At 36.8% G+C, this 72,089-nt stretch overlaps 2 protein-coding genes across 3 annotated transcripts in view; one reads left to right on the top strand and one right to left on the bottom strand.

The window, feature by feature from the left end:
• Positions 1-1,796, bottom strand: part of LOC136853717 (uncharacterized) — a 50,031-nt gene extending 48,235 nt beyond the window's left edge. The window contains exon 1 of the mRNA XM_067129692.1: positions 1,417-1,796. The gene's annotated coding sequence lies outside the window, so the exon portion shown is untranslated. The remainder of the gene's footprint in view (positions 1-1,416) is intronic.
• A 17,349-nt stretch (positions 1,797-19,145) lies between these two features.
• LOC136853716 (cylicin-2-like) lies at positions 19,146-71,089 on the top strand. Of its 2 annotated transcripts, none has more exons than XM_067129691.1 (5): positions 19,146-19,279; positions 38,990-40,651; positions 46,982-47,032; positions 47,463-47,503; positions 69,858-71,089. In XM_067129691.1, exons 2-5 carry the CDS (start codon positions 39,764-39,766, stop codon positions 69,952-69,954), a joined length of 1,077 nt encoding a protein of 358 aa, XP_066985792.1. In that variant the 5' UTR covers positions 19,146-19,279; positions 38,990-39,763; the 3' UTR covers positions 69,955-71,089. The 2 variants fall into 2 exon arrangements, with proteins under 2 accessions (XP_066985792.1, XP_066985790.1); XM_067129689.1 differs by having other exon boundaries at positions 19,146-19,529.
• The last annotated feature ends 1,000 nt before the right edge of the window (positions 71,090-72,089 follow it).

Below are 72,089 nucleotides of genomic sequence, written 5' to 3'. Positions count from 1 at the left end.
AAAATTCATAAGAAAAAAGCCAACAAAAAAACCTGCAATTAAATACACCAAAAAAAACAGTACATCCAATATAATTTACAAACAAAATTCTTATGAAAAAAACCAACAAAAAAGCCTGCAATTAAATACACCAAAAAAAAGCACATCCAATATAATTTACAAAAAAATTCATATGAAAAAACCAAAAACAAAATAACCCTGCAATTAAATACAACAAAAAAAAGCACATCCAATATAATTTACAAAAAAATTCATATGAAAAAAGCCAACGAAAAAAACCTCCAATTAAATGCACTCCAACAAAAAAAAAAAAAACAAAATAGCACATCAAATAAAATTTACAACTAGAAAGTAAAACCAACAACACGGGAAGAGGAAATGATGGGTAGAATGACCAATGAAATAACTAGGACTTCGAGAGAGAGAGAGAGAGAGAGAGAGAGAGAGAGAGAGAGAGAGAGAGAGAGAGAGAGAGAAGGCCCGGCCCGTCCGGATGCCAAAGTTGGTCCTGTTTGGTATCTTTGTTTATTACAGTACTTCATGACGGTGAGGCCCGAAGGGTTGGCATAAGGATTATGTAGGAATATGTGATATTCTAAGCTCTGTGAGATAAGGTGTTTACTTATCAAGTTCGTGACAGGTAAACTGATTGACAACATACGCAATATAATAATAATAATAACGAAAAAAACTCTAAAAACTATTTTTTTAATAAATAATACAGGAACGTGTGATATCTATTTTAAGCTCTGTGAAACGCCAGGTATTGTATTTTTATAAAAGTTCGTATCAACTAAATTCATAACATACACAATAATAATAACGAAAAAAAAAACAATTTTTAAAGCTATTTCCTAACAAATAACCGTTCTTTTACTGGTCTTTATACTCGAGCAGTGTGTATAATAACAGTAATAATAACATCTTTAATAACAACATAATACCCAGACACCACAAAATAAAAAGAATACTTAGACGTGCAAAAATAATTAAACACGAATATAAAAATTAATAAGCAAACAGTTCATCATGAGCATTAATTGATTTTTATCATCAGATTAATTAAATCTTATTACCAGATGTAAACCTTCAATTTATCCCATTACGATCTCGTACGTATATCAAGGGCATTCAAGACAAACAAAAGATAACAAAAGTGTATTTAGCACTGTCAGTATGAAAAGGTATGAATCCTTATACCCTAAAGTCCCAATTACTGCCTAGGGAGTCATACTTGTATGTTCCATGAAAATATAAATAATAAAAAAATACTTATAGTATGTAATCAAACTTATCAAATACACTTCAGAAATTAAGTTTAATAAAAATCAAAGCATAATAAATCACTCTGGTACTGGCTGGGTTGAACTCATTTTGAGAATCTTTAATAATAGACAAACGAAAATTCAACCCTACCTTCAGGCGTTTCTCGCGTCGAACACCCGGAATATAAGGCCAAAACAAGTTTCTCACTGGTGAAAGCCAACGGGAAGGAGGTGCCACGAAGCGCAAGCAAATGCTGCCCGATATATTTAACCTCCAGTCGAGAAAACGGAGAGAAATCACACACACAAAAAACAAGAAGAAGAATGGAACTTGTAGGAAAGCGCAGTTCTGTGCGATGCGTCTCTTCACTGGGAATCTATCGGTGAAAAACTGACACACGATTTAAAAAAACAAAACAAAAAAAAGGCAACTCGGTTGATGCGGCGTCAGCGGCAGTTAAACTTGGGAAGGAGAGAGAGCGCGAGGTTCCCAACCTGTTCTCTCTCCGATGGTCGGAGAGAAAATGAGCCGTGGTAACTGGCGTCTCTCCCATATATAATGCCTCGCTGGAAAAAAATAAATAAGACGAGCATGAGCCATGATACGCATTTTTTTTTTTTGTTCTTCCTTATTTTTTGCATGCTGGCTGACGTGAGAATCAACATTCATTCCTTGTTTTGTATATCTATTGTGAGATAATTTTTATAGTAAAAAATATATTATATATTGGTTTGTATTTTTTTTTACAAGGAAGAAATCTAGTCTTCAGGGAAGCTGTTCAAACGGCTTTCTGCAAGGCAAAACTCTCTCGTCTCTCTTTCTCTCTTTTCTTCTAAATGGAATGGAATAGAATGGAATGGAATGGAATATAGAGTTTAGGCCAGAGGCCAAGCATTGGGACCTACGAGGTCATTCAGCGCTGGAAAGGAAATTGAGAGTAGGTAGGTTGGGAAGGTGTAACAGGAGGAAATCCTGGCAGTTGCATTATGAAATGATTGTTAGGAGAGGGTGGATAGCAAGATGGAAGAAAGAGAATATGAATAGAGGTACAGTAAAAAGAATGAAAGGGGTTGCAGCTAGGGGCCGAAGGGACGCTGCAAAGAACCTTTAGTAATGCCTACAGTGCACCTAGGGGCTCGTTTCTTCGAAAATTGAAACCTTTTTTGCCTCGACCAGGAAAACTAATCTACCAAACTTCGAAGACACACAGCACATTTGTACGAAAACTTCTCCAAACTGTACCCAAGGCGGCTAAGGCAATCAATAAGGACTGGTTTAAAGAATGTACGTCAGTCTGCTAAGGGAATAATATTGGTATATGAATTATTTACTGTTTCTGTAAGGATGCAATATGCTTTTAATCGTGCAACTTGTAACAACAGAACTTTTAACTGGATATATTCATACATGTTTTGTATTTCATGTTGGTGAATGAAGCCATTCCTCTCACAAATCGGAGCACAAGGTTAATGTATGCAAAGATCCTGCGTGCCAACCTTCATGAACAAGATGCCCATTCAAAGATAATATTTTGCTAGCGTAGAGGCAGAAAAAAGCCACTTTTTACAGTGGTAGTACCCTTCAATGTAATATGAAAACAAAAAAGCTACCTACAGCCATAAAGCTACGTCAACCAGACCTTACCCTGAAACAGTTTTAGAAATTCTGCATTGAGCACTATTTTGCTATCGTAGGATAAAAATTTTTTTACTGTTGTAGTACCCTTCAATGTAGTTCTGAAAAATAGACTACCTACAGTCATAAAGCTACGCCGACCAGACCCTAACCTAAAACAGTTCTAGAAGTTCTGCATTGAGCACTGTTTTGCTAGCGTAGAAAAAAGCCATTTTTTACAGTGGTAGTACCCTTTGCAATATATTCTTAAAAAAAATACCCACAGTCATAAAGCTGCCCCAACCAGACCTTACCCCCGAGACAGTCGTAGAAATTCTGCATTGAACACTATTTTGCTAGCGTAGAATAAAAAAGACACTTATTACAGTGGTAGTACCCTTTGCAATGTAGTTCTAAAAAAAAAATACCCACAATCATATAGCTACGCCAACCAGACCTTACCCCTGAACCAGTTCTAGAAATTCTGCATTGAACATCACACCACTGTCGCTTATGATGGTTACAGGAAACCCAAAATATTTCGAGTAGTTTTCAAAATCTTCCGGACAAAGATGAAACGAACTGAACGCAGCTGAGTGATAGTTTCTGAAAACCGTGCGCAGTGACTCTTCTTCTTCTGGCTTAATGTGCGAGTGTCAGATTCCATGAACGAGATGCTCATTCTGAAGTATATATGTATGAGGCCCTTATAAAAGTGCTGAGAGAGAGGGAGAGAAAAAAAAGGGCAGTGGCACTCATGCCCGTGGGTAGGAAATGATGAAAATGAATGCAGCTTTTGTACAGCCAGTCATAAAAAAAGGCATGAAATGGTTATTTTAATTCCACTTGTTGTCACGCTATGCTGGGGTGGCATGCGTTTCCTTGCATCTACACAAACACACATACCCACACACACACACACACACACACACATATATATATATATATATATATATATATATATATATATATATATATATATATGTATATATATATATATATATATATATATATATATATAACGTATATATATATATATATATATATATATATATATATATGTATATACATATATTTATATATATACATATATATAATTATATTTATGTATATTTATATAATTTATACACATATATATATACACATACACATACATTATATATATATATATATATATATATATATATATATATATATATATATATATATATATATATATATATATACATATATATTATAATATAAATACATAAAGGGAGAGAGAGAGAGAGAGAGAGAGAGAGAGAGAGAGAGAGAGAGAGAGAGAGAGAGAGAGAGAGAGAGAGCAGAAAAAAAAAGCAATGCACACAGCAGGTAATCTCTATACAATTAAGACGACATAATCCCTTTCACCACGTCTCACATCGCACCCTGTCATTAACGGTACCACAACAGCGGAAATCCTTCATTATCCTTCTGTCCTTCCATCTACTTGCTTCAGTAACGCTTCGTCATCAGAGGAAGTCACTGAGAGGAACTCGGTCTGAATGTGCCATTCTCCTGACTGAATCTTTTATTGCCTTATCAATAGTATTATCGGAGAAGCAAATCCACAGTTATGTATATGTACATAAACTGGTTTATCTTTAAATATATGTGCGTATACATAACTGAGGATTTGATTCTCCATTTTAAGACTCATGCTACTATAGTATTTATTATTGTTATTATTATTATTATTATTATTATTATTATTATTATTATTATTCAGTAGATGAAACCTATTCTTATGGAACAAGCCCACCAAAGGGACCACTGACTTGAAATTCAAACTTCCAAAGAATATTAAGGTGTTCATTAGGAAGAAGCAAGAGGAAGTAAAGGCAAATAGAGAGAAAAAAAAGAGATAGCACTTATTGAAGAAAAAAAATTAACAAATAGATAAAAATGTATTAAAATGCAAGAATTGTATTAGGGTAGCAATGCATTGCATTTTCGCTTGAACTTCTGAAGTTCCAACTTCACGATATCCACTGGGAGGCTATTCCACAGTCCGACGGTGTGAGGAATAAGGAATAAAGGCAAAAAGTAACAAAAGCCAATAACAGCAACGGCAAAAATTATGGACAACAACAAAACGAATAAAAGTTTCTCATTCCATCGAATTTCTACGAAACAAAAGTCGCAAACTTCGGACATGAGGTATGAGGCAAATTTCTCAAAAGCAGCCAACGCAAAAACCATAACATTGATGAGACGAATATTAAAGTTTCTCATTCCATCGATTTTCTAAATTCTAAGAAACAAAAGTTGACAACTTTCGACATCAGGAATGATACAAACCTCTCCTTGGCATGAAATATAAATGCGGCTCTTGATAATAACCAAATATTGGGTTGTTGACCCCTTGAGAGAGGAAATGCTTTCTAAACGCCTCCGAAGTCTGATGCGAGGCTAAGAGCAGACACTACCTATGTTCACACTGTGCTATGGATAACAATAGCAGCATCGCCTTAGTGCGTGATGTGACTCAAAAAAGAGGCTAAGTACAGTACATTTAGTTTGTGGCTCTGTACTCTTGATCATATTTCCAGGAACGGAACAAGAACATGACAAAGTCTTTAGTAGGTTTTGAACGCTAGGTTTTGAACGCTAGGTTTTGAACGCAAGTGGATATAATAATAGAGATTAACATCAGTGATGGATAAGTTAAGAACTTCATCATGTTATGTTCTGCATCTACTCTTTTTTTTTATGTATTGTTATATTTGGTGTGTCAGGGTGCAAACATCTCCCTCAGACGGTCGTTGTAAAGTTAGCTTTCATGCTAGGATACTATTTCTTTTTATTTTTTGCCATTTTAAAACTAAATAGAAATCATTTATCAGAGTATTTTCAATAACAAACAAGTAAAAAAATGCGCTGAAGTTTCTTCGGCGCAATCGAGTTTTCTGTACATCGTATAACCAAGGTCACCGAAAATAGATCTATCGTTCGGTGTTCTCGGTATAATACTGTATGAGCCGCGGCCCATGAAACTTTATCCATGGCCCGGTGGTGGCCTATCCTATATCGTTGCCAGAAGTGCGATTATGGCTAACTTTAACCTTAAATAAATTAAAAAGTACTGAGGCTAGAGGGCTGCAATTTGGTATGTTTGATGATTGAAGGGTGGATGATCAACATGCCAATTTGCAGCCCTCTAGCCTCAGTAGTTTTTAAGATCTAAATGGCGGACAGACAAAGCCGGCACAATGGTTGTCTTTTCAGAAAACTAAAAATATAAGCAGAAAGTACAAGTAGTAGAGATGTACATATTTCTTTGTGCAGTGAGGTACAGCACATTGTTATGTACCCAAGCCATTAAGCAGCAACGCAATTATAATCAAAATCAATTTAACCTATTTTATGGGTAATTGTTCTTAGACATACCACTGATCTAACACAAAGGATAATTTCTGCATTGACCCAGTTTCCTACTTACATTTATTAACATTCAGGAAGTACTGAACTTGAACAATTAATGTAAATAATGTGCTTAAACAACGACAGATACGATTCAATTGCAAAATCATTCATATTTTGTCATCATTTTTGACGGCATGGCAACGCCAATAAAAAAAATAATAATAATAATAATAATAATAATAATAATAATAATAATAATAATAATAATAATAATAATAATAATAATAATGCCAGGAGAAATAAAAAATTAAAACTTTTCTCTCTCTCTCTCTCACTAACATTTATGTCTCCTCAAAAACTGTTTTCTCTCTCTCTCTCTCTCTCTCTCTCTCTCTCTCTCTCTCTCTCTCTCTCTCTCTCCCACATTATCAATCATTCATCTCTCTCTCTCTCTCTCTCATTCTGAATCATTCACTTCTCTCTCTCTCACTAACATATATGTCTCCTCAAAAACTGTGTTCTCTCTCTCTCTCTCTCTATCCTGACGAAGCACAGGAACAATTCCACCACACAGCTGCTGCTGCAATAGAGGAAGCTCCAGGGACACGGCATGAAGACATTCTCATGCAATGTCGCTGCCGTAGTCATGCAACGCCAGATCAACCCTCAGAAGCGTTTCGTTCACAAACGATTGCATGAAATCAGATGATTTCATGGTTGCACCAGAGAGAGAGAGAGAGAGAGAGAGAGAGAGAGAGAGAGAGAGAGAGAGAGAGAGAGAGAGAGAGAGAGTTCAAAACATATTTCTCTACTCTTCTACTTTTCCGTAATACAAATATCCTCAACGGATACGAAATCTGACTGAGAGAGAGAGAGAGAGAGAGAGAGAGAGAGAGAGAGAGAGAGAGAGAGAGAGAGGTCGATCTACTACATGAACAACCTTATTATTCCAAGTCGTTCTTCTCCCTAACCTTTAATGCAACTGTCACATTCATACTTTAACAGGTTCGGGTTAGGCCAATCGGTAGCTAGTTTCATCTGGTCCTTGAATCTGTTCCCAATGTGTAACAGGTTACCTAACAGTACTGCGAGAGAGAGAGAGAGAGAGAGAGAGAGAGAGAGAGAGAGAGAGAGAGAGAGAGAGAGAGAGAGAGAGAGAGAGATCACTTAATGAATACTTATGAAACTTCCTGTTTTCCAAGGATGCTTATTTCAACTCAGTGGTTCTTTTCAAACTTATTCAGTTGCAAAACTTTGTTGCAAAAGAGGCCTGAAAAATTAATGTAATTCATAGTATGGTTATTCAGTGTGAGTTTGTGTACGTATTATTAATCTGGTTATGTAAGCTTTTTATAATGCTGTGACGTTACTTGAATTTTTTATTCTCAGGTTTTTTTTTTTTTTTCAATGTTCCTAAGATCGTCTTCACAATGTATTTATGTCAATATGTCCCACCTAAAATTCTTATGCAATATATTAAAACAATTATCTGTGGTGCATCACTATATTGTGATCGGATATAATGAGCAAAAAGCCACAATAATGTGAACGAGAGACTGTATTTTATCCTTTTTGTATTTTGGAAAAATACAGTCTCTCATTTACATTATGGTGTCTTTTTACTCATTAACACAATTGCTATTTTTTATATATATTTTTTTGAGAATAATTTTCTACGCTCTTTTTCCTATGTAAGTTACTTAACCTATCCCTATTCTTTATCTTTTTTTGTACAAGAATATTCTTTATCTTTTTTTGTCCAAGAATAATCTTATACGTTCCCTCGACTGTAAGTTTTCCATCCTTACAGAATTATTTCCCTAACTACTGGGTGGTGTCCTGATATTATATTCATATAGTGCACGAAAAAGCCTAAACACCTACCTTACACTCCAGGACACCTGATCTAAAATCAGAACACAGTCAATTTTTTTTTTTTTGTGCCAAGCCTTCCTTGTACGCAGTGGTCAGAGCCAAGATCTAAAGATACAGGGTAGAACGAACATTTATTCGCCCATCTGGGAACGTAAACAACACTGCTCTGTCAATTAATTTTCTTTTACAAACCTAACCTCCTTTCCTTTTTTTTTTTATATGAAGGGAACGGAGACTGCAGATATTAAAAGTTGTTAAAACTAAGGCTTGTTTTACCGGAGTTCGGTTTTTACAATGCTGTGTTTTACGGCTGTGAGATTCTCCTAAATCGCCCATTTCACTGATGGTTGCCAATTTTGCCTTTAGACCGTACCACAAGGACACCTTTTCAAGTATCTTGCGCATTGTGTCGCTAAAATTTACACCACGTAACCAATACTGGAATGGAATGGGATATAGGATTTTGGCCATAGGCCAAGCACTGGGACCTATGAGGTCATTCAGCGCTGTAGCCAATATCGGAAGCCAAATTGCATATAATCATTTTCGATTACACAGAGACAAAAGATATAAGTAATCAACACACTATCAAGTGTATAACAAAAATAATTTAGGACTCACACCGGGATCGAACCCAGGTCTTTCAAAATGCAAGGCAAGGGAAGGTCGTTACTAACTGACCCACACAGATCACAAGAGGAGCCGGAATGGAATATAGAGTTTAGGCCAAGGCCTTTCAAAATGCAAGGCAAGGGAAGGGCGCTACCAACTGACCCACACAGATCACAAGAGAAGCTGGAATGGAATGGAGTATAGAGTTTACGCCAAAGGCCAAGCACCGGGACCTCTGAGGTCATTCAGCGCTGAAACGGAAACTGAGAGTAGAAGGTTTGAAAGGTGTAACAGGAGGAAAACCTCAAAGCAGTTGCACTATGAATCAATTGTCAGGAGAGTGTGATAAGAGAAGTCAGAACGATTACAAACACCTGGCAACAACATGCAAAGTACATGGCAGCACAACAATCAGAATGACCTAACAATCTCTTTAGAAGCGCTATGGCACCAGTCGGGCAGGACCGTTAACTCCTGACCTCCCTGGGCATAAGTATGTCGCATGTGACACATTAATATATCACCATCTATGCCGCTTATACCGTACCAATTTGCCAGGTACTTTTGACTTAGCTGTCTCAGTTTTCATCTATTTTCTAGGCGTAGGTGAAGGAAAATGCGAGTATATTTAAGCAAGCATTTTTTTTTCTACTGAGATATTGTTTGATTACTCTGATACGGTCAGACTGCAGTGGATTCTCAAAATCGTGTTATATTTTGTTATTGTATGTGTTTGTATATAGGTAGGTAACAGCCAAATTAATGTAGAGTGATTATTTTTGACTTAAGAAACGAGCACTGCGCAGAGAGAGAGAGAGAGAGAGAGAGAGAGAGAGAGAGAGAGAGAGAGAGAGAGAGAGAGAGAGAGAGAGAGAGATCTTGTCATTTCAGTTTTGATTCCAAAATAGATTTCTTTTTATGCACTGACAGAGAGAGAGAGAGAGAGAGAGAGAGAGAGAGAGAGAGAGAGAGAGAGAGAGAGAGAGAGAGACAGAGAGCTTCTTGTAATTCAAGTCTTGATTCCAAAACAAACTTCTTTCACTGCTCTAAGCGTCTAACTTTCTTTTCTCAAAGGAACAAAATCGCACCGGTAGATGTCTCTGCGCCTAAGTGCATTCAAGCACACGCAAAAGAAACCCTTTCCCTATTTTCAAACCACCATTTCTTCGTAAAAAAAAACTTTACAGTAACCAATAACTGAGACCAAGAAGACACCATGTTTAAAAGGCAGTGGCACTTATAAACACCGTTGCAGAAGACATAATACGAAGTATAGGAAGATACAGCAAAAAAAGCTGTAACTGTAACCACGCCAAACGACTGTAATGTCCAATGAACTGACTGGACGATATACGCATACCAACACAGCTGCTTAGTTCAGTGACATTAGTAACTGACAGCGGTACAAGGGAGACCTGGGAGAGGAGTCATGCCTCCGAGTATTCGCGAGACCTGCATTACAAAATAAAGCTGCTATTGGGTATTCCTGGTAACTGTTACCGCGAGCAGGGGTTGCTGCAGGAGTAACAGAACTATTGAATACAATAGAATATGAACGAGGTACAAAATAACAACACTGTAGTCCGTGTCTTGTTTGCTGAATCACAGATGCCCCCTGTAGGATTTTTGGGTCCCTGGTTTGGAGAAAATGCCCCCATAAATTGCAGATGAGCCTCTTCTCCTGATGTCAGTGGTTGTCATGTTTTTCATGGTGGGATGCTGGGAAAAGAAAATAATATAATTTTCCCTATTCTGCACTGTATGGGTCACGCAATGGCCCAGGGTATGGAGTTTCCAGGCCCACACCCTGGAAGGATACTGCTAAAACAAACACAAAGAAAATTCTACAAGTTTTGAGGCTTTCACGTACATCACGTTCTGCAGAAGAGAAGAAATGTATAAGAATTGATTTGTTTAAAGCCAGAGGGTTAGATGCTTTGGCACTTAATGAGACAAAGGTGAAAGGGAAGGGTGTGCAGAAAAGAAAAGGACATTAAAGCAAAGTCCAGTGGGACGAGAACCAAAAGGTCTTTTGCAGCCTAAACCGAATATATGAGAGAGAGAGAGAGAGAGAGAGAGAGAGAGAGAGAGAGAGAGAGAGAGAGAGAGAGAGAGAGAGAGAGAGAGAAAGGAAGACGGGTGGGGCTCAACCCTGATGGAAACGTGCATCAGGGTGGATGATCAACACACCATTTGCAGCCCTCTAGCTTCAGTAGTTTTTAAGATCTGAGGGCGGACAGAAAAAGTGCGGACGGAAAAGTGCGGACGGACAGACAAAGCCATCTCAATAGTTTTCTTTAACAGAAAACTAAAATGTGAAAGACAAAAATCTAATATATATGAATGAAGTGGCAAGGACAGGCGGACGTAAATACAAGGTATACAGAACCTTCTCTCTCTCTCTCTCTCTCTCTCTCTCATCTAACGGTTGGGATGAACTGGACTGACCAGTTGGCCTCAAAAAATATCTTATTGTTCATACTGTTGTTTAGCCAAGTATGGAGAGGATAATAAAGTTATTTTGTTTTCAGCGGGTCAACATACACAGGTGCTTCTAAATGGTGATTATCTTTCTATCTATCTATCTATCTATCTATCTATCTATCTATCTATCTATCTATCTATCTATCTATATATATATATATATATATATATATATATATATATATATATATATATAAGTATACACACTTATATATATATATATATATATAGATATCTAAATATAATACATACATAAATATATAAATAAAGACAAAATCCACGAAGGAAAGAAAAACAACGGAGTGTTGCAAGGCCTTTCGACTTAAAGTCCTTTAATTAGCAGTCTGCTAAGTAAAGGACTACAAGTCGAAAGGCCTTGCAGCACTCCATTGTTTCTCTTTCCCTCGTGGATTTGGTCTTTATTTATACTTTCATCACGTTCCACATTTTCGTGATTCAGTTATACATAATACATATACTCGTATATATATACACTAACAATAGAGACTATCCACGTCACGAGGCCTTAATGACATCAACACGATCTCAGGTCAGGTCAGGTCACTCATCCTTTGTTACCAGCGAACACGTCACGCTTGAGCGAAGGTTGGTGCAGCTGACTGACGAGCAGTCTGCGTTTGACCCTAGTTGACCTTTGTTACAGGGCCGGGGGTCAAATTTTCGTCTCCCTTCGACTTTTTTCTGGTGAATTCATGAGTAATTACTTGAGAGATGGTTTCTACGAATGTTTTCTGTCATGCAAATGGCAAATGCATGTCTTGGTGCTGTGCTTATTTCGATAAAGGAAACTAAAATTTTGGACGATATTTTTACATGGATACAAACACATATTTTGTAAGCATTACAGTGGCCCTCAGGTACAAATATTTTACTAAACAATCAAAGAAATCATACGCTAATGATTGCTAACTAGAAGTTAACCTTAATGCATCGTTACAATTATGTTCGAGTACACATATTCATTAAACAATCACAGATGTTGAAACCTAGTGATTATCATCTAGAAGTTAACCTTAATATAATACAATTACCTTCGAATACAAATATTCATTCAACAATCAAATGTGGAAACCTAGTGATTGTTAACTAGAGGTTAACCTTAATATATTACAATTACCTTCAAGTATACATATTCATTAAACAATCAAATGTAGAAACCTAGTGATTATTAACTAAGAAATTAAGCTCAACATATAATTACAATTACCTTAGAGTACAAGTATTCATTAAACAATCCCAGATGTGAATACGCACTAAGTATTAACTAAGAAATTAACCTCAACACATTACAATTACCTTCGAGTCCAAGTACCATTAAACAATCAAAGATGTGGAAAACTACTGATTTTTAGCTATAAGTTAACCTCAACAGATCTTTGCTTTTACAAACACGAACAAGGAAAAATTATAATTATTAAACTTACAATGAAAACAATCTACGGAATGATTCTATACTTCTTCGCGCTTTCATCTCGTATTCTGCCTACGACTGCGAGAGAGAGAGAGAGAGAGAGAGAGAGAGAGAGAGAGAGAGAGAGAGAGAGAGAGAGAGAGAGAGAGAGAGCACAATTGCTCTTTATTACACATAACTACAGAACCGTAAATCCGGGTTACGGGAGCGACCTTCCTTAGCAATCTACGCCACCTTCTTTACCTGTGGCCCAACCCGTACATAGAGGAACAAACAAAAAAAGAAAGGATAGAATAATTATAAAAAATGGGAGTGAATCCATTTCAAGGTGACCAGGAAGTACTCGAGACACATTTGGGTCTGTAGATCACCACTGGGTCTCTGAAGACCAACACAAGGGCACTATAATATGAACCATCATATCTAATTCAGTTTATCTAATTATTAAGCTCAATGACGCCCAAGTGACACGGAATTTAGACTATCCTATATTTTATGAAAGATTGCGAACTATTCTATATTTTATGAAACTCAGAATGTAAAGTATCCTATATTTTAAGAAACTCAGGCTATAAACTATCTTGTATTTTATGAAACAGACTGTAAACTATCTTATATTTTATGAAACTCAGAATGTAAGCCATCCTATATTTTATGAAACTGAGGCTGTAAACTATCTTATATTCTATGAAACTAACTGATTAACTCTCAATAACAAACAAAAATTTATATGAATTATCCTCTAAGATTTTAGTCCTAAAAGGAACGCCAAAACAACACACTCACTTAAGAACAATTGCCTTAAAAACTAGCCACTGTTTCTAAATTCAGTTCGATTTGATACAGACACGGTTACGGAAGCCAAGATATAGAGGCTAGGTGTTCTCTACTGAATTACATAAACCATCCTTAGATTTTTGTTAATGAAGCAACAAAGATACCCACTATACTAACATAATGCTTCCTTTCAAATGCTGGATCACCAGCATGTTCTTGAATTTAAATGAAACTGTAAGCTACCCCATATTACTGGCGAGATCCAGTTTTCATGACAATTCGATCATTTGTACACTGTCGTATGTTAAAGGATAAGCTCATAAATCTTATGACAGAGTAAATATTAACATTTATGGAAGCATATGCTGTATATTAAGGAAATAAAATCCATTGAAAATAATATGCGATTTGAAGGGACCTCCTAACCTAAAACAAAATTAACGAGTAAAAAATGAGCCGAAGTTTCTTCGGGGCAATCGAGTTTTCTGTACAGCGTATAGTGCTGTTATGAAACTCTCAGCCACGGCCCATGAAACTCTCAGCCGGCCGTGGCGGCCTGTGTTGTTGCGGTGCCAGACGCATGATTATGGCTAACTTTAACCTTAAATAAAATCAAAACTACTGAGGCTAGAGGGCTGCAATTTGGTAAGTTTGATGACTGGAGGATGGATGATCAACATACCAATTTGCAGCCCTCTAGCCTCAGCAGTTTTTAAGATCTGAGGACGGACACACAAAGCCATCTCAATAGTTTTCTTTTACAGAAAACTAAAAATGCAGAAAGTGGTTCTGACAGCATCATCTGCCGAAGAAAAATGCCTTCATACATCAAAGAATTTTATACTCGTATATCTCTTTATGATAACAATGGAACTTGAAGTATGTAAAAACTTCTATACTCTTCACAATTGTGTTAAACTGGACATACAGAATGCTCTTTGCAATGCCTAGAATACTCGCACATATTACTGCATTTCTACCCTTTATTATCATCCGCAAGCACAAAAGAAAAAAAATATAGTATAAATAAAAATTATATAGAACCCGGGAACCTTGTCGATATTATTATTTTTTTAATCTGAGTCGAGAGAGAACCCTAAAATGCCCCTTGTCTCTCTCTCTCTCTCTCTCTCTCTCTCTCTCTCTCTCTCTCTCTCTCTCTCTCTCTCTCTCAAATAGTTTTCATAAAGAGCCAGAGAAACACAAACCACATCAATAAAAATTAATAACAAATGTCAAGATCGTTGTGCCATTTCATTTCTATTTCTGTGCAAACATATATCGGTGCTTGCTTGCTTACTGCATTCTTGCATACTTGGTGGGAGAATAGTTATATTTTCCATAATATTCTGGAAGGTTTTAATGACTGGAATTTTTTTCAGTTCCGACAATACTGGGAAACCGTTTAATTCTCCCAGGAATTCGGTAGATCTTTGTATTCGTTAGGAATGAACAGGTTTTATGCTTCTGGCGCTTAAATCATTCCTGTCGTCATTGGCGACTGAAGCAAGCAAATGAAACCGATGGAAACTAGCGCGCGCACACACACACAAACACACGCACACACACACACACACACACACATATATATATATATATATATATATATATATATATATATATATATATATATATATTATATACAGTAAATATATATATATAATATATATAGTATACATATATAATATATACATATACGTAAATATCCGCGTGTGTGTATGTATATGTATATGCATGGAGACTCACAGCACGAGCAACCAAATGCTATTATCGAGGCAAAGCTGAGAAGAAATTAGAAACGGGGATTACAGGACAACCAATGTCATAAGAGAGCTTAAAACTGCTTTGATATCACACGTAAGATGACAGATCACCATTAACCACTAAAGTAACCCGCCTGAGGGTGTTTCCTAATTATTATTATTATTATTATTATTATTATTATTATTATTATTATTATTATTATTAAAAGATATACCTCTATTCATATGGAACAAGTCTACAGGGGTCACTGACTTGAAATTCAAGCTTCCAAAGAATATGGTGTTCATTTACAGATGTACATAGGAAATGCAGAAAGAACAGATCAGTTATCAAGAAAAAGATAAATTAACAATTTAACAAGCAAAGAGATTAATATGTAAATAAATGATTAAAATACAAGGTGATTTGTTTCAGAGTTGAAATACACCGCATCTTCGCTTGAACCCTCGAGGTTCTAATAGTACAAAATCCTTTGCGAGACTGAGGATTTTGTGCAAAAGACTTCAGCAAGGGCTATTATCGAGTGAATGGTTAATGCTCGCAATTTCATCTACAAATTATTTCGTTAAAACGTAAATTTCATTTATCTATGGTGCATCACTATAACGTGACCGGAAATAATAAGTAAAAAGCCAGAATAACGTATATAATACATTATTATTACGCGATTGCATTTTTCCAAAATACAAAGATAAAAAAAGGGGGGCTTTGGACCGTTTGCACAACGGTCGAAAGCTCCCTTTTTTATCCTTTTTTTGTATTTAAGAAAAATACAATCACTCATATACGTTATTATAGCTTTTTACTTACCATAAAATTAATTAGTCTCGTGACCATCAAAAACCGAAGGTTGCTTTCAAAAGCTGACCTTGCCACGCTTTTGACAAGGTATCGTTTTGACCTCGCTAAGACAAGCGACCGCAACTGACCTCGGCTATTTTATTGCAAAAGGCTTGGGCAAATTCCTTGCAATGCGCATGACCAAATCGAGGAATGTTTGATTTGCCGTGGAAACGCATACTGATGGAATGTGTAATCTTCGATGCTTGAACAATCGCAGCAATCCGATGTTCAATGAAATTTTACCCTGTTCCATGCGAAGTTATCTGGTCAGCATTTAAGGACGCCTATCAGGAAAGTGTGTGTGTGTGTGTGTGTGTGTGTGTGTGTGTGTGTGTGTGTGTGTGTGTGTGTGTCATTTAAGGACGCCTATCAGGAAAGTGTGTGTGTGTGTGTGTGTGTGTGTGTTGTGTGTGTGTGTATGTGTGTAACTGACTGATATGAAATCTTGGCCGTCAAACCACGCACAGAGGCACTTTGGGTCATCCAAAAGTTTAAGGTGAAAAGAAGGAGTTAGAGTGGTTGGACAGCAAGCTAAATAGATTCAGGAAATGAAGGAGATGAAGTACAAGAAGTAATAGTTAGAGAAGCTGGACAGCAAAGCTGAAGAAAGGAAGCGGGAAGGGTGGTACAATAAAAAGGCTATGAAGTGGATGCAGCTAGTGGCCGAAGGATCGCTGCAAAGACCCTTTAGCAATGCTAACAGTGCACCACGTGAGGGGCAATCACGGCATTTACCCCCACCCCTAAGGGGTGTGGCTCTCGGGATACTGTCAATTTTTTTATTGCATTCTCAATTTTTCATTGCATTCTTGGATATAATGTCTATGTTTTCTCAGGTGCTACGATTCGCTCGAAACTGTGTCAAGATTTGTGTAAAATGTAAATATAAAACTGTTCGCAGAATATTTATATGGAAGTCAATAAAATGTAAATATAAACTATCCACAGAATATTTCTATATAAACCATTAAAATGTAAAAATAAAAATATTCACAAAATATTTATATATAAATCATTAAAACTGTAAATATAAAAATATTCACAAAATATTTATATATGAATCATTAAAAATGTAAATATAAAAATATTCACAGAATATTTATATAGAAATCATTAAAAATGTAAATATAAAAGTATTCACAGGATATTTATACTTAAATCATTAAAAACGTAAATATAAAATTATTCATGGAATATTTATATAGAAATCATTAAAAATGTAAATATAAAACTATTCATGGGATATTCATAAACAACCCATTAAAAACGTAAATACAAAACTATTCACAGAATATTGATATACAAATCATTAAAAATATACATAAACTATTCACAGAATACTTATAAATCTTTAAAAACGCAAACACAAAAATTAATATCTCAAGATATATACACACAAACCACTTAAAAATAAATAAAATCTAAAACCTTAAAAAAACCCACAAACGCTTAAAATCACGCACCTAAATACCTACCAACTGTACTTAGTCTCCAACAAACGGTATTAAAAAGAACTATTTTCGCAGGTCCACCACAATTCGGCGAGAATGTGCAGAGCGGGGTAAGAATATCGCAATCCGATATTATCGAAGCGGATATTACTAGATAGTTAAACTTCCGGTGGGTCAAGGTTACTTATTTTGATTTTTGGAGGACGCGTCTGAAGCATCAGAGAAGCTGCGATTTCATGGGTTTGTGTCCTGCGCTTCAAACACAACATGATGGAGAATATAATTATTTGTCTGGGAATGCAGTGGTTCCTAATCAGCGGTGCTCTCACCCCTAGGGGGCGCGAAGCCGGTTCCTTAAGGGGTGCGAGGATGCCTATGAATAATTACAGCAAAATATGTTTTTATATACGCATGTTAGTTTTTTCTGTAAAAAATAAAAATAAAATAAATACGCATGTTATTTTTTTCTTCAAAAATAAAAATGAAATAAAATAAAATAAGACAAAATAATTAATAATAATAATAATAATAATAATAATAATAATAATAATAATAATAATTATTATTATTATTATTATTATTATTATTATTTTAGCTTTTTTTAATTTCAGCAATTCAGGGGGTGCGAGAACTGACTGCTGATTTGAAAGGGGTGCATACATTGAAAAAGATTAAGAACTACTGGATTATTGTATATATCCGTGACATCGTCAACATATTTGACGAAGACTTAGCAGTGTCTCGCTTATGAAAAATCCACGGTGGCCCCACCATTTAATCAAGATTTTGAGTTGAAATGAATTGAATATAGAATTTATGGCAAAGGCCAAGCACTGGGACCTATGAGGTCATTCAGCGCTTAAACGAAAATTGACAGTAAAAGGTTTGAGAGGTGTAACAGGAAGAAAACCTCAAAGCAGTTGCGCTATGAATCAGTTGTTAGGAGAGGGTTGAGGAAAGTAAGGTGGAAGAAAGAGAATATGAGAGGAGGTACAGTAAAAGGAACGAAAAGCACGCTGCAAAGAACCTTAAGTAATGCCTACAGTGCACCGCATGAGATGCACTGACGGCTCTAACATCCCCGCGTCCAGATAAGATCATTAATTACAGCCATGAAAAAGAAATACCTAATTCACATCAATCACTCTATGTTCTGTCATTTCACCAAGCCTTAACAATGAATTAGTCACCCTAACAACATAAATGTCCTTCAATAAAACTCTGGAGCACTTCGTCTTTTGAAGAGTTTGAAATAGTTTTCATCAGCTAGATAGAAAGGTAGATAGAATAATCTTGTGTATCAATTCATTTATAAGCTCATTTTCAACCATACGTCACGTAGTAACAATAGACCTCAATTCCTCCCTATTTCGAGGAACACAGCAATAAATGAACATTGTGCGTTTTCATGGCAACTTTGCAATCACATCAAGTCGCGCTTAAATTGATAATTTTATTTTTAAAAAATGTACCTCATAAGTAATACAGTACCTTAAGTGCCCTTCAATAAATACCATTTGGAACGTAAATCGAAATAAAGTGTTAAACGAATTCTGATTGAAGCCTATAAGTGAACACTTCTAACCATGAACATTTAACAGAAAAATCAAGACGGAATATTAAAGTGGGGGGAAATAAACACGAACTGGCAACCGCGCCCGTATCATTCGGCAACCTCGCCTCAGGTCTCCAACGCGACGACACAAACACACTCGCCTCTCGGCGATGGAAGCGAGAGCACGGCCTCCTGCCGCCATCGCGGGATTTCTGCATTGTAGTGAACGCGATTACGTCACAATTAACATGAATTACTTTACAGCCCCGTTTCATTCAGTGATGAGTGCAAAGAAGTGACGCGTTTTAGTGGAAATTTAAGATTGTAATGGGTTTTCTCAAGTGTTCGATGAACGTCAATGGAATAAGTCGATAGAGTGACAGATGATGGCATTCCTACTTGGACAAAATAATGTTATAAGAACATGTGTTATGGTGCTGGCCTAAGTGAATAGTGTACAAATGTACTTGTATGTATTTCATTGTAACAGTTCTTTGCTGCACATTTACGTAATTATCAGTACTTAGCTTGTTTAATAGTAGGCTCTGCTTTGCTTAAAGGAGGTATGAATATTTCATCAGACAAGAAAATGGCAAAACTATAATGAATGTTTTTTACACATAAATCTTAAGATTTAAAATAACTCCACAAAATAAAAATTGCAAAAAGAAAAAGATGAATTAAGAAGTACAGGAGCATAACAAACATTAAATTTACAAAACTTCAATGACATCATTCTATATATAACAAAGAATAAGCACAATTACATAAAATAAAACCTTGCACAAACAAACATGGATTAAGGACCAGATCATAAAAATATCACATTTACCGTACTGTACATATTCTTGAATTACAATTTCCTTACCAGAAATAATCCTAATAAAAACTGGATTTACTGTATTGTACATATTCTTGAATTGCAATTTTTCTTACCAACTTTTACGAGTGACAAGTGTTGCTAAGTGTGCAAAAGAGAAGTACCTGCTAAGCTTTACCGCGGAGACATGGCGGTATTTGCCGTAAGTATCGATCCAACTTATTAGCAAATAATTGCAGCGGAGGACACTGCTCGGAAGCACCGGTATCGACGGGTACAGCGGTTCCTGGTAAATTTGGCCATGCAAAACATTGTGGTACTATAAATATACCTACCTACTATATACATACATACTACCTACCATATATATATATAAATTACATACATACATGCACATACACACATATACATATATATATATATATATATATATATATATATATATATATATATATATATATATATATATATATCAGGAGGCTAATCATTATACTTTAAAAGATGAACCCCAAAAAAGCAGACATCTTCCACACTCTTATCACTTCCTACAGAAACACAATATGTCCCCTGTTTTATCTGTTTTACTTCTACTCATCTCCACATCTCTCACCCTTATGTCATACACACACACTAAACAGCCAGGTTATTTCAACAGCTCCAACTTTCTTCTTTAATTTGCATTTAACTTCCCAACTTCACTTCCATAAAGGAGAGATGGCTCAACAGTCTCTTTCTTACATTCCCAACTTGTTTTCCAAGGACACCAAATCTTCCATTACTTTGAATATACTGATTCCTTCCTCTCTTCACCTGTTTTGTGACTCACCTCTCCCCTATATCTACCACCACCCGTCATACATTCTCACTTGCCTATGCAAATCAACCGCTTGTACCCTTCCATCAATTATATCAACATTCAATTGTTCCGTATATCCCTCAGTCATATGTCTTACTTTTCAACTGAAAATCTTACTATACATATGTTCCCAGGTATACTAAGTAATGTTAAGAACCTACAATTCTTACAGTCGCCTTCATCAACTTTACCTTTATACAATGGAACCATTACTGTTCCTCTCACTCCTTTCAACCTTTTCACTCATCCAGACATACCTTGCACACCCCAGTCAGCCACTCAATAGCACTGTCACCACCACACCACAGGATATCTCTTAGAATCCAGGCAACTCCATTTGGCTTGCCATTCTTCAGTCTGCTATTAAATGTGACATCTAAATAGCTAAACAAGTAAACAATGTTCATTCATTCGTTCTTTCTCACAATCATTACAACATCGCCAGACACTTTCATATTTCTGTAATTTCTAAATAGCACCTAGGTACATTGCCCTCATGTCAAACTTCATAATACCCATACCCATACCCATGTCTGTACCCACACCCAAATCAGTACCATACCCATATCTGTACCATACCCATACCTATACCCGTACCCGTACCCAAATCTGTACCATATCCATACCCATATCTGTACCATACCCATACCAAATCTGTACCATACCCATACTCATATCTGTACCATACCTATACCCATACCCATTTACCCATACCTATGTTAATCAGCCCAGTGGTCCATACCCATATCCATACTCATAACCATACCCATACCCTTATCCATTCCATACCCATGATCAGACACTCGTCTAAAAGTCTCACAAAACTAAATTTCTCTTCGGGAAACCTAAATCGTCTTGGCACAACTTTAATCTACATCATACTCCCTCAGTTAAACCAATCGCAAGATCCCTACATACGACTGTTATAAATGCCTTCTCGAAATTATATAAACGGATGAAATCTGTCGTTACTGTCACTGATTTCCAAATTCATCAATTTTCTCATGATTCTCAAGGAAGACTGAGTTCTTTGTTGCGCAGACAAACACGCGTGTATTCAGAGAACGAAGTTTTACCCGTAGGAATATGATCGCATTCTACGACCAAACATACCGCATGCTTGTGCTGGGTACCAATATGGGTATTTTGTTCATTATCTGTTGCTGTGACGAAATCTAACACCTTAATTACTTTCTTTTGCTTTCATGGGTGCCACAGAGAGAGAGAGAGAGAGAGAGAGAGAGAGAGAGAGAGAGAGAGAGAGAGAGAGAGAGAGAGAGAGAGATTCGAATTCAAAACTGCCCTTTAGATACAAATATTTTTTATAAGCTCATTTATTGAATAATTATTTAGTAAAATCATTGTAGTTACAATAAATTGTATAACATTAATTACTTGAAGTTAATTAAATTTCCAAATTCCATATGAGACAAACTGAAATTTACTATTTTTCGTTTGAGACCTCTAACCAGCGTAAAATCTAAACATCTTACCATGACGTTCCCTGCAAATAATTAAAACCAAACCCAGAAGTAATTCAAACCAAACACAGAAATAACTAGAATCTAACCCAGAGAAAACTAAAACCAAACCTAGAAATAATTAAAATCAAACACACAAATAACTCAAAACCAAACCCAGAAATAACTAATACCAAACCCAAAAAAATATTAAAACCAAACCCTCAAATAACTAAAACCAAACCCACAAACAATTAAAATCAACCCCACAAATAACTAAAACCAAGCCCAGAAATAATTCAAACCAAACCCAGATATAACTAAAACCAAAACCAAAAATAACTAGAACTAAACCCAAAAATACCTAAAACCAAACCCAGAAATAATCAAACCAAACCCACAAATAATAAAAACCAAACCCATACACAACTAAACCCAAACCCATATAGGCTGACCAGCACAAAGCCAGAGGCCGATTAGTGATTAACCCATAAGGTATAATTCATGTCACCGAACGACTGATTATGCGGCATAATAATTACTAGGCTGCGATTTTCCTATAATAATACATGATGGATATGTAATCAGATCTAATTACCAATGTCTGGCGACTGAGCTAAAATAGGAAATGGTTCTCTGCGACCGAATCAGCGTTCAGATACTGTTAAATTAGCTAAGTCCTGTTCGTTAGGAATTCTTCGTAACTTACAAAGAAAACCCGTGAGGAAATTATGCTTTTTTATATACAAAAATTTATATACAAAAATATAATATTAATTTATAAAGATATATATAATAATATATATATATATATATATATATATATATATATATATATATAAGTGGGGTGATGGAGCCCTTGGAGTCTTCCTACCCGGCGCAAAATGGCAGATAGGTACCGGCGTCAAATGGCCTTAGGAACGAAATGCCTGATAAATCACAAATGAAACGAAGTGCTTTTGGGGGCGACGCCAAGGCACCTATCGCACTTTCTGAACACTTACTGCTTTGTGGTTACGATTAGGGCGTCTTCCCTTCAACTTACAGCCACATTCGGCATCAGAAGTTTCAAAAATTGTAAGGTATTTTGAAACCTTGTCATATTTACATCTTGTTTTTAATATATTGTTATAGTACTTGCAAGTGTTGGGAGGAAGAAGGAGAAGAAAATATAGAAGCGGATCAAATCCGTCTTTCACCTCACCTATTCATCCGCTGCGGATGGATGAAGTGAAAGACGGATTTGAAATAAGGCGATGAGAAAGTCCATGTGAGATGGAGATGAATAGCGCACTCTGTGTGTGTGTGTGGGGGGGGGGCTATCCTATATCGTTGCCAGACGGACGATTATGGCTAACTGTAACCTTAAATAAAAAAAAAAAACTACTGAGGCTAGAGGGCTGCAATTTGGTATGTTTGATGATTGGAGGGTGGATGATCAACATACCAATTTGCAGCCCTCTAGCCTCTGTAGTTTTTAAGATCTGAGGGCGGACGGGAAAAGTGCGGACGGACAGACAAAGCCGGCACAATAGTTTTCCTTTACAGAAAACTGAAAAGGAAGCCTCCGGCAAGCTATCGTTCCTACATTACCAAAAATAAAATATAAAATAATTATATAATCAATTACCTCACAGTTACGTTTGCAAATGACTCAATACGTGCTGTCAAAAAAAAAAAAAAAAAAAAACAGAGTGAAGCGACGGAATGAATAATTAGGCCGTGAAGCTAAATGAATAACGAATCAGGGACCTTGGTATTTTACATCATCCCGGATGATGACATTATCCAGCTCAAAATTCCCAAGGACGTTTCTCTGAACATAAGAAATGATATTTCAGATGCTCTCTCTCTCTCTCTCTCTCTCTCTCTCTCTCTCTCTCTCTCTCTCTCTCTCTCCACGTTAACTTCTAAGAGTAAGGTGACATCTGAAACGGATATCTGATCAGGTGCCCAACACGGTATTTTTTTTTTCTCTCTCTCTCTCTCTCTACAATCACTTTCTAAGAGTAAGATGACATTTGAAACAGAATTTCATTAAGTACCCAACACGGTATTTTTTTCTCTCTCTCTCTCTCTCTCTCTCTCTACAATCACTTTCTAAGAGTAAGATGACATTTGAAACAGAATTTCATTAAGTGCCCAACACGGTATTTTCTCTCTCTCTCTCTCTCTCTCTCTACAGTCACCTCTAAGACTAAGATGACATTTGTAACACATATTTCATTCGGTGCCCAACGCTTTTTTTGGGGGAAGGGAGAGAGAGCAAGAAGGGGGTTGGGGGTTGGGGTTGGGGAGAAAAGTTCACATAGGAAGAACTGAAATATATATACGAGTGGGTGCCAGGATTTCCAAAAATGTCATGCCGGTGGTTTTTCAAGATAACGATCTGAGTTCTTTGGGAATAGTTTTGAATAATAAGTGAGTCCTTATAAAACTATTTGGAACTACAGCCTACCTGGGAAAAAATACAAAAACTCCACTTATTTTAATGTTACTGAACCTTGATCCAATTTTGGAAGAACTTAAAAATTACAAAAAACACATAAAATTCTACTTATTTTATTTACTGGACCTCGATCCAATTTAGGAAGAACTAAGTATCTCATAGCTAAAGGCACTGGAATTAAGGCAAATTTGGGAAGAAGATGAAGAAAGCCATATTTTAACAGAATGAAGTTAGGCCCAGCTTGGAAATAATACCAGAGAATGATTCTTTTCACATTAATCGAATTAAGTCCAATACGGGAATAATACAAGAGAATTTACGTTTCAAAATCAATGGAATTAAGTCAAATCAGAGTTCAAGTACTGTATTCCCGTGAAATCCGTGCATAGCTTATTGTAGGTCCACCTGTTCTAATTTACCTGTGACTACCTTTAAAAAATCGTTTAAAAACATTATAAAAAGACTAAGCAAGATCTTTGGAATTCCGAAAAGAAGAAGAAGAAGAAGCAGCAGCAATCCAAGAAACGTAAATATGACCAGAATACCACTGGAACAAAACGGTTGCTAGGCAACGCGAAGGACACCGTACAAATAAAGAGACTCGCTTCTAGAGGCCATTAATAACCGTGGAAATATGTACGCGAAAGCAAGACACTATTGTCCTTGTCTGAGAACCGCAAGCTGGGAAGGGGTAAATATATTTCGCGTTGGTTCAAACACGTTTCAGTTACTCGTCTGAATCGAAGTCACCCAGAGTTACCGATGGCTCACAGAATCAGAATGGAAGGGGTGAATATATTTTATGTTGGGCCAAAACTCGTTTAAGTTAATTGTCTCAATCGAACACAACCAGAGTTAGGCTACCGATGACCCACAGAATAAGATGGGAATGGGTAGATATATTTTATGTTGGCCCAAAACACGTTTAAGTTAATTGTCTCAATCGAACACAACCAGAGTTACTGAGGGTTCACTGAATCCTGGTAGCGAAGGGTAAAGATACATCACGTTAGCCTAAACTGTTTTAGTTAATCGTCTCAGTCGAACGCACCCAGAGTTATTGAAGGCTCACTGAAATCAGTTTTAGTTACTTGCGTCAATCGAACCACCCAGAGCTACCGATGGCTCACTGAATCACATACATGAATCCAGACAGTACGTCAAGCAAGACATACGATTGCAAAAGAGAAAAGTTCCTACATTACCAGTCAATAGCTGGAGGAGTATTCAACTGATATATCATCTTTGGTCGAGTGGGCTGCATCGTTTGATTCATGCCACATATACAATGAACGTGGATACAGTGAAATAGTGAAAACGCGAATTGTAAGCTCGTAGTGAACATTTTTCCGGGAAGCGGCTCTTTCTAATGAGAAAGTTAACCCTAAATATTCTGGACACGTGTAATACAGGATAGTATTGGGCAAAAGCCTATAATTTACTGAATGTTTATTGGCATTAATTAACCTTCCGTGTACCTCTCTCTCTCTCTCTCTCTCTCTCTCTCTCTCATTCACACACAAACTGTAATTATCTCTCTCTCTCATTCACACACAAACTGTAATTCTCTCTCTCTCTCTCTCTCTCTCTCTCTCTCTCTCTCTCTCTCTCTCTCTCATTCACACACAAACTGTAATTCTCTCTCTCTCTCTCTCTCTCATTCATACACAAACTGTAATTCTCTCTCTCTCTCTCTCTCTCTCTCTCTCTCTGTCTCTCTCTCTCTCTCTCTCATTCATACACAAACTATAATTCTCTCTCTTCTCTCTCTCTCTCTCTCTCTCTCTCTCTCTCTCTCTCTCACACACACAAACTGTAATTCTCTCTCTTTCTCTCTCTCTCATTCATACACAAACTGTAATTTCTCTCTCTCTCTCTCTCTCTCTCTCTCTCTCTCTCTCTCTCTCTCTCTCTCTCTCTCTCTCATTCATACACAAACTGTAATTCCCTCTCTCTCACCCTGTTTTTTTAATGATACTCGGATGTCTAAACAGATTAATAAGAAATGCCATCCTGCGGACTGATACTGTGTAGATGGGCAATAACCTTTCAGAATTATTACCAAGAATGTTTTAAAATCTCCCGACAAATTGTCTAAGGCTAAGCAACAGAAGAACAGAACCTCTAAAGTCTCTAAACACTTTGGGCCACAGAATGGAAAGTCTCCCTATAAATTTGAAGCTCTCATTACGGTGGTTCTCTACTTTTTAGACATGGGACAATTATAAGCGGATCTGAACATCTTTAGAAGGTTACTGTAGCCAAGCTAGACAACTGAAAAAGAGGACCGATACAGAACGAACGGCTACAAGACAGATCTCTTCCAAATGCGGATCTTGTCGGAGAATACGTTACCACCATCACCTTGATGAATGAACTGAAATGAATTGAATTGAACTGAATATAGAATTTAGGCCAAAGGCCAAGCACTGGGATCTATGAGGCCATTCAGCGCTGAAACGAAAATTCACAGTAAAAAGGTTTGAAAAGTGTAACAGGAGGAAAACCTCAAAGCAGTTGCACTATGAATCAATTGTTAGGAGAGGGTGGAAAGCACGATGGAAGAAGAGAATATGAAAGGAGGTACAGTAAAAGGAACGAAAGGGGCTCTAACTATGGGCCGAAGGCACGCTGCAAAGAACCTTAACTAATGCCTACAGAGTACCGCACGAGGTGCACTGACGACACTATCCCCCTACGGGGCTTGATGAATGAAAAGCTGCGTAACAGGTACACAAGAGAGCGACTATACCTCTGGTATTCGGAAAGGCCTCGTCAGTAATGTTTCTCTGAAGTACTACTTGTAGTTTTTAATAGACGCAACGGGGAAGGGAAGTATAGCGTGAAAGAGAGAATATATATTCTTTTATTTCCGCCGAAGCCCACCTGAAACTTTATGTCAGATAAATACTACGAATGCGCAGACACTGAGAGACTATTTTTTTAGAATTCTAGGAAAAATAATAAAGCCCTCAATTCTTCCTTTTCAAAATTTCTTGTAAAATCTTGAGGTTGCATATTCTGTAGGTTGTATATCAGCGGTTCTTAACCTTTTTATTATTATCACGCCCCCTCTAAGAGTTGGTCCTTCCCTCCACGCCGCCCCCTTGCATCTGTGAGTAAAAATTCTCCCCAGATTTAAAGGGAAAAAAAGAAAAAGAGAAGGGGTGTTTTTATTCATTTGGGAATGAATTAGTGAGACACTTGACACTGCCTCTTAGCGACTCTTATTAAGAGAATAACGAATACAATGAGAGAATTTCTTATTTTTCCATAGGGCTCGCGCCCCCTTGTTAACTGCTGACGTCCCCCAGGTTAAGAACCACTGATTTATAAACATTCGAAGTGTCTTTAGGATCAGATATAATATTTAATATTCGTTTAAACTTGAAGAAAAGTAGACATCAAACCTACCAGGTTAACGTGAACGTAACACCAGCATTCATGACTATAAACATACGCTGGTATTTCAAACTCATGCATAAATAAGAAAGATGTCAGGTCAAACCTGTTGGTCCACAATAATATGAACATAAAACAAGGCTTATGAGCGCCTATATTTTGGTGATCACAAAGTAGGTGAAATCAATACCCGTGATCCTAGGAATTTGGGTGAGTTTTATGAAAACGAATGACATTATTAGGGGGTACAGAAATGACAAATGTTGCTTATTATAATACTTTAAAAAGTGACTGGGGAAACGAAAATAGTAAAATCATAATTCTACTGGAAAAAAAAAAAAAGTGAAACGGGGCGGAAAGCACCCGTAGAGTTTTACTCGTAGTTCAGATACTTTCGTAAAAACGTAAGTGGAAGTATCAATAATAATCTTATGGGCTGGATATATATATATATATATATATATATATATATATATATATATATATAATATATATATATATATATATACATAATATTATATATATACATACACACATATATATATATATATATATATATATATATATATATATATATATATATATATATATATATATATACATATATACACACACACACAAATCACAAACGGAATATAAGACAAACAAAAAGTAAGCTACTTCCAATATTAAATATTAAACCTTCCGTGAGCACTTCTACTACTGTTGAAAAGATCGCTGAGGAGAGAGAGAGAGAGAGAGAGAGAGAGAGAGAGAGAGAGAGAGAGAGAAACCCGTCCTCCAGTCTACGGTCAAGGTCGAGAGCGTCTCATCGTCACGCAATTTCATGCCTTCTTTTAAATAGGCCCTGGTGAGGGACTGCTGTAAACATTCTCCAAACTGTTGAGGAGGTTAGTTTGATTCGTGTTCTCGACCTGTACGGTCAGGCGTCTCTCGCTTAGGTCTATTAACCGAAGTGAAACGGACAAGGAATTAGGTCATCGCCGCTGCGTGCCAGATCTTCGTGCGTGTCACTTTGAAGCTTTTGTTCAAGTGTGCGAAATAATGTTTGAAACCGATTCATATATATATATATATATATATATATATATATATATATATATATATATATATATATATATATATATATATATATATATATATATATATATATATATATTAGTCAAGCCCCATTGTGTTTAACAACTTCTCTTGTGGTCAGTGTTCGGTGCTCGTTTTTGAACTGAATTTCAAAACGTCCTGATGCGTTCACGTGCGAAGCTCCCGACAGGCCTCACGTTCTCACTAATACTGCTTGGCGACTGCATAATACACAGCCTTCTCCTCCAGTCCTACCATCTGTGTTTCAAAAGTTTCCATACGCAAAGACATGCGCGCACGCCAGCGCGCACAAATATTCGACTGTAAGCAAGGATAAATGCTGAATACGCAGAAAAGTGGTTATCCTGCTTCCTATGAAAGTTCTATAAATCTTATCCATGCAAAAGCAGATAGGGTTGATTGATTGATTGATTGGTTGCGTCATGACCACCAGGGTCAATGACCCCGTCCGACAAAAAGTTAGAGGGTCATAAAAGTGACGGTGTGGGGGGGGCATGCTACCCCCATGAGGGGACCAAATGGAAAGCTTATCAAGGAATCTGGACACAGTATCGTGCACTCAATTTTTATTAGTTAATATTAAGCAAAACTAGCAAACAGTTTCAATTAAAACGAGTACAAAATGTGCCGAAGTTTCTTCTGCGCGATTGAGTTTTCTGTACAGCTTAAAATCAAGACCATCGAAAATATATGTCTTTCAGTGGTCTCGGTATAATGCTGTATGAGCCGCGGCCCATGAAACTCTCAGCAGGCCGTGGTGGCCTTTGTTGTTGCGTTGCCAGAAGCACGATCATGGCTAACTTTAACCTTAAATAAGATAAAAAAAAATACTGAGGCTAGAGGGCTGCAATGTGGTATGTTTGATGATTGGAAAGTGAATGATCAACATATCAATTTGCAGCCATCTAGCCTCAGTAGTTCTAAGATCTGAGGGCGGACAGAAAAAAGTGCGGACGGACGGACAGACAAAGCCATCTCAATAGTTTTCTTTTGCAGAGAACTAAATGAGTTTGTATTTCTCACTGAGTTATTCGTTATCACGAGATAAAAAAAAATAGGTTTATTTATATCCCCCTAAAAAACCCACTTTAATCTTTTCCTTAACAAAACGCAGACTGGTCAAGGCTGTTTACTTTTTCATCGCTCAGCGGAAGGACAAAAATATACGGCCGTTACATAAGGGTATGGTGGGTGATTACGTTCAAGTCTTCACGCAAAGCGAAAATATGCCCGATCTAGAGCTATTATATATAATGACGGGCATTTACGTAAATTGCCCGCTACCTAACAGCTATCACATGCCTTTACGTCTCAGTAACTCCCATACGCATGGCGATAGGCACAAAACCTCCCTCTCAGCACCGTACATGAATTATCACCGTGAATTATCACCTTTGCAAAGGTGGTAGTTCGGAAAAATCATACCAAAATGCATAAAGGTTGACATAAAATACAATATGACCTCAATGTACTCAGTGCATAAGGAAAGTCATTATTGCTGTTTGTGAGTTTTACAAAATTATGGACTTAAAATATTAAAAATAAAATCTACAGTGAAAATGTAAGAAGTCAAGAGTAACACTGATTAGATGCACCAATATTACGCAAAGTGGATACTCAATGTTTTGTAGTTATTATCGAACACCTTTGAAAACGATAACAGCTAACTTTTAGTAATTATGGACTTGAAATATTAAAAATAAAATCTGCAGTGAAAATGTAAGAAGTCAAGAGTAACACTGATTAGATGCACCTATATTACGCAAAGTGGATATTCAATGTTTTGTAGTTATTATCGAATACCTTTGAAAATGATAACAGCTAATTTTTAGTAATTCTTTCTGACGATCTACTCCCTTGCAGTTGTGGTTTCACGATGAAACAGTTCCTCAATAACCACGGTGGTGTCCAAAAGTGAAAAATCTTTAGCGAAATAAACTCCATTAACTCTACTCAGCACTGATTCAGTACGAAACAAAATATCTGTAGGGTGCCGTGTCAACAAATGAATACCTCTAGATACGATATGACCTTACACTAACTATATCCAGAACCGTCACTTGAAATCAAAATTTGCGGAATGGCAAATTTAATTTTAAGGTCTTCAGCACCACAGAAATATCCAGCACCTCTTGATACGTGTTATAAGTGATAAACACTACAATCAACATTTGCATCAAAACGTGAACATTTAAACATTTTAAAGCCGAAGGGAGTGGCATAAATTCTGAGGAGGCAGACCCTACAGAATCTAAGAAATCATTCCTAGAGGGGTATTTCAACTTGACGTTGACCTTGATTTTCGCAAATTACTTTGCAGCAGAAACAGGAAGTGGCAGAGAATAACTTGACTTCCTTGCAAAAGAAACCAATTTTCATATATATATATATATATATATATATATATATATATATATATATATATATATATATATATATATATATATATATATATATTATATATATAATAGGTTTTTATTTTCCCCCATTTTCATATTTCTCATTTATGTTATTATTATCTAAATCTTTAATATTATTATTTTGTCTTAATTTTTCATGGGGGGAGCACGAGCCCAGGTGACGCCCTCCCCCTCCCTGGATCCGCTAGTTCGTTACGTCTTATATTTTATGTAAAATCAAACAGTATCACATTCTGGCTCTCGCAACTGCTCAAGCGATCTAAAGGACATGTAGATGATTTTACAAGGAAGTATATTCCGAGAAACACAATTGTCAAACACCGTGTCACACAGTGTAATTAGCAACAGACGTGAAAAAGCATAATGAATGATTACGGAACATGCACAGAGCACTTGGAAAAGCTTGATCAATAGAAGGCACTTTGCAGATAAACACGCTCACGATGAATTACGTCACGTTCCTGAATACTTCACGTTCTGTTTTGTATTAATACGACAGGCTGTTACATCATGGTCGAAAGACCAGAAAATATTTTCATTAATGCAAGTCGTATGATCAGTGAGACGTTTGATAAAATAAGAAACGTATGATAAAATCCTTGACGAACACTAGTTCAAAATATGCAGGATTTACGAACACTAGTTCAAAATATGCAGTCGTGATTAGGGAATTCTTTTCAAACCAATAAGAGGTCATTATCTTCAGTCATCACCGTTATTTTTGGCACTTTCGAAATTACAATGGAAAGTATCCATAACAATTCAAATGTCACCTTTAGTTGCTACAAGAAAAAAAAAAAAATTAGCTACTAACATGCGCCTTTTATGTCTGTAAATACAAGACGGTCCTCATCTCTCTCTCTCTCTCTCTCTCTCTCTCTACCAAACAGGTACCTTTTAGGTCTGTAAATACAAGATGGTCTTCACCTCTCTCTCCCTCTCTCTCTCTCTATCCATACCAAACAGGTGCTTTTATGTCTGTAAATATAAGATGGTCTTCACCTCTCTCTCTCTCTCTCTCTCTCTCTCTCTCTCTCTCCATACAAACAGGTGCCTTTATGTCTGTAAATACCTTTCATTAATGTAAATACAAGATCTCTCTTTACTCTCTCTGTCTCTCTCTCTCCATACAATTATTAAAAAATAAATACCATATAACAAATACAATATAAATGAACGAATCCTGGTTCCTTGAGTCAGCCAATTTTGAAGCAAACTTGAAGAATTAGGTTAAATAATAGGTCCCCATCCGAATCAATACACCGCACGGGGGAAAATTCACAAACTTGACCTCTGCTGGAGGTAAAACCAGTTAATGATGTAAACAAGACAAGAGAGAGAGAGAGAGAGAGAGAGAGAGAGAGAGAGAGAGAGAGAGAGAGAGAGAGAATCATGAGGTCACTATTTTTTAATAAATGTTTGGCCTTCAGGCCGGAGAATCGATGGCACGAGCAGAGATTGGGTAATACTTCCTGAAGGTCTGACGTCTGACAAGCAAGAAGTACGATAATATTTAACTTATTTTTTTATTACGGGGACCTATGGGATAGGTAACGCAGTACCCTAAATTTTCCTGTTCCATAAAAAAAAGTTATATATATATACAGTATATATATATATATATATATATATATATATATATATATATATATATATATATATATATATATATATATATATACACAGGGTTGGGGTAAGAATGCAATATATAAAATAACACATCTGAAAGAATGCAAATATCTAAACACATCTGCAAGAACTCGCAATATCTAGACACGTCTGATAGAACTTGAAATATCTAAAATAACATCACCTGATTATCAATAAACATCTGAATACTGAATATTGTGACCGTTCCAACATTACTCTGACAGAAGATAAACAGCCACAATGGTGACAGTACAGAAGAATCAGAACAGAGAGGAGACAAACCGATATCCTTGATTAAAAAAACTTGCAAAGGGGCATCAACACATGACACATCCACCCTCCTCCTGCAAATCTGTTTGTCCACCCTGGGTGGAGGGGGGTAGGTAGGGAATTGGGAAGGTAGGAAAGACATGCTTTTCATTCTCAGAGTAAATGACAATGAACATTCGTTATTGCAGTAAATTACAAGGTCTAGACTGTAAAAAGAGTTAAAACCTCTATAACCAAGGCAGATGAAGCATGGACCACAGCTCAGCAGGGACGAGGCATACAGGAATGGAACCAAAAATAGAACCGATATCGGCTGTAATGTACGATTGAAACAACCTACCTGTGACTGATTAGACGGCCCGGCACGCGATCGCTTGCCTAATGATTGTAGGCTGGATAAATCTTTGAATGCTTGCTCACTGTCGTCATATGTGAGTAGTGAACGCGCACGCACATTTTATATATATATATATATATATATATATATATATATATATATATATATATATATATATATATATATATATATATATATAATATATATATATATATATATTTATATATATAGATATATATATATATATTTATATATATATATATATATATATATATATATATATATATATATATATATATATATATATACATATATATATATATTTATATATATATAGATATATATATATATTTATATATAGATATATATATATATATATATATATATATATTTAATACTTGTAAATGCATATATGTGTATATATATATATATATATATAAATATATATAATATTATACAATATGAGACTAAGATCATATTAATATTATACAAATGAGACTAAGATCGTATATACAACAGCGATTTCCCCATATCCGCACCCTCATAAACGGACTTTGTACTACTACTACCGTCATTTCTGCTAATAATACCACTACAGCTACTGCTATTACTGCAAACAATTCTCAAACGCTCACCATTCAAGGCCATCTCGCCAAGGACATTGGCGAGGCTTTTAAAAATGAATGAACGCAACGAACAACCCGACTTACTTCGACTTTCAAAGTCTGCCTCTAAATATTATTTCTGTGAAGAGTTTGATGGCGCTTGCTACGCTGTGCTGGAACCTGGTGCTGCCCATCATGTCTCCCCTACCCTTCCAATCCACTACCTACCCCGCCCCCACCCAGGGCGGACAAACAGGTTTGCAGGAGGAGGGTGGATGTGTCATGTCTTCCCTACCTTCCCAATTCCCTACCTACCCCGCCCCCAAACGGGCTGGACAAACAGGTTTCCAGGAGGGTGGATGTGCCATGTCTTCCCCGTACTTTCCCAATTCCCTACCTAACCCGCCCCCACCCAGGGTGGAGAAACGGATTTGCTCCAGATTTGCAGGAGGAGGGTGGATGTGCCATGTCTCCCGTACCCTCCCGATCCACTACCTAACCGCCTCCACCCAGGGGTAGACAAACAGGTTTGCAGGAGGAGGGTATTATCTTTCCCCTACCCTCCCGATCCACTGTACCGCCTTCCATTGACAACAGGTTTCAATATTATCTTTATCCTTATGTATTTCAATCAGACAACCTCGATATTAAAGACCTATGGCATTTCAATCAGACCTTCATCTACGTCATGTTTAGGGATTTATGGCCTTCTGAACTTTGCGTTTAAGCCCCATAATTCCTTGCAATGAAGTAAAATGAAAGCACTTATTCACCATGGTTCCAGATTGACGGCGTTCTAAGATTTCTCTCACTAACTCATTAACCACCGTTTTCCCTTCATATCCCAACATCAGTCATTATTCCAGACATTCACTCAACAGATTTCTTTTTAATTACAAAAATCACTCACCAGGACGAATTTTACAAAAGGACACCAGGAAAAAGTATTAATTCCTTTTTCACTCCCTCGCTTTTCTGAAAAGTCAACGAACTTGGAAGACCAACGTTCTATTCTTGCTCAGGTCTCTAAATGTCATTGTACTGGCTATACTTCTCAGAGGCTCCAAGTCACACATATGGGAATGCTGTGGTCGTGAACATTTTCATCGAAAGGGATCATTTTTAATTTTCTGTAAAAGAAAACTACTGAGATGGCTTTGTCTGTCTGTCCGTCCGCACTTTTTCCGTCCGCACTTTTTTTCTGTCCGCCCTTATATCTTAAAAACTACTGAGGCTAGAGGCCTGCAAATTGGTATGATGATCATCCACCTTCTAATCATCAAACATACCAAATTGCAGCCCTCTAACCTCAGTTGTTTTTATTTTATTTAAGGTTACAATTAGCCATAATCGTGCGTCTGGCAACGATACAGGACAGGCCACCACCGGGCCGTGGTTAAATTTTTCACGGGCCACGGCTCATACAGCATTATACCGAGACCACCGATAGATCTATTTTCGGTGACCTTGATTATACGCTGTACAGAAAACTCGATTGCGCCGAAGAATTTCATAGTTGACTTCGTAAAGAGAAATATATCTTTACCCAAAGTGTGAAAAGTTGATCGTCTCAAAATATAATGATATCTTTTTGTGGTGTCATCATATCATCACTGTTTACAACACAGCCTCCTTAATTCTCATTTTCAACTAGAAATGTAAAGGCCTAGATATACATTTATCATCCTGTATGAAATATGAGTAAACACGAGAAAGCTTCCATGTACATTTTAAACCTAGAATATAATACAAAAAAATTACAATAGCACAACAATGTATTTCAGGTTTCCATTCACTAGTAAGTTTACTGTTAGGTCATTTTATAAAATAATAATAATAATAATAATAATAATAATAATAATAATAATAATAATAATAATAATAATAATAATAACAACAACACAACAATGTATTTCAGTTTTCCATTCACTAGTAAGTTTGCTGTTAAGTAATTTTATACAATAATAATAATAATAATAATAATAATAATAATAATAATAATAATGTTTATTAATATTATCTTACTATTATTTACATTATCAATAATAATGATAATAATAATAATAATAATAATAATAATAATAATAATAATAATAATAATAATAATAATAATAATAATAATAATACGAAATGAAACGCTCTAATCCCGACCGCAAAACGTAAGCAAACAAGACAGGTGTAACCCGGGTCGAGTATGGACGATCTGCACAGGTGAGTCACGCTCACTCAGGGGGGTAATCAATGTAGCCAATGGACAGGTAAACAGAAGCTTCGTTACCACAGACCAGAATGGAAAGGAAATTCCTTGGGGTTCTAGATACCTCGCCAGGGTAGATAAGACTTGATATGTATGTGATATTATGCAAAAAGGAGGTGAAAATTGTGGTATTTATTCTATCAGGGCAGTTCTTGGGACTATACAGATCTCCAATGTAATTCTACAAAAGGTCGTTGTACATATGTAGGCATTATATGTAGTGTAGGTAGGTCTGAACAGGATGGACCAGTCATTGGACTAAACCGTACACACACGCACACAAAACCAGTCAATGAATCAAGAAACCAACACAAAACACATATACAAAACAAATTCCGGAATCGAGGTATACACACATACAGAGAGAGAGAGAGAGAGAGAGAGAGAGAGAGAGAGAGAGAGAGAGAGAGAGAGAGAGAGCACAGACACACTCAAAAGTAACATACTCTCAAGCAACAAGGGAAGGAACAGCTGATTGTTCACCTGGTAATTAATGAAACAGCATGAAATAATAAAAGCTGCTTTTCGTCAATTTTTTATATTAATGAACTGCGAGACTTCAACAGTCACAACAAATTATTAATTCATATTTTCTATGCAAACCAAGGGGGCAGGAGGATAACTACAGACCCTTATCTATAGGTGTGTGTGTTTAATAGGAGAAAAAGAGAGGCAATAACAAGTGTTTAATAAGAGGAAAAGATAGGCAGTAACAAGAGTGGCCGATCTGGTATTATGCAAGTGTGAGGAGACTCACCAATGCTAAACGAGTTGTACAACCCTCTCATTACAAAGAGAATTGGTTGTCCTGTGTAAATTAGCAGGAATGAAAACGTATGTACCGACTTCCGTGTCATATGAGCAAAACAGAAAACCGATATTATTCGCGTGATCGAAGCACAAAAGTGACCTATTTGGCTAATCTCGATAAGAAAGAAAAGCAATGAAATGGAACTGACTCCTTCGTGTAATAGGCTCAGTTAGAAAATTTTATGACCTCATTATGATGAGGTTATTACTTCATACAGTGACGAAACTGCAAGTGTGATAATGAGGCTCAAATATGAGAGAATTTTAGTTGTAAAGGATAGTACGTTTTCTCATTGCAAAGGTCATTGCTTTCTGCGTGCAGTGGAATAAGATAGCACATTTTCCCGTGATTATGTTAAACAAGTAAGAAATTCGCCGAAGTTTCTTCGGCGCAATCGAGTTTTCTGTACAGCGAATAAGGCTGTATGAGCCACGGCTCATGAAATTTTCAGCCACGGCCCGGGGGTGACATGTCCTATAATGTTGCCAGACGCACGATCGTGGCTAACTTTAACCTTAAATAAAATAAAAACTACTGAGGCTAGAAGCTTGCAATTTGGTATGTTTGATGATTGGAGGGTGGATGATCAACATACCGATTTGCAGCCCTCTAGCCTCAATAGTTTTTAAGATCTGAGGGCGGACAGAAATTTTATGACTTCAATACTTCGTAGTCTGAAGGTTACAGAAAGAACACTGACTTATTTTGCAAACTGTAGTCATTGAATAAACATGAGCAAGAACGATAATGGCAGTAATGATGAAGACAATCTTCTGCTTGCAAGAAAACAATTAGAAACTTCTCGTAAATATTCCAACACTCGACTGGGTTCGTCAATTATTGATATGATGCGGAATTATTCAAATATATCGATCTTCATACGCATAACTTTCCTACTTCGAAAATGAATGACAATTTCTCTCTCTCTCTCTCTCTCAAAAATGACAATCTCTCTCTCTCTCAAAAATGACAGTCTCTCTCTCTCTCTCTCAAAAATGACAATCTCTCTCTCTCTCTCTCTCTCTCTCAAAAATGACAATCTCTTTCTGTCTCTCTCTCAAAAATGACAGTCTCTCTCTCTCTCAAAAATGACAATCTCTCTCTCTCTCTCTCTATCAAAATGACAATCTCTCTCTCTCTCTCTCTCTCTCTCTGACAATCTCTTTCTGTCTCTCTCTCAAAATGACAGTCTCTCTCTCTCTCTCAAAAATTACAATCTCTCTCTCTCTCAAAAATGACAATCTCTTTCCGCCTCTCTCTCAAAAATGACAATCTTTCTCCCTCTAAAAAATGACAATCTCTCTCTCTCTCTCTCTCTCTCTCAAAAATGACAATCTCTCTCTCTCTGTCTCTCTCTCTCTCTCTCTCTCTCTCTCTCTCTCTCTCTCTCTCTCTCTCTCTCTCTCTCTCTCTCTCTCTCTCTCTCTCTCTCTCTCAAGTGTCACAACTGTATATACGTTGTTACCAACAAATTCTCATTTTTCGTTCCAGGTAACTGCTTGTGATCGAAGACTGCAAGAAGGGTGACAACAGATCCAAGCGAATGCACCATTTTCCCAGAACTATGAAACCCATGAAAAGTTACAAAAGGGCCAGTAGTTCTGAGTAAACTGTAAGTGCATAATAAACATAGTGACTATAACTAAACTATATGTTTATTCGGTGTGTTTTGCGAACTAGAAGACAGTACCATGACACTAAACAGCATGGAAATTCTTGTGAGAAAGAAGTTGAAAGAATATGTGAGAAGAGTCAGTGAAAGTCATGATTACAGGAGATGAGGGTATGTACAACAGATACCATGTACCCAGACGAAAAGACTGTTAATTCATCTAGTGATATCTAAAACTGGAAATAGACTTTTCTGAAGAATATTTCACAAAGTTAAGAGCAATTTTTCTGTCTTCCCTTTCAACCAACATGAAGAAAAGTACTTTTAAAATATATGTAAGCACGCGTAGGGAAAGTTTCTGAGCAAGAAAAAGTGTAAAAGTCATTGTGGAAGGGGGTTTAACCTAAACTCTCGAAAATGGCATAAAGGTAATTAACCAGACTTCACTTAAATAAAAATAAAACCAACATGAAAAAAAGTACTTTTAAAATATGTAAGTACGCGTAGGGAAAGTTACTGGGCAAGAAAAAGTGTAAATGTCATTGTGGAAGGGACTTGACCTGAACTCTCGAAAATGGCATACAGGTAATTAAACAGACTGCACTCAAATAAAAATAAAAAAAAAGGGGTTAAATCACCGTTTCAAGTGAACCATGGGAGCTGGCAGTGCTAAGGGTCGGCCGACGCACAACGACGATGAACAAGACAAGCTTTCGGCGACATCGAGCGACAAGTGGGCCAACAACTCCGACGACGAATTCCCCGAGGGACACCACACGAGCACTTCCGCCTCCCAGGACACCCAGCACTCGCCGAACACTTTCGACCCCGGCCCTTCGTCCTCCCGTAGCAGTAGCAGCAGCAGCAGGAACAGCGGAGGCAGCAACAAGCACATAAACGAGATGGGCAACGAGGCAGAGGACGCCCACCCCGCGGACCAGAAGGGGAAGGGCGGCAAAGGAGGAGGAGGAGGAGGAGGAGGAGAACACAAGAGGCGATTCGGCTTCCACTTCGGGCGCCACCACAACGACGCCGCGGCGGAAAAACCCGCCGACCACGACGGCGACGCCCACCACCAGCAGGAGGAGGCCGACAAGAAGAAGAAGGAGGAGAAGAAGGAGGAGAGGAAGGACTCGAAGAAGGATGGCGAGAAGAGGACGGGCTTCAAGCTCTTCGGCTGGAGGAGCAAGAAGGGCGAGGAGCGGGACAACGAACTCGACAAGGACATCGACGACCTCGAGAAGACCTTCGATTCTCTGGGCATCGTCGGGAAGAACATGTGGGGGGAGGAGAAGGCTCCGAGCCCCAGGAAGGAGGCCGCCGACGACCTGGAGCTCCTGGAGCCCATGAGGAAGAGGAAGAACGTCAGGGTGAGGGGCACGAGGGCGACGAACGGAATGGTCGCCACGGAGAACGGCGACTCCAACGCCGGGAAGAACAGCAACGCGTCCTCGGGATCCAGGAGGACCTTCAGGTACTCCTGGGAAACCGAGAAGAAGAAGACGAAGCCAGATGACGAGGATGAGTGGGAGTACAAGGCGGTAAGTGATTGCTTCTCTCTCTCTCTCTCTCTCTCTCTCTCTCTCTCTCTCTCTCTCTCTCTCTCTCTCTCTCTCTCTCTCTCTCTCTCCTTGTAAATCCTACTGATTTTTTGCCTTTAGACTTATCTAGAAATTTATATTTAGACTTGTCTGTGTGTGTGTGTTTGTGTGTGTGTGTGTGTGTGTGTGTGTGTGGTGTGTGAGAGAGAGAGACTCTCTCTCTCTCTCTCTCTCTCTCTCTCTCTCTCTCTCTCTCTCTCTCTCTCTCTCTCTCCGCGTAAATTTCTACTGATTTCTATTTGCCTTGTGAATCCTATGCAATTTTATATTTAGACTCACCTAGAATTTAATACTGTATGTGTGAGGAGAGAGAGAGAGAGAGAGAGAGAGAGAGAGAGAGAGAGAGAGAGAGAGAGAGAGAGAGAGAGAGAGAGAGAGAATATTCAGCCACTACTAAGAAAAGGACAAAAAAAATAAATAAAATAAAAATGACAAACTCTACGACCCATAAGGAAAACCAATCTTTAAATTGTACTTAAAGAAAATAGATTTTTAAGATATAACAGCAAGCAGTCTTAAAAAATGACTCAGCTACAAAATACAATAATGTTTATTCGATACTGCAGTGTTTCAAACCAACGGCTGAAACCAAGCGAGCAACTTTGATCATAAAACTGTAGGAATGTACATGAGTTTTTTGTTATCTGTAAAAGAAAACTATTGTGCCGGCTTTGTCTGTCCGTCCGCACTTTATTCTGTCCGCCCTCAGATCTTACAAACTACTAAGGCTAGAGGGCTGCAAATTGGTATATTGATTATCCACCCTCCAGTCATCAAACATACCAAATTACAGCCCCCTAGCCTCAGTAGTTTATATTTTATTTACGGTTAAAGTCAGCCATAATCGTGCTTCTGGCAACGATATAGGACAGACCACCACCGGGCCGTGGTTAAAGTTTCATGGGCTGCGGCTCATACAGCACTATACCGAGACCACCGAAAGACAGATCTATTTTCGGTGGCCTTGATTATTACGCTGTACAGAAAACTCGATTGCGCCGAAGGGACTTCGGCGCATTTTTTACTTGTTTTATATCGAGATTTAAAAAAAAATGTTGACTCACAGGCCTAAGGTACCTAACTTTATAAAAGTCAACGTCATCTTAATCATTTTGGCGAAACTTTTGACCTGAATTTATTACTTAGTCTCTCGGAATTGCTCGAAAGAAAACTAATAAACACGACAATATCCATTATTCTTGCAGGCATTTTTCTACCAAATACCTTCGTCTGCAGTGATCATTTACACTCACGCTCTGTGAAGCAACTTAAACTTCGGGGTGATTCAAGAACTCCCTGAACCGAACAGAACAAGTTCAAAGCAGCTGGAACAGACATTCTGCATTTGAAATATTTATTTAAGATGGTGATACAAACCTCTGCGAATCTTGAGCCAAGAGTTCGTGGTGTTAATCAATCACATCTCACACATTCGTTAATTTGTTGATTCTTTAAAAATAAACGTGTAACCAAAAGCAGCTAGGATTTTTTGAAAGATTAAAAATAACTAGGAACTTTTGAAAGATTGAAAATAACTAGGAATTTTTGAAAGGTTAAATATAACTAGGTATTTTTGAAAGGTTAAAAATTACTAGGAATTTTTGAAAGCTTAAAAATAACTAGGAATTTTTGAAAGATTAAGAATAACTAGGAATTTTTGAAAGATTAAAAATAACTAGGAATTTTTGAAAGATTAAAAATAACTAGGAATTTTTGAAAGATTAAAAATAACTATGAATTTTTGAAAGATTAAAAATAACTAGGAATTTTGAAAGATTAAAAATAACTAGGAATTTTTGAAAGATTAAAAATAACTAAGAATTTTTGAAAGATTGAAAATAACTAGGAATTTCTGAAAGATTAAAAGTAACTGAAAAAGAAGAATGGATACAACTGAAAATAACCACTGACATATCTTTCATTAAATAAATTAAAGTATTTTCAATAGTCTTCCTACACTTTCAAAGCTCACTTGTAGCATTTTGAACAGTATCAGGCCCAGACCTATTCATAATACGTGCTAAGCTTTTTTTTTTACCTTCATTCTTTTAGATAATCGTTAAACCTTCCCATAACTGCAAGGGTCAGGAATGTTTCCTTAATATACATTACAATCATTTTCACCATAAATACTAAAATAAAATTATGTAATGACATAATGTTTGAGGGCGTTAATATACGACAGGGAGAAAAAGTACCATCATCCCACAAGTGAGGGGGGGGGGGTAATTGCAACCCCACCTTATGCAGACTATATCACGCAAACAAACACAGCAACGTAACTCTCTGGGTACAGCACATTCTGAAGAAATGACAGAGGCATAACACTGAACTAATAACACTCAGTGCCATATAGACAGCATCAGTATGCCTGTATCTTCGTTAAAATCCAACGAAAGTATGTTTTAAATATTAAAATAAAAGTCACTGTATTTTAATGTATTTTGGCCTCCCTGCATTACACAGGATACAGGAATATATAATAATAAAAATAATAATAATTTGATGATAATGATGATGATAAATTCAGGGGCTGCATAGGGTAATTTGACATCTATCTATTTTTAGCAGCGAATCTCACACAGTTTCATGAAAACAAAAACGGCTGCGTGAAGAATTTTCAAGGGCATTTAAGGCGTCAGAGAGAATCCACGGATCGTATATATACGGACAAAAGAAGGACACAAACAGTTCCCGCTACTGTCCGAGGTCATATGCATTAAACATGGATTATTGATTCCGGCCCAATAAGCAAGAAACTCGATGACAGGGTGCCATCGTTAGGGCTCACAGTACTGTCATGTGGGGTGGCGAGAGAGACGCCCTAGGTACTCTCCATTCAATTAAGAAGAGACAGGCACTTAAAGGGACGCGCTGAGAAACACACACACGCACAAGCACACATATAGATAATGTATATATATATATATATATATATATATATATATATATATATATATATATATATATATATATTATATATATATATATATATATATATATATATATATATATATATATATAATATTTATATATATACATATATATATATATATATATATATATATATATATATATACAATGGAAAAGGGGAAAAAACCACCCAACGAAAAATTATTTAAAATATGCTGAAGCTTCAGTACAATACCATAACCTACAGCATTTTTACCCGAAAGCATGAAATGATAAATGATTCAAAGTTTTGATTTTTCATTAGAAAAGGTACAAAATACCAAGACAATCAGAAAGTAAAGGAGCATTTCATCAACATAAATCAAGTATTACTTTTATAAAATAATAATGTGAAAGCCTGTACCACTAAAAATGAACGTGGTATATCACAAAGAAGAGATCACTTATTGAAAAAAAGAAAAAAATAAATCATTAAATAGAAAAAAATTAACGAATCAATAAATAAAGAAAAATTAAATAAATAGAAAAAAATTAACGAATCAATAAATAAAGATAAAAAATATAAATAAACTATTAAAATACAAGAATCATCAATGCAACACACAAAGAAATAACAAATATACCACACACACACATTACAAAAACGCCCACTCGAAGCAAATAACTGGGAGTTAAAACTCCCAAGGCGACGCCTTCGAAATACGGAGGCGAAACGCCCGCGCTGCCAGCCAGGATTATCGACCCAAGGTCAAGCGTTACACAGAAAGTGACACGCAACTGACTTACCTGCGTATCTGGGCACGAGATTCGGACGATCACAAAAATATCAAGTTAGAAACGGCGTTCCTCTTAGAACATTGTTTATGACCCACGGGTACCCATTCTCCTTAAACCGTATCTGAAAATGAAAGAACTTTGTATTATTCAACTAGCTAAAACGTCACTGTGGATTAAAATGCGTAGGATAAAATCGATTTGATGACAGTTCCCAGAATTTTTCCACGAAAATTCCACTGTTTCTTTGCTGACCTAAGCTGTGATCTATGTATGGGCCTGGTGGCTAGTCTACTGCAGCGGGTTGATGCTGAGTACCAGAAAGTTACCTGTATGTATGTATGTAATATGTATGTATGTATGTATATGTATATATAATACATATACATATATATATATTATATCAATACATTTATATAATATACATACATATATTATAAATATATATTATATATATAAATATTTATATATAAAGAGAGAGAGAGAGAGAGAGAGAGAGAGAGAGAGAGAGAGAGAGAGAGAGAGAGAGAGAGAGAGAGAGAGAGAGAGATAATTTATAAGATAATAAGAGGCGCAAGAATGCCAAAGTTTCAATCGGAAAGAGCTGAGAATCCCATTTTTACCACGAGAAAGTGACAATAAAAAAAAACAATAAGCATTAAGTAAATCCTAAGAAATGGTTCCCTGGAACACAAAAGAACACAACAAAAAAATCTTTGCAAAGAATATACCGTACGTCTATTAATTAGTTTTCCTATAATCTTGTTGACGAAGCAAGCAGAAATGACGTACACAGAACACATGGAGCTAATCTTATAGATTTTCGCGTGAATCTGCTTCATAAGAAACATGACAGGAAATCCATTAACGCTTCAATACATTGCCCAGTTTCAGATTATGCATGTGGCTTGTTCGGAAAGGCAAAGTTATGCATACCTGAGTTTAACCAGACCACTGAGCTGATTAACAGCTCTCCTAAGGCTGGCCCGAAGGATTAGATTTATTTTCCGTGGCTAAGTACCAACTGGTTACCTAGCAACGGGACCTACAGCTTGTTGTGGAATCCGAACTACATTATACCGAGAAATAAATTCCTCTAATTCTTCACTGGCCGGTCGGAGAATCGAACGCGGAACCAGCAGAGTGCTAGCTGAGAACGATACCCACCTGTCCAATGAGGACCTGGAGTCCATTAGTATAAGTATACGGCAATATACTGATCCATTAGTATAAGTAAGCGCAACATACCGACCCATTCGTATAAAGGCCCATATGCTAAACATGTCGAATACCCTTTTGAGACTAAACTAAAACACTATTCATGAAGCCACGCCTCCTTCGAATAACTATAAAGCTATCTTGTTTATATTGAAAAAAGGAGGGGAGGGGGGAAGTAGGAATAATGAACAACAGTTACAAAGGACAAATGAAAAGATTATAAAATTGCTGGCGTTCATTTCTCCAAATTCCTCTTTCTTCTCCTCCTCCTCTCCGTGTGAGCCAGCTGTGCGTCAGTACTAACCTTTAAGGAAGGTAGGAAGAAAAGGGTAGATTGGGAAATGACATCCGTTGCTACTTGGATATCGTCCTCTCTCTCTCTCTCTCTCTCTCTCTCTCTCTCTCTCTCTCTCTCTCTCTCTCAAATACATATGACTAAAACTACCTCTTTATCTGACCCTTTACTAACTGTACCTTGGAGAGAGAGAGAGAGAGAGAGAGAGAGAGAGAGAGAGAGAGAGAGAGAGAGAGAGAGAGTAGTTGTTGCATTGTGCCTGTCTCTAAAAATGTTATTTTCCTTCTGCTCCATCTTATTTTTTACGTAAGGAATACTCATACTCTGGTAGATAGCTTCCGAAACTGGTTGGTTGCCTCTCAAGCTTGTTCCATAATAATAATAATAATAATAATAATAATAATAATAATAATAATAATTTGAAACAAAGAAATGTTCTTCCCAAGAGTTGGGTTCCGCCCATTAAGACCTCGAACTGGATGCATTGAACAAGCTGGTAGAAATAAAAAAAAAAAAATAATTATATATACCACAAGAGGCTTCAATTCGAACTGTACAAAGGAGGACTGAATTGAATATAGAATTTAGGCCAAAGGCCAAGCACTGGGACCTATGAGGCCATTCAACGCTGAAACGGAAATTGGCAGTAAAAAGGTTTGAAAGGTGTAACAGGAGGAAAACCTCAGTTGCACTATGAATCAATTGTTAGGAGACGATGGAAACTCAGATGGAAGAAAGAGAATATGAAAGGAGGTGCAGTAAAATGAACGAAAAGGGTTGCAGCTAGGGGCCTAAGGAAGGCACGCTGCAAAGAACCTTAAGTAATGCCTACAGTGCCCCGCATGATGCACTGACGGCACTATCCCCCCCTACGGGTTGTAAAAAGGAGGAGAAAGTTTGCAAAACAAGAACTTTGTCTAACATTCTAGTTTACACGACTCAGATTGCTTTATATTCGCTTAAGCTATTTACTTGAAACGAAAGCATTTAGTTAGTATTAACATCTAAGCTTCATTTCCACATTTTCATGGTCAAACGTTCCTCACAGTCACTCATTCTGTCTCTTCCAGGTCGTTATAGAAGGCTTCGACATCGATAAATTCAGAAAAGCAAATAAAAAGGTAGGCACTTTTTTTTTTCCTTCTTGTGATTTATACTGGCGTTAAATGATGCAAAATTTGACGAGTTATGAAAATAAATCAAATTCAACTAGATGGAAAGAAATGTAATTTAATTAATTAGTTAAGTTATCGGTAAAAATTACAAATATAAAATGTCTACAGCATGTTTACAGCAATTAAAAGAATCAGAATGCTACTCATTTTACTGCAGGAGCTGGAAAAAAATATAACCTAATTACCATCCATTCATCAAATCCTGAGAAGATAAATTAAAAAAACCTAAATGCATACAGAACATCTACATACAACAATTAACCGCATAAAAATACTTAAATACTTATCCAAATGCTCCTATGAAATTTCTCTTTGAAAAGTATATAGTTCCCAAAATACCCATCAGGCTATTAATTTTCTCTCCTTATTTCTGCAGGACCCTGTGTATGATAGCGCAAGTCTTCCGAATGCTGTCAGGTAAGTGGGTCTCTCAAATATATATATATATATATATATATATATATATATATATATATATATATATATATATATATATATATATATATATATATATATATATATATATATATATATTATTGTCATGAGTGCGTTTGCATGAGTGCTTGTATGCCAATCGTATCTCTCCTTTTAAATTAATCTGTTCACTGATATATATATATATATATATATATATATATATATATATATATATATATATATATATATATATATATATATATATATATATATATATATATATATATATATATACACATACACACACACACACATATATATATATATATATATATATATATATATATATATATATATATATATATATATATATATATATATATATATATATATATATATATATATATATAACATGACGTGTATAAGACAAAGAATAAACTATTAGATTCATGAACTATAGCAGCTGATACTCCAGTTATTCACCACGATGATTATCACCAGAAAAACTTTTAAAAAAGTGGGCTGGCTGTTTTATACTTCGTTACAGAATCCCAACTTTTGAAGTTACATCGCTTGTCAATGAATGTACAAAGCTAAGCCAACGCATATCTAATCAAAATATGCTTGCACGACAACGACGAGAGAGAGAGAGAGAGAGAGAGAGAGAGAGAGAGAGAGAGAGAGAGAGAGAGAGAGAGAGAGAGAGAGCTTGCTTTTAACCAAGAAAAGCGTGTACGAATTACTAGCACAAACACGTTCTTAAAAAGACAGTACGCAAACATATTACTGACGACGGGACGCAAATTCATGAGATGTATACTAGTGTTGCGCCAGCCCCGGTTTTTTTTGCCATGCCCTTAAGTTAGGTAGAGTTAGATTAGGTTTGGCTAAGTTAGGTGGGACTAGTAACTCTCCACTCACTTGGGTGTGGGAAACATAATGAGATTGTTTTCTTGATAATGAACTGAATATAGAATTTAGGCCAAAGGCCATGCACTGGGACCTATGAGGTCATTCAGCGCTGAAAAGGGAAATTGACAGATGAAGTAGAAGGATTTAAAGGTGAAACTGGTAGAAAACCCAACAGTTAAGAGTAAGAAGTAACTGTTGGAGAGGTTGGACAGCAAGATGGAAGAAAAGAAGCGGGAATATATTAAGGTAATAGACGAAAAAAGTGGGCACAGCTACGGTCCTAAGGGACGCCGCAAACACCCTTTCAGTAAGGCCTACGGCGCAACGCGTCAGGTGGACTGACAACACTAACCCCAAGCGGGGGAAAGCCTAAAAGGTCATTAACTCCTAAAACTATTTTCTACAACTCTTAAAACTATTTTCCACAACAGACAGATTAAAATGACACGTAACTAAACACAAACATACAAATTATACGCGTCCAATCCATAGTTACCCACAAGGTCACTCGGCGCTAAAGTTATTGGGAAAAGCTTTGCCTGTTCTGAGTAGCACCAAACAAGTTATTAGCCGTCGACTCGATCGGTAAGGTAGGACAATGTCGAATGTATCGACCTGTACACGACTCTCCCAACCACGCAGAGATGGCAGACGAAATCTGATTCGGCGTGACGCATAACTTTAACTCTTGTGTGAGTTAAATCAAAGTGCAACGTTTCAGCACTTATTCTGTGTAATTGACTTTTCAGCACTTATTCTGTGGAATTGAGTTATATATGTCATATGGGTTGATGGAAACCTTCAGTATAATTAAACTAATATTTCTGAGAGTAGGTAATTTTTATACATTAGATAGCACGTACAGAAATGTATAAATGACGAACCGAGAGTGGTAAAAAGTGAGTCTGTGATAACGTCTATGCAAAATTAAGAACACAACTTATGTCCATAAAAATTATATATATATATATATATATATATATATATATATATATATATATATATATATATATATATATATATATATATATATATATCATAGTCATGCCCTTTGAAATGAGTGGACTAACAACTTCCAATTTCAACCTGTTGCGTAGTTTTACTACTTTAGAATTACCTTCAATTCTGCCCCCTCTCTTTCACCATTTCATATAATCACGACGAATATGCATGACACATAGCAGTACACTTCAAGCTGATTAATTCTTCCAGCAAGGCGTGCCCGTATATCTCCCTAAAATAATTTTTACCTGAATACAAAGAATTTCTTAAAGAAAAGTTGTACGTTGGACTCAACCAAAATTGGAGAGTTACGAAGCAGCCTGTGATGGAGGGACGTTCTGTCTGGGATTCTACTCTCTATAGAATATATACAATTTAGACCGAAGGCCAAGCGATGGGACCTATGAGTTCATTCACAGCTAAGAGAAAAATTGAGAGTAAAAGGTTACAAAGATGTAACAAGAGGAAAACCTCGCAGTTGAACTAAGAAACAAAAGATGATATCTGAACCGATCAGTATCGCACTTTTAAAGTTGGAGGACAAATATAGTCAAAACCACATATCTCCACACTGAAGAGAGTGCATGACGCTCCAGTACTGTATGTGGGTTTGAATATATTTTTCTCCAATTTATGTTTTTTTTTTATCTGAGCCACTGGACACCTCGCCAGCTCATTACTGTAATGTCATTCCGAAATTCCGATAGCAAGCCAAGGAAGTTTAATAGCAACTTTATTCAACAGCAGATTCTGTCTAAAATAAGGCATTTTCTCCACGAGATTACAATTTACGATGCAATTGTCATCTCCGAAGTGATTACAATTTGCGATGTAACAGTAATCTCCGATGTGATTACAATTTACAATGTAACTAATCTCCGACGAGATTGCAATTTACGATGTAACTGTAATCTCCGATGAGTTTACAATTTACGATGATCGGAGCTTACAATTTACGATGTAACTGTAATATCCGAGGAGATTACAATTTACGACGCAACTCCAATCTCCGATGACATTACAATTTACGATGCAAACTGTAATCTCCGATGAGATAACAATTTACGATGCAACTGTAATCTCCGACGAGATTACAATTTGCGATGTACCTGTAATCTCCGATGAGATTACAATTCACGATAAACAACCAGGAAAAGGCAAACCTACAACCTATTAATAACTGAAAACCCCTCAAACCACCATTTTGAGCAAGATTCTGTCAGTCTCCATCAAACACGCAGTGTCCAAACATCTTTTAAAAATGAGAAATGAATACTTTGAAATAAACCCTAAAATACAAACGGAACTCAAGACGACGCCAGAAACAATCAATGACAAAGGGAATCTAGTGGAAGTACTGAGACTTGGTTACTGAGTGGACCACCAGTGGTATACCCGGCCCGCGGATCGATCGTTGTTGGAACTGTGGGTTGCGGCGGAACTTTGATGAAGGCTCAAGTAGTACTTCAGGAGAGTTAGGGAATAGCGAAGTATAGCCTCGCTTATCTAAGGTATAGATAGCCCCCATATATTCAAAGTGTAGCGCAATACATTTAAGGTATAGCTCCCATAAATTCAATGTCTAAGTAGAGCACAGTAAATTATATATATATATATATATATATATATATATATATATATATATATATATATATATATATATATATATATATATATATATAAATATATATATATATAGTGTGTACCAAAATATCATATATAAAAATTATATATATATATAAATATATAGCCCAATAAATGAATATACATATATATATATAATATACAGTATATAGTATATAGACACAATATAATTTCAATATTTACAGCCTATCCTTAGTTAGAAATAATTAGTAAATTCCAGGTGTAGACCAAAATATCAAACTAGGGCCCTAAAAATTAATACTATATCCACATAAACTCAAAGCAGCCCAACAAACTGAAAGTACAGCCCTTCAGGTTACAGCACAGCAGACTGACGCTGCTACGGGCTCCAAGCACATGAGTCTGCAGCAGACTGACGCTACTACAGGCTCCAAGCACATGAGTTTACAGCAGACTGACGCTACTACAGACTCCAAGCAAATGAGTTTACAGCAGAGTGACGCTACTACAGACTCCAAGCACATGAGTTTACAGCAGACTGACGCTACTACAGGCTCCAAGCACATGAGTCTGCAGCAGACTGACGCTACTACAGGCTCCAAGCACATGAGTTTACAGCAGACTGACGCTACTACAGACTCCAAGCAAATGAGTTTACAGCAGAGTGACGCTACTACAGACTCCAAGCACATGAGTTTGCAGCAGACTGACGCTACTACAGACTCCAAGCACATGAGTTTACAGCAGACTGACGCTACTACAGACTCCAAGCACACGAGTTTACAGCAGACTGACGCTACTACAGACTCCACGCACAGCCACACATATCACTCGGGCGAAAATGACCCGGAGAAAGTGAGGTATAATTTGGGAGTGGGCCACCTCACTCCCCAGGGGATATATTAAAGCGAATTGCTGACGTAACGAAGACGAATGAGGCAAGGGGAAAAATTCTAAATACGAGTCAAAAGGGAATGAAAATTAAGAACGAGGAAACGAAAGAGAAGTGGGAATTAGGGGGAAGGACTGATAATAATTACGGAGAGGGCATTGCCCGACTGGGCGAATAATTAGACAAGTTAATCCCACACGAAGACGGAATTCCTCCGAAGGGATTAGAGGGCGCCAGACACAGAATTCCCCAAAAAGCACCGAGGTACTTTAGGTGGCGTGATCAGATGTTCTGGTTTACGCTGAATAATGCAGAGGAATCTACTTAAATTAATTTTTTTGTAGTCATGCATATACATATGACACTTTGCGGGATAATGGCTTATAATTAAATGCGAATGCTAACTGTTGGTATCCCTGCCTGAGCCAGGCATCCAATGCATCGAACAAAGAAACGAAGTTGATCATTAAAGAGTGCCAGTCTGACTGTCCGTGACGTGACCACCCCCACCCACCCCCAAAGCTCTGGACTTATCCAGTTTCCGACCTTAAGGAACCCCCACCTGTTCCACTCCCCAACCCCGCCCCCCACCTCCACCCACCTCCTTCCGTCCACCGTTACAATGGCGTGCTCACTCACTCACTGACTCTGCCAGCCATCGACCCTCATTTTTACTATCTGTTTTGGAAGTGTCCGTTCTTTGCCTTCAGATATTCCACGAGCAGTCACGAGGGAGGGAACTGTTGTTGCCTGACGAAACTCTGATGATCGATATCGGTTAAGGCGTCGATAAGAAGCATCGACAAGACCCGACTCCAACCGGAAAAAACTTTCTTTCAATGAACCTTGAAAGTGTTTGAATGTTTGAAAATGGAGTCGCTCACGGAATGATCTCGTTTGCCGGGATGTTGCAAACACTTCCCGAATGTCTGTGAGCTTTCGTTTTGTGTTTCTGTGATGTTCTACGTAGTTTGCTGAATTGAATTGAACGTAGAATTTAGGCCAAAGGTCAAGCACTGGGACCTATGAGGTCATTCGGCGATGGAAAAGGTAAACTGACAGTAAAAGTTTTGAAAGGAAGAAAACCTCGCAGCTGCACTATGAATCAATTGTTAGGAGAGGCTGGAAAGTAAGATGGAAGGAAGATAATATGAAAGGAGGCACAGTAAAAAGAAATGAAAGGGGTTGCAGTTAGGGGCCGAAGGCACGCTACAAAGAACCTTTAGTAATGCCTACAGTGCACCACTTTAGGTAATACTCTTCGTATTTCTGCGACTATTATCGTGTTTGTTCTACGTAGTTTGTGGTTTTTCAAATTTAATAGTTCTGGTTCGCCATTACGCCTCATAAGTACTACTTTTAGATGGGAGTCAATACATTCACAATTTTATTTATTTGCCTCCAATGTCATTGCTTAGTATTCATTAAATTTCTCATGTTTTTGTTCTACTTTATGGGAATTATGCTCTAAAAATCTTAGTCTTTTCATTGAACAGGTTTACCAACAAAAACTTCCACGCCACCCTTACTGGCAGATACTTATTTTTCTTGTTGTTTCAGACCACGTTTCACTCACTTTTGTTTCTCGATTAGTCTGGAAACATATTCATTTCTATCAGGTCCACTAACCCAAGAGTAAAATTACGATCATAGTTCTTATTTCATGTGTGAATTTGTTCCCAGATTCGATGCGCAATCAAAATTTAGCTCAGAGCTCAGTCTTTGCTTTGCCAATATATCTTTAAAAAATGTATTTTAGACAAAAATTATATTTTATGAGATATGTACAGTATACTGTATATACATACATATATATATATATATATATATATATATATATATATATATATATATATATATATATATATAGTATATGTATTATATATAGATATATATATATATATATATATATATATATATATATATATATATATATATATATATATATATATATATATATATATATATATATATATATATATATATATATATATATATATATATATATATATATATATATATACTAACACTACGATTCATACAAATTTCTATAATTCCAAGCCATATCTAACAAAAATTTTCTTTTGAATTTCAGTTACTTCTAATGGTGGGTAACTGTAAAATAGATGTGTCTGTATATATGCTTTGACAGAGTACTGGGACCCTTTGCTTATGATAAAAGTTCCGCGAAAATCTATTATCCTCAGCATAATAAACATGATAACTTCTCTCTCTCTCTCTCTCTCTCTCTCTCTCTCTCTCTCTCTCTCTCTCTCTGTAGCTTCTTTCATCACTAAAAAAATAAAGCTCATAATTGGTATAATTTACCTGTAACATGTTCCTATTGTGCGCACTGTACTGTACTGCAAAATCGCTTGACCTGTTTTGCTACAATTTTAAAACCAGCTCAGAAACCAATGCTTAAAAACTGGCTTCCTGAGAACGATCTTGTAGGGAAAGAATTTCAGGACCTTTCTCTGAGGCGCACTGTTTAGGATGTACTGTAAAATCACTTGACCTGTTTTGCTACAATTTTAAAACCTGCTCAGAAACCAATGCTTAAAAACTGGCTTCCTGAGAACGATACTCTACGGAAAGAACTTCAGGACCTTTCTCTGAGGGACAAGGTACAATATGTAAATGCTTCGTTCTTGCACTTTTGATCGACAGCATTGCTGCCAGTTTGCAATTCACAGTCTTGTAGTGTTGCTTGAGATGTGCCATGGTTACGACGTGCATATCTGTAATTTAGAATATTAAAAAAAAAGTTCGTTTTGCGAATTGTGATAAATTGTTTGAATGCTAAACTGTCTTCACTGTAATCTCTCGACATTTCTTAACGCTCAGTTATACCTGGGCAGTTATGCCTGCACAGTCGGCCTGCGCAGGCAAAACTGAACCCACTAATGTTCAATTATACCTTAACAGTCGGCCTGTGCAGGCAAAACTGAACCCACTAATGTTCAATTATACCTTAACAGTCGGCCTGTGCAGGCAAAACTGAACCCACTAACGTTCAGTTATACCTGCGCAGTTATGCCTGCACAGTCGGCATGTGCAGGCAAAACTGGGCCCACTAACGTTCAGGCAAAACTGAGTGTTAGTGAGATCAGTTTTGCCTGCACAGGCCGACTGTGCATGCAAAACTGAACCCACTAACGTTCAGTTATAACGGCGCAATTATGCCTGTGCAGGCAAATCTGAACGTTACTGGGTTCAGTTTTGCCCGCAGAGGCCGACTGTGCAGGCATAACTGCCCAGGTATAACGGAACTTTAGTGGAGGCCTTTACTAAAGTTCTGTGTAAGTAGGATAAAGCAAACACACAGCATCAATGTTTACTTTTAATACACAAACACAGCAAGAACACAGAAACTGGACAGCTGGTCGCCGAAAATTGTGTAAACACACTTTCCCTTTTCAAAGGTACAGACGTTTTCACCAAATATAATTTATACAAGAGCGGCGACCATTTTCAGTATCTGTGCCTGATTTTGGATTGGGAATGAATATCGAATTGAATACAGAACTCAGGACAAAGGCCAAGCACTGGGACCTTATGAGGTCATTCAGCGCTGAAACGGAAATTGAGAGTAAGAGGTCTGAAAGGTGTAACAGGAGGAAAACCTCAAAGCAGTTTCACTTTGAATCAGTCGCTAGGAGAGGGTGGAAAGTGCGATGGAAGGAAGAGAATATGAAAGGAGGTACAGTAAAAGGATCGAAAGGGGTTGCAGCTAAGGGCCGAAGGCACGCTGCAAAGAACCTCAAGTAATGCCTACAGTGCGCCGCATGAGGTGCACTGAAGGCACTAACCCACTACGGGGGAATGAACACTACTATGTCAAAACAACTGCATGTGCATGCAATGGTTTTTTTATTAAAAAGAGAAAACTAAACACAGCGGTTATAAAATAAATAGAAATAGAAAAGTTTCAATAGTTTTATGAACGTCAGAAACAATAGTATTAAAATAACTAAAAACTAAGTGAGTAAAAAAACCCAGAACTGGACACATTGGTACAAAAAAGACTGAACTTTAGTCCTGAAATGACTAAAAACTCGGTGGCCATGACATGAAAACCATCAAAATATTAAAATAAAAATTTTTTTACAAAAACGGCTGCAAATTTCGAAACCATGGTATTTATTGAAAACTGAAAAGTCAATGGCCATGAAATGGAGAGCCATTAAAACACGAGACAAAAAAATATAATAAAAATTGCTGAAAAATTAGACGACATTTAGGGAAACAGTGTGGTAAATCCATAAATCACAATACGTGATTTTTGAGAGAAGGAAAAATTTTTTTTTTTTAAGAATTTTTTTTTCTTTTGAGAAAAGAAAAGAAATTTTTTTCTTTAGAGAAAAGGAAAAAATTGCATTTTTTTTAAAGGAAAACAATTTTTTTGAGAACAGGAAAAAATTATTTTTTAGAGGAATTTTTTCTTCTTTTTAGAAAATGAAAAAATAAATTTTTTTCTTTTGAAAGGAAAAAAATTTTTTTTTCTCGTGAAAAAAGAAAAAAAAGTTTCTTTTGAGAAAAGGAAAATTCATTTTTTAAAGAAAAATTTTTCTTCTTTAGAGAAAAGAAACATTTTTTTTTTTTTTACTAAAAATAAGGAATTGTTTTTCTTTTGAGAAAAGGGGAAAAAGATATCATTTTTAAAATTAAAAATCTGGGCCACACCTTATCTTAAACGATGTTAATTCTGGGAACTTCCATCATCCACGCCCCTAAAATAACTTAGGGAAGGAGACTGTCCTTTGGCACAAACAACACCTTACAGGAAATAATTTGCATATTATCTCTTCCACCTGTCCAGGAAGCAGGTCAGGGCAGGGGGGAAATCTGATACAATGAGAGAGAGAGAGAGAGAGAGAGAGAGAGAGAGAGAGAGAGAGAGAGAGAGAGAGAGAGAGAGAGAGAGAGAGAGACTTCGTTACCATATTAATAAAAATGCCCCTTTACAACAGAAAAAAATACCTTTTTCTTCATGAACGGTGCAATATTACCCAGAGAGAGAGAGAGAGAGAGAGAGAGAGAGAGAGAGAGAGAGAGAGAGAGAGAGAGAGAGAGAGAGAGAGAGAGAGAGAAATAGCCGTTATCACATTAATAAAAATACCTCTTTAACAACAGAAAATATATATCTTCTTTTTCATGAAAGACAGTGTTATCCAGAGAGAGAGAGAGAGAGAGAGAGAGAGAGAGAGAGAGAGAGAGAGAGAGAAATAGCCGTTATCACAATAAAAATACCTCTTTAACACCAGAAAATATATACCTTCCTTTTCATGAAAGACAGAGAGAGAGAGAGAGAGAGAGAGAGAGAGAGAGAGAGAGAGAGAGAGAGAGAGAGAGAGAGAGAGCCTATGAGGTTCGCTCGAGGCTACATCTGATCGAAGATCATGAAAATTTGAGGACATCGAGGTCCTTCCGGCTGTGTAAAACTCGCATACCTTAACAAGGACACATGAAGGAGATATACGGGACCCAAAAGGATCGTCCAGGATCCAAACGGATCGTTCGGGATCGAATGAGATCGTTCGTGATCCCAAAAACTTGCTCGGGATCCAAAAGGATCGTCCGGGATCCAAACCGATTGTACGACGTTCAAAAGGATCGTCCAGGATCCAAGAAGATCGTCCAGGGTCCAAAAGGATCGTCGGTGATCCGAAACGATCGTCCGGGATCCTAAAGGATCGCTCGGGATCCAAAATGGATCATCCGATATCCAGACGAATCGTCTAGGATCCAAAAAGATCGTCCGAGGAAAAAAAAAAGATCCGGGATCCAAAAAAGGCTCGTTCGGGATCCACGCGGATCGTTCTGGATCCAAATCGATTGTTCAAACATTATGTTAATTATGTACGTTGGCCAAAGGATTCTCGATAACTTGAGAAGGATTTCGAGAACGCAAACTGCATAAGTTATTAATTGTAAGTTTATTGAATAAATCTATTTGAGAATCATACATACTGCTTGAAAGGAGAGGAACATACACTTTAGGCCAAACGCCAAGCACTGGGACCTACGAGGTCATTCAGCACTGGAAAGAAAATTGAGAGTAGGTAGGTTTGAAAGGTGTAGCAAGAGGAAAACCTCAAAGTTGCATTATGAAATAACTGTTAGGAGAGGGTGGATAGCTAGGTGGAAGAAAGGCAATATGAATGGAGGTACAGTAAAAGGAATGAAAGGGGTTGCAGCTAGGGGCCGAAGGACGTTTCTTAGAAAAGGATACTTGAATTACACAATCCTGAGAATGATACAGAAGAGTGGAAATGAAAACATGGAAATAACAGATCAATAGACAGAAATAAAAACCAACTACAGTATGAATAATATGTAGTTATACATTTAAGGGACCACCTGAATGTATGAGTTGAATTATACAATGTAAAATCCAAAAACGTTCGTCCAAAGCTACACCATAATCTACTCAGATGCAATAACTTTTGAGAGAGAGAGTGAGTTTCAAAGGGCTCTAAAGGGGCCCATACACGTTCAAAAAAAGCGTCAAAATTTCGCATCAAAATTTTGATAACAAAATTTTGATGCAAAATTTTAGTGTGTGTAGGACGTTTTGATGTCAAAAAAAGATTTGATGCATCCATGTCGAAGATTTTGACGATACTGAATTTTGATGGGAAAAACGCCTAAACGTGTGTGGGCAATTATGCATCAAAATTTTGTATCAAAGTTTTACACGTCAAAATTTTGATGCACAATTTTGACGCTTTTTTTTTGAACGTGTAAGGCAACCTTAACAGGGTACGTACACTATTATTATACCCAACTAATCGTATTGAGAGAGAGAGAGAGAGAGAGAGAGAGAGAGAGAGAGAGAGAGAGAGAGAGAGAGAGAGAGAGAGAGAGAGAGAGAGAAAGTCTAACAGGGTACGCACTTTTATTATTATACCCAACTAATCGTATTAAGAGAGAGAGAGAGAGAGAGAGAGAGAGAGAGAGAGAGAGAGAGAGAGAGAGAGAGAGAGAACAGGGTACGCACACTATTTTTATACCCACCGAAACGTATGAGAGAGAGAGAGAGAGAGAGAGAGAGAGAGAGAGAGAGAGAGAGAGAGAGAGAGAGAGAGAGAGAGAGAGAGATTCAAAAGGCCCTAACAGCGTACGTACACTATTATTATACCCAACGAAACGTATTGAGAGAGAGAGGGAGAGAGACTCTAACAGGGTACGCACACTATAATTATACCCAACTAAACGTACATAACACAACACTCTCTTAGTATCAAATCGATGTTTACTAAGCCCGCCACGAGAAAGCTAATTCAGTTCCATCAATACTTCGGAAAACTCCCTGACATGAATAATGAATTGAATGCGATCGAACAAGCAAACGCGGGGAAAGCGTCCTTACTCCAGGTAAGAATAGAGGTTCTGGAAACACGCAAGGCTTGCGGACCAATATCGAAGATTTCCGGTAATCACAGAACAACAAATTATACTACAAGCCTTGAATGACTCGCCAGAAATGCTTACAGGAGGTCCTTGTATCCCTAACAACCTCGGCTGAGTATCCTAGTATCCCTCGAATCATATCATGTCCTGTATAGGACAGACTCGCAGCGTTTTTCAAACAAGAACCACATTTTGCATTACGACCCATTATACCCAAGGGTAACATATCAAAGACAGTATAAACAAGTAAAAAATGCGCAATCGAGTTCTCCGAACAGCAATAATCGTGCTTCCGGCAACGATGTAGGACATGTCACCACCGGGCCGTGGTTAAAGTTTCATGGGCCGCGGCTCATAGAGCATCATTCCAAGACCACCGAAAGATAAGATCTATTTTCGGTGGCCTTGATTATACTCTGTAGCGGCTGTACAGAAAACTCGAATGCGCCCATTTCATTTATCTCGCGGCCCACTGGAAGAACGGTCGGGACCCACAGTTTGAAAAACGCTGGAGAACTGTCGTCAATTCTAGAACGTTTTTAGCTTCCAATAAATTCTTTACAATTGGCTTCTTCTTAGGAAGGGCGTTTCCATAAACCTTGGTCTTACTGATTGTAGTCAATTGTAAGGAATTGATTCTAGTTTGAGCGTCCTTGCCATATTGTTTTCAGATTTTATTATTAAATATTTTATATATATATATATATATATATATATATATATATATATATATATATAATATATATATATATAATTATATATTATATATATTTTATGTATAATTGTTTATGCGTTGGGTTTTGTTGTTGAGTTAGTAACAAAACAGAAAACTATTGTGTGGAAAATGATGATAAAAGATGAAAATTATATATATATATATATATATATATATATATATATATATATACATATACATGTATATATATATATATATATATATATATATATATATAATTATATATATATATATATATATATATATATATATATATATATATAGATAGATAGATATATATATATATATATATATATATATATATATATATATATATATATATATATATATATAGATAGATAGATAGATAGATATATATATATATATATATATATATAATTTTGTTATCATTTCCACACAACAGTTTCCTGCTTTGTTTCTAACCCAACAAAAACCCAACGCACAAAAAACCCTAATTTAATTAAACCACCCATGCGTGACAAACGTAAATACCATTTTACCCAGCCTTAAAATAAACCCGCCGAGGAAATATATAATCATCAAGAAAAAGTCTGGGAGGCATCGCTAAAATTGCAAGTCAGAAAAAATACCAAAATGCTGGGGCAGGCATTTACGTGGGATGGTTCAGTCCAATCAATGGAATCAATACCTTGCCATAAAGGCGTAGCCCACATCTCGATAAGTAAGACATCTCGACTTTCACGTGAGCTAATGAAGATTATCCAACGTTTCAGATACTCTATGAACCGACAAGTGACTTTCGCTCTAGAAAAAGAAAATCTAAAAAATAAGTTTTTTCGGCGCAATCGAATTTTCTGTACAGCGTCTAATCAAGGCCACCGAAAAAAGATCTATCTTTCGGTGGTCTCGGTATAATGCTGTATGAGCCGCGGCCCATGAAACTTTAACCACGGCCCGGTGGTGGCTGTCCTATATCATTGCCAGACGCACGATTATGGCTAATTTTAACCTTAAATAAAATAAAAATTACTGAGGCTACAGGGCTGCAATTTGGTATGTTTGATGACTGGAGGATGGATGATCAACATACCAATTTGCAGCCCTCTAGCCTCAGTAGTTTTTAAGATGTGAGAGCGGACAGAAAAAAGAGCTGACTCACAGACAAAGCCGGCACAGTGGTTTTCTTTACGGAAAACTAAAAATCCTTGCAACCACTGGCTGTACATCCAACTTCACAATCACAGGAGGTAAAATGTATTCAATAATCCCCTGGATAAATACGAAAATAACCAACTGTTAATGATTTTTAGTCATCATTGCAAATGCTTGGCATACCCTGAGATTCGTGACACTTTGAAGCCAACAAGAGTCATAAATAATTCCTCGATTAAAGATATGACAATTCCTAATCGATACAGCCACATTACTTTAAGATTACTACAAAATAAAGGACGTTTCAAGATCAAAGAATTAAACTACGACGAAAACTGCCATGTCTGATTGCATACGACAGAGAAATGCAACGGCACTTGACAACCGTCAAGTAAATGCTTCAGGGCTGGAAAAACCAGCGACTCTTCCCCGTCACTACAAAGTGCAGAGAACAAAGCAGATTCAGTGACACTTCCCAATCGATAAGTACAAGACGTACAAAACCATCGGAGGTACGTGACACATAACCCCTATAAAATAAAATGCTACAAGACAACTTCTTGTATTCACCTTGTGACTCTTTAAGAAATGCTAAATGAAACCCTAAACATAAACGATGTGACTTACCAACTCATACTTAGGACAGAATACAATGCTTAAGTTCAAAGAACTTCGCAGGCAATCCAAGTTATACACTGCGAGTGTATCTTTACATACAACTGTTTACGAAGCGTTTAAAACTTTTTGCAGTCGGTAAAAAATACTTGAGGCTTCGCAGCTATTAAAACTGCTTGACATTTTATACCCTTACAATTCCCAGCTATTAAAACTGCTTGATATTTTAAAACTAAGAGAGATTTTAGAGAGAGACAAGAGAGAGAGAGAGAGAGAGAGAGAGAGAGAGAGAGATAAATTCCATCTTCTGCAAGACTAGAATCTAACAACCAGAGAAGTAATATAAATATATCTTGTCAGTCTCGCTTTCCTAAAATCGCCACTATAGTCCACGACTATGATAAATTATTAAAAATTCTGTCTCAAAGAGGTCTGCGTTACTACTTGACAATATAAAGACACTGGTAAAGAAAGAAATAACATTTACAAGGACATAACATGTCCGGGGAAAGCACTCAAAGCGAATATATGGGTCAACAGTCTAGATGATCACAGGATACATTACACTGAATGTACCCTATGGTCATCTTACGATATATTCAGTAGAATACCTATCATTAACGTAACGGGAAAAAATAAAACCAAAGTTCAGTTAGTTAAAAAAAAAAAAGCAAAGGCTAGGATGCTTCCAAAATTAACTGCCTAAGAAAAAGCGGACGATCAGATGCACGATAAAGTTATTATAGCGCCAGATGTTATATTCCAGTCCTGCTTCTAATAAAAATAGTTTGAGCAACACGCAAAGGGATGGGCAAAACCTTGATAATTTCCGATTGTCCTTTTTCGTGTTTTGTGTTCTCTCACTAGACAACCGCAGGTCTACTCTAGATACAAGAATCGAATAAAAATATAATAATTTTTACATAAAAAAAAAGCTTGAAAAAGAAGTCAGATAAAAACTAAACCGTCGCGTCAAACGCGCAGGGCTACGCAAAACCTCAATATTTTCCGATCGTCTTTTGTTTTTGCTTCGTGTGCTCAAACTAGGCAATTATTTCCGATCGTCCTTGTTTTTGCTTCGTGTGCTCCATATAGACAATTAAAAGACTACACGAAATAAAAGAATCGAATAAAAATATATAACTTTTCATATCTAAAAAGATCTTTGAAAATAAATTCAGTTAGACAAAATAAACCGACGCATTCGACCGTTGCATTCAAACACGCACGGAAAGAGAAACGGTAGCACGAATCCTGCGACACCACTCATCACGCCACTTGGGAGACTTCTCATCTCATTTCACATCCCCAACTCTCCCACCCACTACTGAATGGGGAAGGGGGGGAGGGAGGGTGGTGTTATCCTGAGAAAGATGCAGCTAATTACTAAGGGGTATCTCGATCATCATGCAAAGGTCGACCCTGCAATGCACCACTAACCTTGGCGGCAGGAGTGAATCAAATGTGTTTCCGGTCCTTCAGGAATTACTGATTCCAGTGTGATGAATTAATCTCCTGTATGCAAAGTGGAATGATTTGGGGGGGCAACTGTTATGATAAAGGTGATGACGAGGATTTTCTTTAACCTCCAAGAAGGTGGCTATGTTTGCAGTACAATTCCTTTGTTTCTTTGTCAGTTTTTCAAATCTGTTTGTTTGTTAATAGAATTACTAAGAATGTTAAGGGTGGATTTTGAAAAAAATTTCAACAAGAATTTAATCTCGTCCTTAACTTTTGAACAATGCATTATAGAGACTTTGCACTTGGCATCCTTACTCTACTAATGAAGGCCACGTGCAGAGTGAAGTTAAGGCCAAGGTCATACTTAAAGGTCAAAGTTAAATAAAAACATAACCTCTGTCATAACAAACAATTCATGACGAGACTTCATATATTGCACACACTCCAATCATCAAGCTAATGCACAGAGGAAGGCTAATAACCCAGTCATACTTTAAGGTCAAAGGTCAAACATGAATTTAACCTTGACCAAATAACTAGAGACCTTTTAAAATATAAGACTGAAATGTCACATCTATCATGAATAAGCCACAAATGATATTGATGTACACAGTAAGGTCAAGACCAAGTTCATACTTAAGAGGTCAAATACAAATTTAACCTTGCCCTTGACTTTGGCACGATACATAACTGGGACTTTACTTTCAGCTTATGTGTTTTTGGGAGAAGGTATCTTTGGGTTTGGTTAGGTGTGTGGGTGTGTGTTTGAGGGAGGGGGGGGGGGAACTGCTCATTACTGGGGGAGGTGTTTGCAGTCTCTGAAAGGTTGTTACCAGAATATTACTGTTATTATCACATTGTCATATTGGCAGTTATTCTATAAGAAAGCAGTAACAATAATGATCTTAATTATGATGGTAATGCAGCTGTTGATACAAATATTAAAGATGAACAAATAATGAAAACTGCAAAAAAAATAAATAATAATATTAATATTACACTCTTGATAATTAACATCATAAATAATAATAATAATGATGATGATAATGCACCCTCAATAATAATAATAAAAATAATAATATAATAATAATAATGCACCCTTAATAATAATAATAATAATAACAATAATAATAATAAATCAGCCTTAAAATGCAACATATCCCTTGCACCATCATCTTGTTTCTCGGCTTTATGTGAATGGCGTGATTGCATGCCTCCAAACGACTGTTGCTGAGCTCCTGTTCGTTTTTCTTTTATGTACGCTTTTTGCTGAAGACAATGCAGTTGCAGTGACTTCCAGGTAATAAAAAAAAAACATTATGCAAACACATAAATATTCAGTGCACCTTCTGATGTGCAGATTTCTTTTGCTCTGATTTCAAAAATGTCTTAAGAATCATTTTGTTTAAATTTGTTTGGAATTTTATGCATTTGGATCAATAGGTACTGTAGTCTGGATACAACTTGGATGTAACGTTTTCCCTGACATGCAAGCAATTCATTACTCACCTGTTACTAACGGTCATGTTTCTTTTGGAGATCGAAGCTTGTTACAATTTTCTTTTCATTTGAGCCTATGTCTAGCCTGTTACATCTGCCTGTGCTTCATCATTACCACCATCACTGCCTCCAATGCTGTGTTACACATAGGATGTCTGTGAAATTCAGCTACTAATGTCTTCCCTGTGCTTTATTTTCCACGAATCTCCAGACTCCCGTTTCCTAGCTTTCGTCAAAGTACACCTGGGTCTTCCAACTCTACTGGTACCCACACCCCAGCTGATACTACCAGGTATTTTTCTTCCAGAGGGTGTGAGGAGGACATATCCAATCCCCATTATCTCATCTACACATGCAACTTCCATTATTTCTCAATAACATGATTCATGTCTGTATAGTAATACAGACAGTGCTAAACTTATGTATGACCTTAATTTTATATCTACCTGAAGTCTATCTGATTTCCTTGAATTCCATATCGTATTCAGCCTGCCCACTGTTTGATGTGCCTTGTTTACTCTTTCATCAAATTCAAACTCAAGGGGCCCCCTACTGAATATCATTTGTCCTAAATGTTATAAGAATCAACATCATTAATGCTTCTCCTTCTAGTGTTACTTCATCCCTCTGTGCATACTCCGTTCCCACTATTTCTGCTTTCCTTAGATGTATTTTGATTTCCATGTCCCTAGATATATGTACTGTACTTATGAACACATATTTTACAAAATGATAGCACATTTTTTGGGGTACTAGCTCTCTCATGGCTAGCAGAAATAATACTGTAGCCACTTCTAACCCCCTGGCTCTAATAATAAGGAATGCAAACTGGGTTACCAGCCTAAAATTAATTTTCTTTTGTGCTATGTGTGTATGAATTACAACAGCAATGTGTCTAGTGCAACATCCACTTGAAATGATTCACCAAACATTCACTTACACTGTAGAGATTGCTTGATCTGTTTAAACAATCTGTAGCTGAGTAAGCTGTAAATGTTTTATTTAATTGTCCATAAACTTAATGTAGTGCACCTTTTGGAGCAAAGATTCCTTGAACTTGTTAACCAGCTGTAATATTCTTTCCAGTTCATGGAACGTTTGGAAAAAAATCTATCCCTAATCTTCCCATATTCTCTTATATTGTTTTAACTAGGAGTGTGCTTTTCCATGATCCGTTAAATATATATAACCTGAGGCTACACTCAAGTTACATTAGACAAAGTAAAAATGGAAGCAAAATTTTTATCTAACGAAAAGTCACTCTGAAATCAATTGCTACAAATTATGGTGATGAAATTACCAAGAAGACTGATCATTATAAGAATTCTTTACTGAAGGGATGTTCCCTATGGGAAGGCATACGTTCTAATGGTTCAGTCTCTCTGGGATGATGATGCTGTAATATGGAGAGAACGTCAAGAAACAAATTCATTCATTTCAACGTATGAGGAAAGACGACATAAAATCCACGTAACTATTGACAGTAAGATGTGGTGCAAAAAGGAAGAGGTTGTGTAAGTGAAGTCTTTAATGAAATATACAAGTAAGGGAAAGAGTCTGTATGAATCTGTGAGGGTTTATGACAAAATTAGTTAACAGGTCCAGTATGAGGAGGATGCAATGTAAATGGGATTATATTATAAGAAACAATTTTTTAAAACCAAAATGTTACAGAGGGTATACAAATGGTAAGGTTTAAGAGTGGAAGCCAGTGCAAGTAGTCATACAATATGAGATGGAAGAGAAGATACCAGAACTTTAAAAAATTATAGTTACAAAATGTCATGGGAAGTAACAGCTGCTGAATTGAAGCCACACAGTGGGCCAGAACATCAAAATGCAAGGAATACGAAATCTGGAAAATAAAATACAAAGAAAGAGAGCCTGCAGAAATACCCTAAAAGAAAATTTTATCTGGAATTACAAAGATAAAATAGATAACAGCAGAGGAGATACATGTACTAAGGTATAGTTTAGGTGCTTTAGAAGATAACTAACATCATCGCTTTCTCAAACCCTGATGTTTCCACTGGCTTGTGCAGGAAGCTCAAGCGAAGGGGCCCCTCACTCAACCTGGTTCCCTTGGCTCTCCATCTAAACCATGGGAGAGACTGATTCTGTAGAACTGTGGACTAGACCTTCCTCGGAGGCGCTACAAAAAGACCCATCTGCCAGGCTGGGAATTCCTGGAGGATTGCCTCTAGTATCAAATAGATTTTTGTCAATATTGTACTGAAAAAAGCACAGGTCTCGGCTCCTAATTTCTGTAATTCGTTATAATCCCAATTTTCTATTCCAGCTTCAGTATCGTAAACCCAGACCATTTCCCAATTACCTTCTCTCTTTATTATATACTTAAGCCTTCTCCATTAAAAATAAAATCCTTTTCTCCTCTTTTTATCATCAAAATCACCTGCCTTAACTACACTCATAACCTTACTCCGGTCCCCTTCTCAATCATAACTACAATCTACTTTAACTTTTCCTTGAACCATGTAATAATTCAGATATATTTCCAGCCACTCAACTTGGCATTGAGTCACATCCACTAACTTAGGCTTCCATCTACTCTTTGCTAACAAACTTTTCCATGTCATTTTCTCACTGTCAAGTATACAGTACTTAAGGATATTCTTTGTGCATACATTTGCATGATATTTGCATGACACCATATCCATTATGAGTGCCAATCCTGTTATTCACATTACCTATGCATTGCTACACTGATTTTCATAATTAAAGTTAACTATCAATGATTTATGTATTCTGTGAAATTTTTACATTACTGTTCTTCAGATGTAAAACCACACACACAGAGAGAGAGAGAGAGAGAGAGAGAGAGAGAGAGAGAGAGAGAGAGAGAGAGAGAGAGAGAGAGAGAGAGAGAGAGTCTTGGAACAGATCCAAAATCCCACATTCTTTAGCCTGAAAACTGATTTCTCATTTCTTATTGAAATAACTGACCTTTCCTTTCCCTCTTCCCTGTAAATGTGAACGACTCCTTCCCATAAATGCCAGCTACTGTACAGTCTCCTCTCACCATGCACTGTGCTGATATATTCAGTGACATTTACTCATGCTGCCAAAGACAAAAGTACTTGGTGAACTGATCTGCTCATGATTTTAATGCTACTTCTGCAATTTATTGTATTGTGTACATATACTTCACAACTACAGTAAGACAAAACAACCTCGTCTTATTATATTATGAAGTATATAGCAGTTCTTCAGTGGATCTGAGGCAGTCATATCAGCACTTTGAGGAAGAGGTTCCTCCAAAGGACTTAGAAGCCTGGAGATGAAATCTTTCTTTGGTTATAGGAAGTCTTATGAAGCCTCCATGCTCAAGACATCCTTTCTTCTGACACCTGAGAATTCAGGAAAAATCAGTGAATTGCATACTTCCTCAAATAACATGATACATGCCAAAGACTGGAGTTGAAAGGTCTGTACTTGCAACAGACTTTCTCACAAAAACACACCAAGTAGCCAGTTACCAAGCCAAAGCACACTTGCCTTTCTGTCACTCTCATACCATGACAGTAAGGAGAGGGCCTTCTCCTTTGATATGTCAGAGCAATTTTTCACGAAATGTGAAGAACTAAAATTGGTTTGAGAAAGGTGCAATCATACTTTTCAGTCCAAGGGACATACCAAAAGCAAGTGAACAGAAATACCATCCTTATCACGGCTCAGAGAGTTAGTTATTTTAAGGGCCTACAGGAAATGAAGAATGGGAAAGAACCATAAGTTACGATGTTTATAAAAAAAATCAAAACTCTTTCAATCTGTAATCTTTATCTTGATGCTGATTCAGCTTTCATGATCTGCACGTTGAAGTGACAAGTCTGCAAGCTTTTAGCTTAGGAAGGCAACTAGACTCACTGTAAATGGGTCCTTTGGTTGGAAAGGGGTGGTTGGTCCCTGCTTTGGGGGAAGATTCCTAAGTTGGTCCCTGCTTTGGGGGAAGATTCCTAAGTTGGTCCCTGCTTTGGGGGAAGATTCCTAAGTTGGTCCCTGCTTTGGGGGAAGATTCCTAAGTTGGTCCCTGCTTTGGGGGAAGATTCCTAAGTTGGTCCCTACTTTGGGGGAAGATTCCTAACACTAAATTCTTTACTTTCATCACTATAACCAGTCTTTCTTATCCATAAAGGCATTCTCTACAATGTAAACTCTCCACAGTCATCTGCCCATAAGTCAGACCTTATGGATAAGCGCTGTCCTCTGCTGTACTGTTCAATAAGACAAAGGCGTTTTTGAGTATGCTCCTGAAGCAAGGTAAGTCAAACCCTACACTGTGGAAGTCATGATACACCAATGTTTAAGAATACTGGTTATTTGGTCACCACCTGACATAAAGCAAATAAATGAGGCACCTCATACGTATACTCCAAAAATTAAAAGCAATGGCACATGTACTCCCTCTAATTTAGCAAAAGTACCCAACTTTCACCTTAAAAATTCACAGGTCAGCTCCGACATTTATATGCCATTAAGGGTGATTCAATCAGTTGGTTAACAAAGTTCACCTCATAATTCAGCTGAATTCTCATACTTTTCACTTTTACACAGTGATATCAATTCTTGTACAGTGTACTGTGGTTTAGTTACTGTAAAATACACATTTGTCATACATGTAAAAGAATATGTAAATATATAATAAAAGTATTATTGAGAGCAGGACCTTTTTGTAGTACACTGTATCACTGAGCTTTCAAATAACTAGGACAAGGAGTCCTTACAGTATGTATTGGATTTTCTGCTTAACATGGACTTTTAAACACGCTTGTAGTAGTTAAATCACCTCTGTTTTTGGTTTTCTTTGATGCAACAGCAATTAGAAAACAACCAGAAATCACTCCATTCCTTTCCATGAGGCAAGATTACTGTATGATCTTGTTCCAAAGATAGCTCAATTTCAGTCCCCAGTATTAATGCCTTAATGTCGTAAATTTCCAACTGATTATGATGTTTCTCCCTATACTGCATTAAGAGTTCCAGGACTCAAACATATTCAGTGTTCTTAAACAAAAGTAATGTCATGGAAAAATTATAAAAAGAAATTCAAATGCTCTCACCTGATCCCTAATTTTTCATTTCAGTGGCGACGACTACGAAGACGGGAAACCCATGCTTATGTACGACCAGAATGAGCAGCAAATCTTAGCAAGCATTGAAAGAGACTTCACGTTCAACTGAATGCGTCAGTCGTCAAGAAGAACACCATAGGCTGAGAGAGCTTCACAGTGCTCAAGTCTTGCTCTCATCATGGCTCCAGGAATCACTATCAAGCAGAACCTTACCTGCACAGAAAATAAGAAAATATCAATCTAATTAATGTGCTGATAAATAATAAGCCAACAAACCAGTGAACCATTCCTACTGTGAAATGTCAAAACAGGATACACTTGCAGAGCACTATACTCTTATTCATTCCTAACTGAAAACACTACTTTCCTAAAATTTTAGTTTGGTTTGGAAGATTCTTCTGGGGCCATCATTCAAAAACAGCAGTAAAAACCAGATTACTACAAATTAATTGTTATTCGGTTTGAATTTTAATCTAGAGCAAATATTTTCCTTACTTTCATGTGATTGCTGAAAAAGTTATCTCAGGAAATATGAAAATCTTTAGTGTAAAGTGCCCTTAAGTGATCAATAAGGGGAACTGCAATGAATTTTGAAAAACCAGAACTCTAAGAAAATACTACATCGATGATGATGTAGACGAATAAACTGATGCAAGATAATTTTGCATCAACATTACAACTGACGAGTGAGACAATACTTCAGATTCCTTTTGAGTTATTCAGAGGCTGAATGATTTTCCTTTCAGCTTTACGGTCTCTTTCAACATGGCCCTCATTTTTTGGAAAATGAAATCCATGTTTAAATTATTCTACTTACAAATGTTTTCTCAATTATTAGTGGAGCTGTTACTTATGTCTTTAATATTCAGAGAGGAGCAAACTGTTACTAAAAAATTGTGAAACAATTGACATGTGCTGGTTTTGGAAATGTCATCAACCTTATGTGCAAAAAATGTACAATGTGTTAAACATCAAATGTGCACTTTTGCTGTAAGTTCTGAGTGAAATTTTATAAACTTGTTCTTAAGAATCTTGCTGGAGAGCTGGAAAATGGATTCTCATCTCGTTTAGGTTTTGAACACACAAAACATACAACTGAGATGAGAATTCGAAGCCCACTGACATGAAAGGTTTGTACAATAATTCATGAACTGTGAAAATATGACAATAACCCAAGAAAACATTTCCCTTCTTGTACTCTTACAATGTATATGTAATCTTCAAGGATTAAATTATTATATTGTCATGATGTATTCTATGCCTGGTGCTACTGGAGAAACAGTGAGGTGATGTGCAATATGATGACAGGTGTCCTTCAGTTACTGGTGACTTGTGAAAGGAATGGACTTATAAATATACCCAAATTCCACTCCAACATAACTTGACCTAACATATGATGTGATGCCAAACTTGAATAGTGATACTGCTGTGGAAGTACGTACTACGTATTATAGAACACGATACACTGTAAATGGTTTTCTACTGTAATCTCTGCACTTACCTTACTTGAAACAAAGATGCCTTTCTCAATTCAAAATACACCAAGAAAGAAGACATTTTAACTACAATTCCCATCACCATAAAATATGGATAAGCCATGCAACTACAGAGTTAAAAAGAAAACATAACTGGAAACTAGGGACTCAGTAATAAAAGTAAAGTATCCCATCCTACAGTTCTGAATCACTAGCAAACCAAATTCACACCAAAACTAGAAGAAATGGCTTCGATCATTCTACCTTTAACAGAACTTTGGAGATTTAAAACACATCTTAAATAGTTTCTTCAGATACAGTCACAGCTCAGAAACCGAGATCAGTTTCTATATTACTTTCCTCAGTAATACAAGAACCATATTCCAGATCTCAGAATCAAAATGTACAAATGAAAGGGTTTCAGCTAATGGATGGCTTCAACTCTTACATGTGTACTCACTAGAGATCATATCTTGTTAAGCCATGTAATGCAAGACTGGTTGCTAGATTATAATGCCCCCCCAGTAAATTTGTTGTGTTTCCTGAGAGGGAATTCTTTTTTCCTTCTTATTGGACTTGATCACAGTTGCCAAAATTAGATATTTTCTTCTGGAAAACTTCTCCAGTAATATCTGTGGGTATGGGTGTCTTTAATCATAATACAAGTCAGGTTAGACGCCTGTAATGGCACTGTGATGTCTTACTTTTACAGAGTATGTAAAAAATGTAGTTTGTAGAGTTAACCATAAAGGGTACTGTGATCACTAAA

Source organism: Macrobrachium rosenbergii, chromosome 27, assembly GCF_040412425.1.
Source record: "Macrobrachium rosenbergii isolate ZJJX-2024 chromosome 27, ASM4041242v1, whole genome shotgun sequence".
Taxonomy (NCBI): Eukaryota; Metazoa; Arthropoda; class Malacostraca; order Decapoda; family Palaemonidae; genus Macrobrachium; species Macrobrachium rosenbergii.
The sequence above is the reverse complement of the archived record's forward strand: the minus strand, read 5'-3'. Positions and strand labels throughout refer to the sequence as shown.

Coding starts and splice junctions, on each gene's coding strand:
- LOC136853716 (XM_067129691.1), top strand. CDS start 39,764: ATGGGAGCTGGCAGTGCTAAGGGTCGGCCGACGCACAACGACGATGAA. Junction 40,652..46,981: donor ATGAGTGGGAGTACAAGGCG/GTAAGTGATTGC, acceptor TGTCTCTTCCAG/GTCGTTATAGAAGGCTTCGA. Junction 47,033..47,462: donor TCAGAAAAGCAAATAAAAAG/GTAGGCACTTTT, acceptor TTATTTCTGCAG/GACCCTGTGTATGATAGCGC.